This window comes from Fundulus heteroclitus, chromosome 13 (genome assembly GCF_011125445.2).
Source record: "Fundulus heteroclitus isolate FHET01 chromosome 13, MU-UCD_Fhet_4.1, whole genome shotgun sequence".
Lineage (NCBI taxonomy): Eukaryota > Metazoa > Chordata > Actinopteri > Cyprinodontiformes > Fundulidae > Fundulus > Fundulus heteroclitus.
Window position 1 is genome coordinate 41,437,503 of NC_046373.1, and position 60,725 is coordinate 41,498,227.

Below are 60,725 nucleotides of genomic sequence, written 5' to 3' on the forward strand. Positions count from 1 at the left end.
AGTTTTGACTATAAATAACAGATAATTATGCCGTACTTTAATAAATACTCAGTAACACACAAGAAACTAAAAGCGTAAAAAACCACCAAACTGAAAGATTAACAGGTATGACAACAAATTAACACATATCAGGTTCTACAGATTGTGTATGCACATTTTCGAGGTATAACAGGAAATCTGAGATTGATCTCACCCATCAGAGATTAGGATTGAGGTAACAGGTCTAGTAAGGGGTATTCCCAAATGTTCCCAGGTCTGGAGGGAAATGTAGTTCCTCTAGTGCAGGGGTCACCAACATGGTGCCCGCTGGCACCTGTGGTGCCCTCAAAGCCTGTTCAAAGAAATAGCACAACCTTCCAGTGAGCTGTATTTAAATGCCATTTTATTCATTTGCTCTTCCTTTTTAATAATACTTGTATTTACATAGATTTAAAAATGACAAAAGCAATAAAAACATGTTTATTTCATGTAAAGTTAAGGTGAGCTTGGACTCTTGTAATTCAAAGGTCAGCACAGGTAGCCCTTTGTATGACACAGTACTGATGAAGTAGCTCTCAGTTTCATAAAGTTTGTTGGTCCCTGCTCAAGTGACTTCAGTCTTGATAAATACAATTAAAGACCCTAATTAGATTCCAATGCTTCATTAAGCAGCTCATTGAAATTGCCATCTAAATTGTATTTCTCTTGCTCAAGTTGTTTATTTCAGAAATGTGTTTGGAATTCAAACTTTTTTTACTGAAATAAAATAATAATTAATTACTAGTGAAAAGACCATTTGCACTGTTGGACGATGTACAATTAATAGTCCTGGGAGGAAATTAAAAATTAAGTTAATCTAATGTATTTAAGAAGTTAGTTTCTGATGGGAGGTGAGAAGGACACAAATATCATAAGATAAGATAGAAGAAGTTAAAATTGGGGGGGGGGGGGGTATTTATCTTTTTTAACAAGAAAAATGAATGTCAAAATTATCTGCACGCTTCAGAGAAGTCTTTATTGGCATTAAAGCTATTCTTTTCTTATCCTTTTTATTGTTTATGTTTGCAGGTATTTTGATGATTTATTTCAGGTCTTTTAGGTAGAAATGGTTTTGCTTTCTCTGTAGGTTTTCTATTAGATGCAATCCAACAATCTTCATGAGCAACTCCTATAAATCTTTTCCAGTCAGCAGAAACATGCAGGGAAAAAAATGCTATGTTCAACTACTGTGATATATTTTGGGGAAAAGTGTAGTTATTATATCTAGGTTTTGATATCCCATATAATATGTGCCCATTTTCAAGGCCAGGAGTGTCACTGAGCAGCGTCAATCTTTAAGATAATATACTTTTGTTTATTCAAGGTCTCCTCGTTGTTGACTGACCAGAGAACAGTCTGTTGGCTCCAGGCTGTTTTATGATTTGCAGGGGGCTCATTCTGAAAATGAAACAGAGGAGACCTGAAAGTGAAAACACTTCATGCATTCATACTAAAAGTGATATCAGTCGTTCCTGAGAAAACAACAGTAATGTTACATTGAAGGGCTATTTAAAGTAACAGAAATTCTGAAAAAGCTTTGCTTACCTTTATATCATTTAAAGTTTTATCTCATATGCAGGCAAGCCATAAAACACTTTCTGTACTTGTAATTATTGGGATTCTTCTGACCAGTAATAATGTTTTTTTATATATATATATAAATGATTTGTATTATGAATGTTTTGCACAACGTTCCTGTATGTTTTGCAGAACGCGTAACAGTGACTGGCAGTTTGTCGGGTTCTGAGAAGCAGCCATGCAGGCAGAGGAGCTGCTGAAGGGAGGAGCTGCAGGATTACATCAGAATCTTCCTCTTCTGACTCATCAGTGCTTCTCTCTCTCTCTCTCTCTCCCCCTGCTCTTTTCCTCACACCACCAGTCCCTTCTCCCATCTCTGTTTTTCTCAGCGTCTGGATGCATCATAGCCAGATCACATGATGACAATCGGTCCACAAACGGTTGCCAAGGAAGCTCTCTCCTTCACAACGCCTCAGTCCTGACTCATTTGTTTACAAATCCACAGTAAACGGATTCAGTAATGAAGCCAGCGCCACGGACTCTGTCATGCTGTTCTTTGTTAGACTTCAGAAAAGTAAATATTTTCACAGTGAATTTGTGTGGTCATGTTTGCATAAGTCGCACAGGACTGCTTCAGTGCTTTCAGTTTCCTTCATTAAGGTTGCTGAAGTCTTCCTGGCCAACAACAGCTCCTTTGATAGCAGCTGTAAGCGGCGGCGTGTGGACACAGGAGGACACTGTGTGTGTCTGAGGTCTCCCATTCAACACTTTGTTCTGTTGTTTCTTTAGAGTCATTCTGTCTGAAAACTGCCTCGTTAATGCACACTTCTACACCATCTAAACCTAAAGTCAACAGTGCGGCACAGATATGCTCCTTATTGAACTATTTTGAGCTTTTAGGCTTTCTTTTTTGCAAACACACGAACATTTATAAGAATTGTCTCTGGTTACAGTAGCAACATGACCTGCTTCTCATGTCAAAAGTGACCTGAGGTGCTCTTATGCTATGCAATAATTCAGAATATAAGATCACTCAATTTCTGTTTTAATTAAAAAAACAACCAGGTGCATTTTCCATTTCTTTCTTCAAACAGCAGCTTTTGAACAGGGCGATCATTGCAAAAGAAAAACTGTTTCCTCCATAGACAATCGATAACACTACAACACTTTTAGGTTACTTTCACATAAGGGCAACTGCTGCTTGATTATGCAGAAATGTACGTTGACATGTGAAGGTGTGATCCCCAGAGAGGACACTTAATCAAGCTCTGAAAAGATGCAACTGAAACTGGGAGTTGTTTAACTTCCATTTGAATAAGAATAGACTTTCTCTCTCAGAAGGTTATCAGGGGGGAGGTAAACAGAGACCAGAGTTTCTATGTTGGGTTAATTTAAAACTAGAATGATTTTGGGTTTGCTTTAGACACCATGTGGGAACTTCACAAAGCTGACCAGTAAAAGCTGAGCACAGATAGAATCAGGAAGATGATCACTGCCGAGAAATGCGATTAAGATTAACACGCTCTAATCCTATAAAAGTAAATCTGTTTTCTAGCATATGTCTCTGAATCTTTTGTGAGACGGCTTTAGCTATGGTGTCATCTACTTTTTTTGGAGTTGGATGACATAGACAAACAAGGTAAAAACTTACAGTAAATCACAAGGATTGCATTTAGGATCTGTTGTCAGATAACAGTCACACAAGACTGTGTGGAAGTCAGTTTTGTCTATCCTACTCCACCCTCTTTTAACCTCTGATGGGGAAGTTTCTGATAACCAGATGGTTTCATAGGTCCTGCAAGACATTTGACACTGAAGTGAATGAAATAAAATCCAAAGAAGGAGGGCTGGGTTGCTGCTTCAGGAGGATGAAGACACCTTCTTGTTAGAAATATGAATCTTTAACCACCTCACCTTTAATAATCAGATTTTATTAAGTTTTTATTAAAATAATAAAACCCACTGAACTTTTCACATTTTGTAATTTACAACCATACCATCAATGTTGAGATTTTGTGTGATAATCCAACATAAAGTAGCAGAGCTGTGAAACGGATGGAGAATTATGCATGACCCTTTTCAGTTTTTGCAAATAAGAATTGAAAAATATTGGCATGCCTTTGTCGGACAGGGAGGCTGGTCAGACCAAACATTGATGGAGCAAACAAAACAATTATATATCTATTTCTATATATCTCTATATCTATATAGATATATATATTGTAGAAAATCAATGAAAATGTTCCATTAATAGAGAAAAACTGTTAGAACTTGTATTTGTTATTATATGTATGTTTTCCAACACCAGGTATAATTTTTGGCCAAAGGTAATAAGAACCATTGTTGAATGTCCAAAGAGCCACTCGAGGCTACCGAGCCACAGGTTGCAGACCCCTGGTTTCAATCAAACCTAATTTATCTGTTAGACCCTGATCCAGATCTAAATCCAATTGAGAATCTGAAGCAAGACTTGACTGTTGTTTAAATGCTCTCCATTCAATCTAAGTTTGAGCATTTTACAAAGAAGAATAGGCAAACATTTCCATCTGTAGTTGTGCAAAGCTGGCAGAAACGTGCCCAAAAAGACTTGCAACAAAGATTATAGCCCAAAAATTTTCTAGTGATACAAAAGTAAAGTCAGATTTTCAAAACTGTATGTTTTAAAAATGTTTGAAATTAACGTAACATTTTCCTTTAACTGCTGAATTGAATTATCCAACCTTGCTTAGTTTTATCGACTAAAATGTAGATTAAAAAATCAATTAAGTCTGAGGTTATAACCTGATAAAACCTGGACAATTTAAAATTGGAAAGAAAACTTACTGAATGTGTATAGATATGGGTCAACGTTGTTTCAAGTGTAAAATATGCTAAGTGGTCGACAGTGTCCAGAAAATGAAACTTAAATGCGGTTTATTCACTTTCTGTTACATTTCATTTGCTTTCATTTTTCTTTATCACTCAGTAATGTTTATCATGTAAATTCTCCGTCATTTCACATAAAAATCTGCCCAGCTGAGCTTTGTGTCTTCAAGTCTAACACTAATGTAACCTTTGGATTTGATGATCATCCTCCATTTAGTCTAATGATTGAGTTTTCTAATATTTAGCACACCTAGAGCTGTACTATGACCTGTTTTTGACAGCTCATGATTAATTTCCAGAACATATATGATCATCTTTTAGCTTTAGGTTAACTTTTGATCTTCTGGTGTTTAACTTGATCTGAAAGTCTGGATCGGCACTTAATCAGACGGTGAGAGATGAAAATCACAGAATCAAACGTCTTTGGCTTTACTACTGCCTCTACTTTAAAGAACTAGCTGCCGATTGGTTTAGTACAAGAAGCCACTTCTTCATGGGGTAAAATATATGTTTTTAACTATATTCTGGAATAAAATTATTATTGGGATGGCTATCGTGGCTGGTCTCTACTCCTGATCCTGAAAGTCCCTGAGAAATTGTATTTTGTCTGATTTTGATTAATGACAATGTGAAGGAAAACATTTACCTTTTATGACTAGGCAAGAACTGAGCGTTGCACCAAGATAAATGAGTAATTCGTGGTCCCATCTATTGACCACATTGGTTCAATACGGTTCAGTCTGTTAACAGAAGTTGTGTTATACCGCCACCTTGTGGCGTCTGACACAAACGACAGAACATCAATCATACTTTGAAAATCTGCGTTCTGTTGCGCATGGTAAGTAAATAAATGATCGCATACAGTTATATAATTTTATTTTCCTTTAGCTATCAGGCTCCTCTCCTGTGGAACCAACTCCCAGTTTTGGTCCGTGAGGCAGACACCCTGTCTACTTTTAAATCTAATCTTAAAACTTTCCTTTTTGACAAAGCTTCTAGTTAGAGTGGCTCATGTTACCCTGAGCTACCTCTATAGTTATGCTGCTATAGGCTTAGGCTGCTGGAGGACATCAGGGCCTATTTTACTCATACTACTGATTTCTACTGTTCTCCAGTTTTGCATTGTATTACATCGAAATGACTGTTGTCATTTCAGCTTTTAACTTTTTGTTCTCTCTCTTTTCTCTTCATAGTAGGTACACCTGGTCTGGCATTCTGTTAGCTGTAACATCATCCAAGGAAGATAGATCACCTGCTATTACCATCTAATGTAGAACAGATTACTGGGTCAATGTGAGCTTCTGTGCTTTCTGTGTCTCTGCTCTGTCTTCTCTAAGCCCCAGTGGGTCGAAGCAAATGACCGTTCATACTGAGCCCGGTTCTGCTGGAGGTTTTTCCTTCCCGTTAATGGGTGGTTTTTCTTTCCACTGTTGCTTCATGCTTGCTCAGTATGAGGGATTGCAGCAAAGCCATGTACAATGCAGACGACTCTTCCTGTGGCTCTACGCTTCCCCAGGAGTGAATGCTGCTTGTCGGGACTTTGATGCAATCAACTGGTTTCCTTATATAGGAACATTGTTTGACCAATCTGTATAATATGATGAGTTGACTTTCTTCTGTTGCAACGGAGGTGACATATTTATGAATGGTGCGATATATAAATAAAATAAAATTGAATTGAATTGAATTTTTACTGTTCCTATTTTCAGGCACACATGAACTGATCCATGGTGAGTCAGATTAGTTGAGTTGTACTAGTTTAAGTCAATTAATGGTTCATTTATCCTGGTGCTTTATAAAACGTGTGTGGAGCAAACTTTCCTAATTTGTTTCTGATCACATTATCTTCAACCTTTCCTTATGCTAGAAGAACAACTTTTTAGGTTACACATATTGACGTATGTTTTCTTTCTATGCCATTTACCAATTACTGACAATGTCCAAACCATCATAAATACAAGTAATCTAATCATAACCAATTTTCACAAAATGACTTTTGTATATGAAGCATTATATTTTCTCAATATATGGACAGCAAGAATAAAAAAAGCCTTTAAAATGTCTCATCTTTTGAAACAATTTTAATATACTTCTTTAATTTTATGCTTTTTAAAACATTGTGAAAGACCTGGCATTTTTAATTTATGGAATAGCTGACTCAAGTTGCATCTTTTGCACACAATAACTCTATACAGAAGCTCCATTTGGACTATGCAATAATGATATACAAAAGTTAAATTTCTATAAACAAAGTGCCTGTGCAAATTCTCAGGTTTCCGGGAAAGCTCCACTGTGAGCCACCAGAAATGACAAAGACTCCTGGATAGGTGCAGAAACTTTTTCAGAAAGAACTGAGCGAAATTTTGGTTGCTAGATTTAAGCCTGTTTGCTGTTCTATATACAAAAGCTGTATAAAATACCTATATATGCTAAATACAAAACTATGTACAAAAAAGGCATTTTACAGACATCTAGTGGTACTGTTTATGTATTACCACATCAGCTAGAGTGAAAACCTGTAACTAATCAACTTCACCTCTACTGCTACGCATTACTTTTCTAGATTTTCTCCCAAAAATGTATCTCTGACATCATCATACAACATTTCCCTTCCTACAGATTTACCCAAGATGTAGTTACATAAAAGCGTTTTTGTCAGGTTCAAATACCTAAAACATTAATTTAACAACACAAGGAAGAGAAATAACAGAAAAGTCAGTTTTAAATCTTGCAAGGAGTGCGCAGGGAGAAACGTTCGATTAAAATTCTCCTGCTCGCTCTGAAGTGCATCCGTGCCTCCCCTTACTTTTTATTTTACCAGGGAAGCAAACTGCAGTGATGACCTTCAACACCAGTTCAGTTACACAGAATAATTGAGCATTCAGTTCTCATGGAAAGGAGTTGCCACGGATGGTGAGGTGCAATTCCTCACAGTTGCAGATAGTGCTGCAAAACAACTTTATATCATGAGACTTTTTCTCCTCACAAAACCTTCCTCTGTCACATAGGAGAGAAAGATTAGTCATCTGAAAGACACTTTAATATCTGAACAAACTCAAACATAAAAACCTTTTTAATAGTAATGAGTAAATACATGATAAATACAATGAATATGTGAAATAAAAACATATAGAGAATAGCAAAAATAATTCTAATAGTTTATTTCCTTCTTTACAGCAAAAGTAATAAGTTTTGTATGTAAACATCTGGGTTTACTTAGGTGGAATCTATATTTTGGGCATTTAGATCTCATTTACTCAGGTCTAGAATAATTTCCTCTCATATTTTCACATCTACATCATCCTCCAGGATAACAGGATTAGCAGTTTAGGAATTATGCAAGTTGTGAAATGCCTTATAAAGTATAAGTATGCATTTTTTTTAAAAAACAGACCCTCTGGTTTAGGAGTATAGTCACATTTATGTCAATTTTGTGGCGCCCTCTTCTGGAGGGCACAGTTCCCTTAGCATTTGCAGATACTGCCTAATGGACCAGCCAGCTCTGCTCGGTAAGGTTCCAAACAAATTCTAGAGCTGTTCTTCTACGGTGTGAATGTAATCCAGCAGTTTGCAAACCAAGTGTATGCTGCAGATTATGAGCCAAACATCTTCCTGTAGCCGGCTTTGCATACCATTGTGGGTTGGGGTAAAGAAACCAACTAACAATGGCCACGTGTCTTTTTCTTGTAGCATACAGCCTCACTGAACTTTCAAGGCATCTTCTGAAAATCATCAAGTTTGGGGGCCTTGATGGGGGCCCTAAGCAGAATTTGATTTGGGGGGGGGGGGCCTCCCACCATGCAGAATCACATATGCTAGAAGGTTATTGACACAAATGTCACACTATAATGTTATAGCGAATATTATAAACGAAAACAGTGAGGTCATGTATAAATACAAAAAATAAAAGTAAACTATTTTATTAAAACTTCGGAATACAAACAGTCACAAAACAAATAAAATAAAATATTTCATCATCATTCATTCATTTATATCACTTGTTTAAGTTATTTAATTGTAAAAAAAAAAAAAAGATTGGTGGCCAGGGGGCCCCAAGCAGCCTCTTAGTTCGCTTTGGCTCAGGCTGGCCCTGAAGTTTGCTACTCATATGATTCTGCATGAAATAGTAACAACGTAATATGATTATGTTCTCCATGTTTTTGACTATCTTAATGTATCTGCTTCCTGTATTTAAACTTTGTAATCTCTCCATAGACACATCTCACCAGGTAACAGACTGAACGTTCTAGCCTGGTCTGTAGTAACAGGTTCTGGTTCATCCAGAGTTTTCTCTGTCTGGAAAGAAACCAAAGCACTGGAAAACGGTACAATATAACAAATTCAACAGCTGATTTGTACAAAAGTAAATAAAGTAAGTAGGTTTGAAAATAACCTGTTTCAGGGTCTAAAAGGTACTGTGGCCAGTTATCATTCCTCCACCCAGCCTTACTCTGCATACCCAGAACAGGCGATGTATAACCACCAGAACGGGCAGAGAAAATGGCTGGAGCTCACGGAGAAACGGGCAGAACTGCGGCTGGCAGACAGAGGCAACCTTAGCAGAAGAGTCCAGCTGGCTGAGCACTCAGGATCCGTTAAATACAGGGCACATCACACTGGACCACAGGAAGCAATGAAGAGAGACGAGACGTTGTGGCAGCGATGAGACAGAAGCTGGATGCTCATATAAAGCTGTACTTCAGACTACTGGCTATGACTACCGCGTACTGTACTCCCTCTCTCAGCCGTGTTTTAATTTGATTAATTTGACCTTAACTTGATTTCACCATGGTAAACCGTTGCTGTGTTGTGGGCTGTACCAGCGCAACACATGATCGCCATGGGAAAAACATAGAAATAGGTTTAACTTTCCACCGCCTTTCCTGCCTGGAGGCGCAACCACGGAGTCGTCGGCTTGCTTGGATCGCGGCTCTTAAGACTACCGATCATAACTTTCCACAGTATCCCGATGTCAATGAGAGTGTGTTCCCTGCATTTTCATTTTGGTAAGTTAAAGATGCACGGTTTTTATTTTATAGCCTACATTGTTTCTTTCCTTCAGCCAGCACCACTACATACATGCACATAAATACTAAAACGGCCAGCGGGAAAAGGCTCAAATACGTGAGAAACCCGGGAGGATTTAGGGAGGGTTGGCAGTTAATGTTACTAACTACACCTTTGAAACACATAGCAGCTAGTTAAAAGTACATTACATGCGTGAGTGGTTGTTAGCACTAACGGTTAGGCATGTGCTAGAGCCCGTCTCTGAGCACAGCTACCTTTGTACGAATTGCTGTGTTCCCACTGTTTGCTGGCTTTATGATCTGCAGCTCCTGAACCCATCCATTCGTAAACTGCACATGAGACTCCAAGGACTTGTAGCTTTGGAACTTTTATGAAGTATAAGCGCTCACACCACAAACTAGGTAGCCGAAGACGTCTGATATGCAAAAAAATCGCCGTCGGTGCCCCACTCATTGTTTGGAACTTCATATGGATCCAAATTATTAATAATGCTGATTTTGTCAACATACCGGTCCCTGGCTATTTAATGTGTCCCGGTAAATTTCAGATCCTTTTCGGGATTTTAACATCTTTTTTCTATCTATTCTTCTCAACTCCACTTCTACGTCTCTCTTCGTTCAACAACGTTATGTCAGAGGTATTTTAACGTTTGCGTTGCCATCAACATGGCCGCCACGTCCCACAATGCAACGCGGATCCCAAGCCCTATATAAAGTTAAGTGGGAGGAAAATCTTTGCGACTCCCAACAAAATTTCTAGGGGAAACACTGAAGGTGTCCCACGAAACCACCATTTATATTTCTTTGAGTGATTTTGTTATTCAAGCTGAAGGATGACACTACTAGTTTAAAAGTCACAGATTGCTCATTACACCTCCCCCTTTATCCTGCAAAAAGGTCTGAACAGGGTGGAGTGGAACTCTCCGTGCCCTGTAGGGGGGAGGGTGATTAGATTTAAAGAGACAGCACCGAAACAAGTTGATCCCAGACGCACCTCTGAACAGGAGTAATAGAGGGGTGGTGGGGCAACGATAACGAGAAATTCAGACCAGAGCCGTGCAGTTCAACTTTCTATAGACCAAAAACTGAATGATTTCAATGGCAAAAGGAAAAACTGAAAAGCATGATGTGTCTTCTTTAAGATTCTTTAATAAACCTAACTGATTTTTACATAACAGTGCTCAGATAACGGTTGTACTGGAACTGTAATTTTGATTGATTGATTGATTGATTGATGGAGTCAGCGTTGGAGTCCTCAAACTCAAAGTAATCCAGTTATATCTGGTGAGACACCCACTCAGTGTAATAAATTATCACATTGCATTTTGCTTTTGCCAACTAACATCCTATAAAAGAGCTACATTTGAGGTGGACGCCTCTTTATATACAATACAAGATGGCTGCCACATAAGACACACTCACATGGAGATGTTTGGACTGAGTGACTTAAATACAACAATCAAAAATGTTCTCAGTCCATGGGTGCACAATAGTTATAGTAGTTTAAAATTATTATTAGAACATTTAGTAACCAGAGTAAAGTAGCTAGGGAGGAACGTAGTGGTTCCTAACACATCATGCTGGCTAGATTGTGCACAGATTGCTGGAAAGTTATGTTTGAAAGATGTTTGAACCCACTCTATTCCTGGCAGCGTTACTGAGGAGAATGCTTAATTTTGAGGTGTTGCATGGCGTAGCGGTACAGCAGGTACCACATATTCAAAGAGTCCTTAATGCAGCCACCCTGGGTTCAATTCCTGACATTTAGTTCTGTGCTGCATGTCTTCCTCCTTTCTTTTTCTTCCCATTTCCTGTCTGGTATGTTTTACTAAAGGCCTCTGGTGATATCTAAAAAAAAGAATGCTTTATTTTTGGCTCAACACAAGACTTATTATTGCTCTCACATTTTGTTTGATACCTAGGAAAAAAAGGATTTATCATCAAAAACAACTTTGTATTTGTTCTGTTGTCGATTGCTTTACTTGCTGCAGAGCATCATCCTGTCCGTGCTCCTTTTCTGAAAAAGAAATGGCTTTTTCCTGCACTTTTAGTCACAAAGCTGTTTTAAGTTAAGTCTTCACCTCAAGTTCCCAGGTCAGAACAGATGTATTGTTCCTCCAGCTAGTTCTGTGTAAAACCTGGGGTCTCCTAGTGGGACGTTGTTTGCAACTCACCCAGGCTTTAAGACTGAGCTAGACCACTAAAATATTGGAAAAGCATGAATTTGTTTTGTTAAAAATAAAATAATAAGTTAATTCCAGTTGAATAAAATGTTGATTAGCTCTGGCAGTCTGCATTTCTCAGCTATCACGACCCCCTGCAGTTTGCTTATTGCCATGGAGCTGGTGTTGAGGACGCCATCATGCACCGGTTTCAACAAACCCACTGTCATTTAGACAAGGCAAGCAGTATTGTGAGGATCATGTTCTTTGATTTCTCCAGAGTATTTAACACAATTCAACCTGATTTGCTTTGTCAGGATCTTCAGAGGACTCAACATTTGGCTGGATCAGAGGCTACCAGACAAACAGACCACAGTTTGTGACTGAAGGGTTGTGTGTCTAACCGGGTGGTCAGCAGCACAGGAGCATCACGGGGGACTGTACTGTATCAGTCATTTTCACTCTTTACACATGAGACTTCCAACATGAGTCAGACTCCTGTCATCTGCAGAAATACTTAGATGATTCTGCAGTCGCTGAACAGATCAGATAGGAACAGGAAGCTGAGTACAGATAGCTGACGGACCGCTTTGAGATAAAGAAGGCAGGCTCTGTTCTGGAGACTCCTTTAGAACCTCTGGAGACGATTGTGTAAAGAACTAATAAAATGAAGAACATTATAGACCACCCTGAGCATCCTCTTCGTTGTACTGTTGGACAACAACAATGTGTCTTCAGGTAGAGGCTTCTCCAGATTCGCTGTAAGACAGACCGCTACAGTAGAGCTTTCCTGCCTGCAGCTATCAGTATCTACAACAACTCCACGAAGAAACCCCTGCAACATGAGTTACACAAGCATTTAATTTCCCTTTGGGATTAATAAAGTATTTTTGAATTGAATTAAAATGAATCTATAGCTAACAATTTAGCTTTGCATCCAAACAACTGAAGACAGTTATCACTCATCAGTCATTCTATTGAAAACATCTTATTAATAGGTTAGACCACCTGTTGCCTTCAGAAACTCCCTCACTCCTTCATTCCATAGACTTGGAAACATGTCTTATTAAAAAGTTTGATCCATAGTGACATGATAACATCAAGCTGCTGCTGCTGCTCCTGATTTGTTTAATGCAAATCTCCTGTTCCATCACAACCAAAGGTGCTCTATTAGATTGGAGATCTGCAGACTGTGGAGGCCATTTGAACACAGTGAACTCGTTGTCATGTTCAGGGAACTTGTCTGAGATGTGAACTTTGTGACATGGTAAAGTATCCTGCTGGAAACAGCCATTAGAATATGGGTCCAATGAATACTGTCAGTAGAGCCCATAGAAACGGGTTATAATAATGCTCCATTGGGACCAAAGGGCCCAAAGCATTCAGAGAAAATATCTCCCACACTTCGGCCATCAGATCAGTGAATTCCACTTGTTCCACTTTGTACCATAATTTAAATATTGCAACAGAAATTAAGTTTTATCGAACCAGACAAAATTTTTCCAGTTTGGTATTTTCCCTGGTTGTAATGAGGGACCTTCTGAGCTACCATAAGGTTAAACTGTCTTTTATCTTGATGCCTTAATGCTGAGTTGCTGCCATCTGATTAATGATTCCCTTTATTCACTGAAAAAGAAATTTAACAGACATAACAAACAAAGTGTAATGTGAGTGTACACACCATATAAGATTAAAGGTATTGAAAAGTTTGCATAAAGAGACGCACAAAAAAGGAGCATTTTAATGGGATCTTTGGGGTAAATGTGTTTTTTTTCCATTAGTCTTTTCTATTTACCTTATTGGGGCAGGAAAATGTCCAGGCAAGCAAGAAATTAGTGGCGACATACACCTTGGATGGATTCAGTAAACCTAAAATGTATATTTTTGCAACAGCAGCAGGAAACCAGACTATGTTGACAAAACCTACACTTTCAAAAACACATCTCTACAGAAATGTCTTTAGATTTTCAAATGTCAAATTACGTTGCTCTAACATACTCCAAAAGTCATGGGCCTTTCTCATTGTGTTTGATTTGAGATTTATGAGCTACAGCTGCCAGAATCTCAAAACAGCAGTTAATGTGAACAATGCCAATCAGTTTATTCAACAAGAGTTTTACAAACTAATCGTCAAAAACTGCATTAAAAACAAGATTCTGTCACATTCTGTCTCATTACATCTTTTCAGTTATCATTTGATCCCACTTGGGGGCACTCGAGATCTATCCTCCAGATCTTTTGCTGAGAGAAAAGAACCTGCTGATTTGCAGCATTGAGCATTTACAGGAAATCACGTGGATACCCGGATTCATGGTGGAAAAGACAAACATAACCGCTTGGATTGCTGTTGGTCTTCGTTGTGTTTTGCTTTCTGTTGTTTTAACCGTCATTCCTTCACCCAATCTTCATTACACAGGCATTACTGAGCCTCTGAGCTATTTATAGAGCAGTGTGGTGGTTTGGCAGTGAGACAGCTTCAGTGTCCTCACCCGACCTGTTTTCAGTCGGCATAGTGAGTGGAAAAAACTTTATGTATTAAACCTTTTGGTTAAATATTCAGACCTGAATAAGGTTAATTTTTCAGGTTACATAAGCAGAAATTACACTTTGACTGAGAGTTCAGAGAGCTTGCAAGCTCAAAGGCAAGGCAGATTTATTTGTGTAGCACCATTAATTTGCATGGAGATGAGGTGAACTATATATATAAAAAAAGTGTCTGATCAACTGTGTTGTACTGTGTGCCCTGATTAGCCCTTGGTTTCAGTGGGTTTGTGTTGGCTCACATGCGGCCTTGTGGCATCACATGTTGCTCTCACTTCTGTGTATTTATGTGAATCTGGTTTCCTGTGGATACCTCACCTTCCTACACCAACCTTGTGATTTTAAAAAAGGTTTGAAAATACTGCTGAATATCAGCACAACCAGAACCCACTTCTAGAGGAAACCCATAACCTAATATCTTTGATTCTCACTAGATGTCAGTCAAGAGCAACATTTTATGCTCACCCTGATCCCCTTGAGAATCCCCTAACTTTCACCAGTCTGCCTAGCTTATGGTTTCTAAGAAATCACATGGTTGTGGTAAAAAAACAAAAAAACAGGAACAGCCAGGGCTGGCGCTGTGACTCCATCTATCAGGCAGAGATTACTTTCTGTTTTGCCACAGTGTTGTTCTTTATCAGACGAGCTTTGTTCGCTGACAGGGACGCCCCACCATGACTCAACTATTTGATTGGCTGTTTTTTTTTTTTTATCGTACCAAATAAGGAAATCTTAGACCAAAAGTAAATTTATTGAGTTGCGCTACTGTAAATTTCATTGTTCTCACACTCCCCAGGGAACTTTGGGGGATTCACAAAGAGGCTGTGGGAGTTTACCTCTCATTTAAGTCATATAAAAAACGGCTAATATGGTTTGATTTTACCACAGGCAAAGTATTATCACGTGGTTTACCAGAATCAGTCCAAGATTATCTGTTTGGACTTTAGTTGGCCCTTTTCCACACGTCTCTTTAGTCCTGCAAACCTAATGTTTAAATCATTAGTCAAACAAAAGTAGCTGAGGTGTAGAAATCGTGCTACTTTGGTGTCATTTTTGTTGTGCCTGGCGCCGCATCGGTTCTTTTATTACTTTCGATTTAGGCAGACACAAAGAAGCAAGTATCATGTAACACAGAAGCCAATTTAACAAGTGACAGTCAGGCTTCTTCCAGTCTGAAGATTACTCAGCAGGATTCAGAGATCCTCGCTGACGCTTGTTCTATTAAACTGATGTATTTATAAGGAACTGAAAAGACAATATAAACCCGATGTTTAGAGACAGCTGTGGCATTATGAGCCATTCTGCCACACCAAACTCTTTCCCTGTAGCTTATGCACAACATGTATGAGGAAACACAGTCTCTCTTCCTCCCTTCAATTACAAACAGGGGAAACATATCAAATCCCCCTGTGATCCTCTTTTTGTTAAACTAACTGTAATTAACAACATTATTTAAAATATCTAACTTCTGTTTTACTGCACCCACCCTGATTACTGCCAAACGTGTACAATCCAGAAATCACTTAAATATAACCTCTCTGACAACATGAAGTAGACTAAAATATCTCAAAAAGCAACATATGAAAATCCATCTATTGTTTACTCCTGTTTATCATGCAGGGTCCCAGTGGGGCCTTCAGGGGTAATTGGGCGAGAGACAGAGTGTACCCTGGAGAGGTTGCTAGTCCATCACAGGGCAACACAGTGACCAACACACAGTCACACATATCAGAATCAGAATCAGAATAATAAATACTTTATTAATCACAGAGGGAAATATGTGCAATTTGTGACTATTTAACCTAAATGTCTCTGTTTTCAGTGTTTTTGGACTGTGGGACGAAGCCTGAGTACCTGGAGAGAACCAACGGATGCACAGGGAGATCATGTAAAGACCCCATACTGGGAATTGACCCTAGGACAGGCTGCTACAAGGCAACAGTGCTTTTGCTTCTTGTACAGAAATGCACATGTAAAGTGGAAGCAAATTAGTACCTGGGAAAGTGCAAGGCTTACAGAATATTACAGGGCGACACAGGCATAGAAATAGACGACCTAAGTCAAAGGTGACATATTATGCTTCATTTTAAACATTTAGGATAGGACTATGGGCTATACAAAACACGTTCATGAAATCTTTTCTCAGATAATGAAATTTCAGCTTCCCAGTTTGATTTATTTTAAGCTCCTCTAAGAATGAGCTGTTTTTAGGGCTCTGTCCCTTTTATGCAAAAACGATGTAGCTTGCCACAACCTTAACCTTTAAAATCGACAATTTATCCTGAACTAAAACAGCTATCCCCTCAAACATGCAGCGTTGTGGACATTTATCATGCATTATATGTGTGCGTGCATCACACACACACACATACACGCAGACTGACAGCTGTTGGTTATCGGTTAGCATTAGCTCCCTTAAACTTCCTTATTTACCATCTATTTATCGGTAGAGAGGCTAGTATTTTTGTTAGCGGAATATGAGTTTGTGAAGCTAACTTTTTTATTAGCTATGCCCACACTACTGTTTCTTAACTCCCTAGAAACATCTATCTGTGAGTGTTACGTTTTCATAAAGTGTTGATTTGTGTAAGACTAGGTTTTTTTAGGTTAGAAGAATCTGAGAGAGGCTAACACAAGACAGACAAGCATGCACTCACATCTAAGGGCAATTTAGAGAGACAGATTAATCATTTTTGGGCTGTGGCAGGAAGCCGGAGTACCCAGAGCATGCACAAAGAAAATATTTCTGTGAACAATATTTAATATTAGAGTAACTAAATATATACATATATATCTGCATAAGGTATATGTAAATGTTTTCTTTAAATAAGGGACCATTAGAACTCCTCCCACCCAAACATAAAATGGTTTCACCATTAGGACAACAGCTGGCTGCAACTTTAAAAGTTCGTTCCGCTGCAAACTAAGAATGTCAGGTTTTTAGATGTCTGGTGCACAGAAATGAAAAGAGGAGAGAAAAAGAGAAGATGACATGAAAGGTGCTGCCTGATCGGAGAGTCTGAGCATAGTGGCTCAGAGACGGATCACGCCGTCGATTACAATGATCCCGCGTTATGGCCAACAGAAGATACTGATTCTGAGTTTAATGGCAAAAAGGAAGCCTTTCTCAGAGATGGCAAGTGAACTGTCAGCACTTGCATGTGTGTGTTGGCGGCAGGTGTAGAGGTGGGGCCCAAAAAGACTGTGTTGTCCCCGGGCCCTAGCAATGCTGTCAGCTGGCCTGCAGGGAGAACATGCATAATCCATGCTGAAAGACCCCAGACCAGGGTACAAACCCAAGACCTTCTTTCTGCAGGGTAACAGTACTACCAACTGGGCCCCATCATTTACCTAATTTAGTAGCTAATTGTTATGAACTGATACGAGAAGAACCCGGTATTTAAGCCAGACACAGTGAAACGTAATAAAGGTTTATTTAGAATAGGTCTTTGGTGGGCCAAACAGGTACATGACGAGATAGAGATGATGACTGAATATAGCTGTGACGGCTGACCAGGTGATCCAGACAGAAGGATTTGAAAAGACGATGCAGGCGGAGGTCAACTGATCATACAAACCAGGCGATGTTGCAGGCAGAACCAGACCTGACCAGTTGTTGCAGACAGAATCAGACATGATCAGGTTATACAGACAGAACCAGAACTGACCAGGAGATGCAGGCAGAGGTGACTTGCACATGCGATGCAAGCGATGTTGCAGGCAGAACCACACCAGACTAGAAGCTACTGACGTGTTCCCAGAGCAGGCAAAGCAAGACACAAAAATCCCAGGAGAACTTTTACCAGGCGGTGCTAACAAGCTCTATTTATAAAAAAAAACTAGCGGGGCAGGGCGAGGACAGGTCCAAAGGATGAAACTGGTAACGAGAATGCATTGGGAACCAAGATGCATGCAGCAAGACAAGACAAGATATTCTGACACTGGGAGCTTGAATGAAGCAGGTGACAGGTGATCCAGGTGAGGCTGATTAGTGGCGGCAGCAGGTGGAACTAATTAAGATGATTGGTGGCAAGGAGGAGTGGAGCATCGAGTGAAAGAGATAAGTCTAAAACTGTCCAAAACAAAAACAAAACCCAAATCATGACAATAAAGACAAATATCATGACACATTGAGCGCAAACGTGTCAGGCCAAGCAACAGATTTACATGATATCCCCATGCACATGTGTGCGTAGGGAGCTACGTGATGCTACGCAAGCTAAGCGAGGCCACATTAGCAAATGAAGCGAATGCTCGATTTTTGACTATCAAAGCGAAGCCAGAGTGACACAAAACCTGCGAGGGTTGTTGGAGTTGAAGAAGCTCAACTTTTATGTCTTGTCATGCCGGATCAACCAATCAGGAACTAGATGTGCTGTGACATGATGTGATGGAATGCAGCGGAGATGAAGCTGCTCTCATTCAACATGGAAGCAAAGCTGATAAAAGCGCTCGGCGGTCAGCTTGAGTTTTATGACTCAATTACCAATTATTGCTACTGATATAAGTCCAGAAAGGACCAAAAGCAAGGGAGTAGACTGGAGTGGCAGGGAAGTGAAAACGGGACTAGATAACGCCATTAAACTGCTGTATTTCTGGCTTGTCACCTGCTGTGTGAACGACCAACGATTTTTCAGGTGAGCGACAGGACGCAAAAGTGGCGACTTTGGTGCAGAAATGTGAACGCACCTTCGTGTTGAAAGCATACCAAGCATGCATATAGCGACAGTAGAGAGGAAAACTCCCCTTTGACAGGAAGAAACCTCCAGCAGAACCAGGCTCAGTGTGAACAGCCATCTGCCACGACTGACTGGGGGTTTGAGAAGACACAAAAGAGACACAAAAGAGCACAGAAGCACAATATTGGCTCCTGTAGTGGCTTTTTCCATAAGGGTTCAAGTTATTGTCTGGATTTAAAGTAAATAAGTAAATAAATGGTTCACTGTTGTTTAATGGCTACATCAAGCTGCTCCTTAATAGAGTTAATTTGACCAGTCAGTCATCATATTTGCTTGCTTTTGACATAGAAATCATGTTTTGAAGTTTAAAAATAAGGAGTGCGACAGTTAAGCAGTTTAGAAACATCCCCAGTAGGGGTCCTGTTTGCCATGTGCTGATTCATCAGATCAGCTTGTCGTCTTTTTTGCCATTATCTAAACCTCTGTTCCTAAATGAACAAGATCCAGAATTTTCCCGCTACAAACTTCACAGATAAATAAAATTACCTAAAAGTCAAAGTCTAAAGCATCACAGTATCAGTCACAAGACCGGGCGTGCCTGTGGTTTGGCTGAGTTTGGCAGCCAGTGATTACACAACCTGGTGAAGACAGAAAGCGAAAGAGAAAAACGCGTCGGGACTTTCCAGCCTGGCTGTGGTGCAGCGGTGTGGTGCAGAACTGGTTGGGCGAAAAGCACATTTAGAGGCACACGGCGCGTATAATAATAACTAAACAGAGAACGAACAACGAGTACACCCAATGCACGTTAGTTCTATCATCAAACTTTAATCAAATCAGGACCAGTATCAGTCATAAATGTCTTTATGGCGTCATTGTTATTCTCAGTCGGTTCAGTGTCGTCCATTTTGTGTCTGAAGTTTTAATCTCTCAGCCTAAGATGGCGGCGGTAAACTCCCCCGTGCCTTCCCAGTTTATTCAGACACCGGCGGCACCGGATCTGATGGGAAGTAGTCTTCGTTAAAGGTGAGTCATTGTGCCTGAAGGAAGCCCGACATCCCCACACAGCCATGTTTTGACTTGTAACCGGGCTTTTATTCAGCTATATCAGACATTTTAATAATTAATGCAGAGGAGTTTAGACTTCACAAGAGAGCTGAATTTTTCCATTATTGGTAAAATAATGAAAAAAAAGAAATAAAATAGATGTAATAAAAATTGTTTAAGCAGACACATACATCATAATGCTGCGGCTTCCTCCCTAAATGGCTAAATGGTAAATATATATCTCCTTTAAGTTATGTGTGAGTTTGTGCATGGTGGTTGTCCCGTGTGTCTTTGCATTGCCCTGAGACGGACCGCCGACTTGTCTGTCCAGTTGTCGGTATCAGAGATAAACTCCAGATCCCCTACAACCCTGCAAGGACAGACTGGTAACAGATGGATGGAGCATAAAATTCCTCAAAGCAAAAACAAGTTAATATTAAGAATTTAATATGCATTAATATGCATTACTTTACAGAAAATATTGCAGAAATATGTTTTTCTGCATCATAAATACTTCTAAAATACTTGATTATGCATGTCCAGTTGGTAGCAGGTTCTGTTTAAAGTGTTTATAACAGTTTAAGAATATGTGTGCAGCGAACTGTCAATATATTTAGACATTAATATTTTTTGTAAGAATAAATATTTTCCCATCAGTAATAATAGCAAATATTTAATCTTTGAGATACGTGTTTTAGTCTCCATTTTGTGTTTGTGTAGTTTTTGCAACAAAATGGCGTCAAATATTTTGACAGCCGAGCTCAATAGCTGTCGATAGAGGGAGATAACTACCGCAGGTGTAGCTGTTCATAGCACATACCAACAGGCAGCATTCCAAGCCTCATTCATCAATAAAACAAAAACAAGTCGGGGACTTTCCAGGTCAGCTCAGACTGTAAAGCCCAACCCACAAACACAGCATTTCGATGCACGTTAGATTACTTCAGCCTTCATGTGCAGTAATAAAATGATTCAATGTTGCTTAAAGAGACATGTAACAATCATAATAGAGTTTTAAAATTCAGAGCAAAAACAGAACCTTAAAGGTCAAAACAAGCCATGTTTTATTTGGCGGTGTTATTGCCGATTGTGCATGCCTTCACCATCGGCCATTTCATGTTTGATATGCAAACCCAGCATAAGATGGTGTTTGTTAGACGTGGTGACTTTGTGTTGTCTTTTCCTTATAACCCACAGGTGGCGCAGAGCTGCAGCGATGAAGCAGCAAATATTCAAGATGAGACACTCTGCCTAAAGGAAGCCCTGCTCACCAAACATGCCATATGAGTCATATATTCTAAGAAATATATTAATCAGAATTTCAACAGATTTCACATTTGATCAAGATGAGTTTAGAAGCAGCAAAAATAAAAATAAAAATGAAAAAACGTTATTAGGTCCTTAAGTATTTTATTTGCTTGTGTTTTCATAATTTTTCTGTTGTTTATTTATGTTCTATATGGTCTGTTCTGGAAAAGGTTACCTTTTCCAGATGGTTAGTAGTTTCTTTGTGTCTTAGTTCAGTTCCCTCTGTGTTAATCACCACCCTTAAGATTCCCTACTTCCATTCTTCATCAGCTGCTCCTCATCATCCCATGATCAACCCATCTGCATGCTTTGTCATTCTCCACTCTTCCCTCAGTATATAAAGTTACTGGTTCTCTTTGTTATTTGCTTAATTCTTCCATTAAACTTCTGTGTTGCTCCATAGCTTTGTGACACAGCCCAATCATCTGTCTGTATTCCTAGACCTGTTCCTTTTCCACTTTTCCTGTCATTTCTCCTTATTTTATTAGTGAAGTTTTTAATTTCCTCCATCTGCCTCTGTACTTGGGTCACAAACACCAACAATCGTTTCAATAAACATGTTTGTGGAGTCCCTCTTGCTTCAGGGAATTTTTTACTCCATGCATTAAGACACAGGAGTGTTTTGATATTACTATTACTATGATATTACTAATACTATTACTATTACTATTTTTTTTCATTTGATATAAGCAAATTTGTTTTATGTGAGGAAAATGTGAATTAGGTAGTCATGAAGGAAGAGCAGCATGATGAACCGCTGAGGAGGCTGGGTATCAAAGCTGCTAGCTGAGCTCTCCTAAATGAAACAATTACATTACTGCTTTTTCCTGCTAATGTTTTCTGCTGGATGACAGGATGAATTATTTACAGCTATAGATGGACTCCACACACACAGTATCTTCAGTCGCAAGTAACAGACTGCTGTGTTTTTGATCGACTCCATATCAAGATTTCTTTCTTTTTTGACAACATGGAGTCAAATGTTACAAAATTTAAGCTTGATCTTCAATAGAGGAAGGCAGGATTATGTAATAGTAATTACACGAATTGCTATTTATGACACAAACCAACAAACAACTTTCCAAAAAGCTTCACTGATTAAAAAAAAAAAAAAAAAACATGTTAATAGTCAGGGCCTCTCCAAGCCCAACCCATAAATACAGCATTCTTTTGCATGGCATCCAGACTTCTTTCGTTTTCACGTGTTGAATCAAAATTCACCCGGATAGTTTAAAAATCCAAGAATTATGCTTTAATTGCAAAATAAAAACATATTTCAATTAAATGTTTTCCAAGCAGAAGAAAATGCAATTATTTGGTTTAACAGTTTTAGAATTTGGTTAAACTTTAACTTCTAAAACTCTTTGACCTCCAGTGTACAAAAACGATTAGATTTCACACTGTATATATTTAATTACCCTAAATAACTTCATGATCCTGTAGCTTGAGAGCTGTCCTAACCAGACACAACTTGTAGTTATTAATGTTTGATGTGAGAGACAGATGAAGGCAGAATTTCTTTCCACTCTTATTTACACATTTGCTTCTGTTCATTGAGATTTGCAGATGTGTGTTTCTTTACAGCTCTTAGGGTCCACAGCATTTTTAACAGGTTGAGGTCAAGACTGTGGCTGGGCAATTCAAACAACTAGATTATTTCTGTTGTAGATATGCTGCTGTATTTGGATCATTGTCCTGTTGCTGTCCCAGTTTGGACAAAGCCTGTCATAAAAATAACCACAATTGTTTTTTGAATCTAACGTTGATATACAGTGAAATTCTTGGTCAATCCAGTTCGATCCCCTACTAGTCTTAATTTTTCCTATGAGTTGTTTGTGCAGATATTGTGAGTTAAATTTTCTCTGCACATGGCACTGTGCATTATGGCCAAAAAGCTCTACCTTTGTCTTACTTGTCCATATAACATTGTTCCAGAAGTTTAATCACATGCAGTTCTGCAAACCTGCATGATCCCGCCTTATTCTCTGTACAGCAAAGGAGCTCTTTCCTACAACCCTTCCAATAAGTTATAGTTTACATGTTCAGTCTTTTTAATGTCTGCTATGAACTGTCATGTTTAAGATGTTAATTGAGCTTTGTCAAGTCAGGATTGATTCTGGGGATTTTGCTATTTAAAAAAATTGCATCCTTGGATCATGGAAGGATTTTGTCAGAAGATCTCCCGGTGTAGATAGAAAACTGTCTTAAATGTTTTCCACTTGTACCCAAATCAGTAGGCAGGAACAGTTCTTCTCTATGTTCATTGCTGGTATCTCTCCTTTCTGGTATTTTGCAAACACACACTCGTTTACCCCAGCGCTGTCATAGCTCCTCCTCTTATAAAGGTCTGCACACTGATCAGAATCCATTAAGCAGTGCATCTCATACTTACGGGCAGTTTTCCACAAACATAAAATGTCCATTTGGGCTTAATTGTTTTCTTTTTTTTATGAATAACAGTTTGAAATAAAATAGATTTTTGTCAACATTTGAGAGCACAGTTAGTAAAGATCATATTATGGTCATGAAATGTAAACCGACTCTCCATTAGTTTGAGTGTTGGCCATTTTGTGGTTGAAATTTGAAACTGACAGCTTAAGATGGCGGCTGTTTGGCAGGTTACCTTTGTGCCCTTCAGCCTTTTTTACCTGCAGGTGGCAGAAACTGCTGATTGGAAGCAGCCAAGAAAAACAATGAGTCACTGTGCCTGAAACAAACCATACCTACACTTCCATGTTTTAAACTCAGCCATTTCTTTTCTTTAGGTGACTTGGGATATTTTGTTAATTTACAGGATATTGGGTAATTTTAAAACTGTAAAATAAAGAAAACCTTTTATCTTCATGAGAAGAACCCAGTCTTTGCACTATGGCTTAAAGCACTTTTAAAACCACCCTAATGCAAGAGAAAATGTGGGGGAGGGGAGATTTAATTTTGTTCAAATCAACAAGATTAAATAAAAACATAAATCCTTCATTCCACACATGGAATTGTGCACGGAATAAAGCATAAAGATGATTTACTGTAACATTTTGTATCCTAAATCAAAATCAGGTTGATGAAACATGTGCTTTCAAAAACAGGTGCGGCTTAAAGTTTGCATGATTACTACGAGACAAACAAATCATGGAGTTGAGAGAATTTAAGAAAGTAAATACAAGTGTTAACTCAATTCACAAAGCCTTAAATCAATAATTGCTATTGGTAACAGAAACAAAATCCTAACCCTTGAAACACGGGACTCTAATCTCCATTTTATGGATGAACAGATTCTGCAACGAGTTGGCGTCAAATATTACCAAAGCTAAGATGTCAGTCGATAGAGGGTGATGATGTTCATAACACCGTGGGTATTGCTGTTTATGGCACACGCCCTCAAACAACTTCCCAAACAGCCTTATTAAACAAAGCGAAACAACGTTTACCGTAAAGGACTCACCAGGTCAGCTCAGGCCATAAAGCCCAACCCATAAACACAGAAAGTCCTTTCATACTCGTGTGATCTGATAAAATGGTGCCAAGATTTTATTATTTTCTTAAATGATTTAAATCTAACTTCAACTCAAGCAAAATGCACAACAGTTTTATTATCAAAAATAGAAAAGTGGTGCTCAGATGAAAGATTATCCCCAATATTTGAGCGGTATTAAGAGGAAATAACTTTTTGTCATTTTCTGTCTGACTTTATCAGTCTCTCAAATCAACATGGAGGAATTTTGTTCAGGTGTCCTTGTTAAGTTGCTGCAGCTCATTGAGGTTTGCAGACATTTATTTCTGCAGATGTCCCACCACAGCATTTCAGCCAGGTTGAAGTCAAAACTTTGACTAGGCCATTTCAGCACCGTAACTCTTTTCCTATTTAGGTGTGGATTTGCTGTTGTTTGGTATCTATGTCCTGCTAATAACTCCGTTTGGGTTCAGTTTCTAGCTGCAGGGGGCACATCACTAACGGTGGGCAGTGATTAAAAAATTAATCACAATGCAGAATTTCAGTAATTTCCCTCTGGGATTATTGAAGTATTCCTGATTCTGATTCTGATTCTGAGAAGGAAAATATGTATATCCACTCTGTCATGTTTCATGTTCAATGTCTTTCTCTCAAGGATAATAAGATTTACATGGTTCGTCTAAGGGAGATTAACAACAATGAAATAAAGATTCTCAATCTAACAAAAGAACCAAATCCTCATATTATATTTAAAGTAAGAGAATTTGGATATATGGCATTTTTTAAAGAAGAAAAGATTACATTTAAAACAAGCATAGGCAACTTAATTATCAGAATCAGCTTTATTTGGCCATGATTTTGTGCATGGTGAAGAAATTTGACTTTAAGCCCCAACGCTCACAGTGTACAGACATTAAGTGTAAATATATAATGAAAACAGTATATTTTTTTGAAATATGTAAACAAATGAAAAAGGGGAGGATGTGAGTTGTGATTGCACAAATATAAGTATGTTGTTTCACAGCAGTGTAGGTGACTACTGAGACTGGAAGGTGTTCATTGTGCTCATCAAAGCGTCTTTCCTGGGGATAAAACAGTTTATGTGGACGCTGGTTTTAGCAAATAGCACTCTGTAGCACCAACCTGAAGGTAAAAGTCTAAACTGTTTGTGTCCAGGATGTGTGGGGTCTGCAGAGATGTTAGCTGCCCTTTTCCTGACCCTACACTGGTGCAAATTTTGAATGGAGGGAGTATCTTCACAGTTGAAGATGATGGTGCACTCCCGTCACTGAGAATTGGCTAAGCTCCTGGTGGTTCTGGCCACAACTATCCTGGATCAGACCGATAACAGTGTTGTCATCTGCAAACATTAAAAGTCTCACAGACAGGCCCGTTGAAGTGAGGTCAGTTGTGAGCAGGGAGATGAGTGAGGACAAGAGACAGGTGCATCCTGAACAGGTCGCCAGTCCATTACAGGGAACCACAAAGACATAAAGGACAAAAACATGCACGCATACACATACACCTAAGGGCAATTTGGAATAACATATTAACCTAACAGCAATGCTTTAGGACTGTTGGCGGGGGCTGGAGAACCCAGAGAGAACCCAAGCATGCAAAGAAAGAACATGCAAACTCCATGTAGAAAGAGCCAGAGGAGGGGATTCAAACCCAGGCCCTTCTTGCTGCAAGGCAACAGTGCTGCACCAACTGTGCCACTGTGGAAAAAGAAACAGACATTTACCAATGTATTTGTCTTTAAAACACATTATCTTTTAATCACTTAAACTTTCTTTATAGAGCACATTTTATGTGGTTTATGACTTTGTTTGCCTTAGTGAGTGAAATTAGGTGTGGTTCTAGTGTAAAATGCTTTGAGTGGTCAGTATGACAAGAAAAGCTCCATATAAATTCAGTCCATTTACCAACTACAGTAGTTTATACATGTTATAATAGTCCAAAGAAAACAGTAAATGGCCTGTTTAGAGCTTTGTTAAGTCTGAAGACCCCAAAACTCTTTAACTAATTCAACAAAAAACAACAACTGGACTTCTATTATTCAGCTTCACAATAGAAGTCTACATAGTTGTTGTTTTTTTAACCATTGTTTTGGGATTGATCATGACTTGGATGACTAAGGATCTTCACCAGGATACCTAATTATCTTACTTTAGGGGTAAAAATACTATTGGTAGATAATCTTATTAATCTTTATTTGCTCAAATCAGGGACAAATATACTAATTTCAAGAACATTTTGCTCTCTTTTGGTACTGTTTTTGCAGTGCAGGTGAAGTGGCTTGCTCAAAGAAACAATGGCTGACACGGTCAGAGCTTGGTTTGAACTCGACAATCCACTAGTCACAGGACAAACTCCTAGCTCCTGCACTGCTGTCGCACCAAAGTAGTTCCGGTAACAATATAAAACATTGACTGTATATAAAGGCCTGAACAGCATGCAGATTACCTACAGGGAGAATCGCTCCACGGACGATGCTGTATTGCTAGCACTTCACTCAGCCCTGACTCATCTGCAGCAGCCCTGCTCCTATGTTAGGATGCTCTTCATGTACTACAGCTCAGCATTCAACACCGTGCTCCCACATATGATGACTCTGAAGATCCACAACATGGGATTATCTCCACACCTGCAGGGATGAGGTCAGCAATCTGACAGAGTGGTACTCCAGGAACAATCTGATCCTGAACACTAGTAAAATCAAGGAGGTAATAATAGACTACAGGAGGTCCAGGAGGACTGAACACGCTCCTCTCTCACTACAGGGGGAGGTGATGGAGCGTGTTGAGAGCATTAAGGTCCTGGGCATCCACACCTCCACCTGGTGAAGAAAGCCCAACAACAGCTCTTGTTCTTCAGGAAACTGAAAAGGTCTGGACATTCCACTAAACTGCTAAAAAAAACTTTTACACTATCCAATAGAAAGTGCTTTATGTCTTAGCATAACTGTGTGGTGTGGAAGCTACACAGTGAAGGAGAGTAAGGACTTTGCACAGATGGTGAGGACAGCACAGGAAATTGTGGGATGCTTTCTACAAAATCTGGACCTTGTTTATGCTGCATGAGTCCAGAGAAAACTGAGTCTGTACACGTTACAATATTACTACAATGAATGTAATTTTTTATCCTGCACACTCTTAACGATCAGGATTGTTTCATTGCACAGCTCTGTGTATGGTAAATGGGTTGTACTTGTATAGTACTTTAACCAGTCAGACGACCCCATACATCACCGGCACTGAGCCCTCTCACCTCTGCCAGCAGACAATTCAATTGAAGTGTCTTGCCTAAGGACACAATGACTGAAAAGATTGGAGCAGGGGCTCGAGCCGGCAACCCGCGTATTGCAGGACAAACTCCTGCACCTCTGTCGCCCCTTATATTAAGGTTTAAGAAAATACCACAATATTTACTACAGGCTTTATATGTTACAATATCACTACCGAAATACTTATATTCATTTATATTTACAACTATAGCATGATCATAACAATGTTATTGTGCACTACTAAAGTACTTCTGGATGGATGCAAACTGCATTTTGTTGCTTTTACTTGTGACATGTGCAATGACATTAAATTTGAATTCCATGATATTCTACTGTGAATAAATATTTTTTTTCTTAAATATCAGGAATGTTTCATTGCACAGTTCTGTATATGAAGGTTTAAGAACATTGCACGAGATTTACTACAAGCTTGAATGTATCATCAAGAAGCCTTGAGTGACTGTGCGGTGACAATAAGAGCTTCTTGATTCTTGATTCTTAAAGTGAACTTTACCACAACAGGCTCAGAAGTGATAAAATTACATTAAAACAATAAAGTTTGTGTCCAAACAAGAAGTCTCACTGTAGCATAAACCGTAGGGGTGTGTCTTGTGCATTTTAGATTAAAATGTGCTCATTTTAATTCAGTGAAGTAAGTTAAGGCGGGTAGAGTAGCCAGAAATTGCTCTTAAGTAAGAGTAGTGTTAGTTTAAAATATTACTAAAGTGAAAGTAAAAACAATGGTGCAGTAAAACACAAGTACATTTTATTTTAAAATGATACACCTACAGTAGTTAGTACCCACGTCTGCCATCGAGACACGTGATCCTAGTCTCCATTTTGTAGATGCACAGTTATAAAATGGCGTCAATAATTTTTACAGCTGAGCTCGATCTCAGTTAATAAAGGAAGATAATGTTTTCACAGGCCTGATGTAGGCTTGGCTTTTTATTAACGAATCAAAAGGCAGCATTCCTCGTTCCTGTTTCACTGCCAAAAGAAAAGAAAGATGATCATCAGGGACTTCCCAGGTCAGCTTTGACTATAAAATCCAACCCCCCCCAAACACTGAAGCTCGCCATCAAAACCGCTTTCGTTTTTGTCTGTTGCAATAAAAATCAGTCAGGTAGCTTAAAACTAGAGATACAGTAACCAGAACAGATTCTGGTAAATATAAAAGCCACATGATTAGATCAATTATCACTACGTTTCTTTTTTTTATTTTTTTTTTGCTGTATTTAATTTTGTAGTTAATTTGGGAAATTAATGTGGAAAAGCAAAGTTTTCCCAAAGCTTATGTTTAACAACATTGAATGGTCATAATTGACCAGAGAATGGATTAGGCAAACATATTTTCATATTATTATAATATGAAACAAGAAACTAGGACGGATTAAACAAAACTGAGTTTGTCCTCTGGACGGGTTCTTCTTTGTTAAAACGTTTTGTCTCTTCTCCAAGAAACTTCTTCAGTCTGAGGAGTTACTAATAAACTCAGCTTTCTGAGCTGTGCTGTTACATGCTGGCTCGACAAGTTAATTGCAACAATCAAAACTTGTTGCTCACAGGCAAAGGAGGGATATCAGGCTATCGACTGGTCATTAGTGCTCTGATGGCAACTTATTGTTCCCGGGGACTGAGTGATGCTTGTAATAATGGAATTTTAAAAGGGGACACTTGGACCCAGAGGACTCCACTCCTGTTTAATGATGGGTGGTTTCTTTTGACAAAAATGTCTTCCTTAACTCCTCTTTGTCTAGGATGAGAACATTTTCATCCCTAAAAGAGTGACTGCTGGCCTGCGGATGACTGTAAACCACAGAGCCTTGCCCTGATGATATCGCTATTTGGTGAAACTAGAACAATTTTTTCACAACCACTCAGAAACACATTTTAACTGCTGATTAATCTTTTATTTGAGATGCACCAACCACACAGAAAGCTTTGGCTGTTCTGATTATAACTGAAGGTTTATAGCAACACCATTGACCTGTTGGGTCAACAATTTCCCAGGGCATGTATCTGAAAATTTGGTCATGACATTAAATATGACAATAGAAGTTTTCCTTTCATGATTACATCAACAATCTTTCAAATAAATAAAAAAAAAACATTGTTAATGTCTATACAAAACTATCGGAATGTAGTATGTACAAAAATATCACATTTTAGGCCACAGTTTCAGTAGAAATCATTTTCAGTAGTCGACTGTGGTGGGTTTGCCTAGTCGAAGAGCTCGTTTATCAGTTTATGGTAGCTGCCCTGCTGCTCCATCAGCTCCTGGTGAGTCCCCTTCTCCTCAACTCGACCTCCTCTAACCACAATGATCTGATCCGCCTTCTCAATGGTCTTCAGTCTGTGAGCAATCACCAGGAGGGTCTGGTTGGGGCAGCTGGCCAGGGCCTGAAGAACCTGCACAAGACAAATGTATCACTTCATTATCAACTGTATCCTATATTTTGTCTGGTTTTAGCCACCACATATTAGAAAGGGGACTTTACATACTTTAATTATGTAATGCGATAAATAAAAAATAAACAGTTTATTATAGGTTTGTCATATGTATATATCTAAGCAGCATAATAACTCAAAGAAATATACCAGATCACATTTGTTAAAGAAATGATCAACAAATAATAAATCTCGCACCCTCTCCATGACACACTGACCCAGCAGATGAGCTCCTTTAACAGAAGGCTCCTCTTACCCAGATGCACCACTGAGCGCCACAGGAAATCATTCCTGCCTGTGGCTATCAATCTTTACAACGCCTCACTCAGTTATCCTAACACCCCCCCCTCTGTAACTGTCATTTATGCATTCTCTGCACTGTTCTTGCACAAGTCACTATCACTTCACTTGGATTCCCAAGGTGAAGTGATATGACTATTGTGACATGGTATTACCTTGTGTGGAATGTTGTAAATATATATATAACGATGTGTGTATTCTGGAGCATGTAACAAAAGTAATTTCCCCCTGGGATCATTAAAGTAAGTCTGAATCTGAATCTGAATAATAATAAAAAAACAGGGGGCACCTTTATTGTGATTGATGACTGCATAGCTTTAAAGTTATACATGCTAATATATAATTATACTTAAAAAAAAAACCCTCAGTGTAAACAAGTTGGTATGCATGGTTATATGCCTTCCCTGGAGCAGCCTACCAACTTTAAAAAATTATCAACTCATCCAGGAAATTACAAAAGAAATCAGAACAACAGAAAATAAAAGCAAAAATACCATGTAGTCCCATCTCAAATTTGCAAAATAAAGTCTGATTACCAAGACCTTTGGGACAATATTCTGTTGACTGAAAAGACAATAGCAGTACTTTTTGGAAGGTGTGCTCCGTGTTACATCTGGTGTAAAACTGACAGAAAATCAGCAAAAGAACATCTCAACATGGTGGTAGTGTGATGATCCGGGGCTGCTTTGCTTCTCCTGGACCTGGATAGTTTTCCATAATGGATGGAACCATTAATTCTGTTCCCCAGCAAAAAGTCCTGATGGAGACGGTCAGTCCTCAATGTGTGACTTTAAGCTCTTTAGTGTTGGATTTTAGTTTTCCTTTTTTAATCAAAATAATTATTGAAAAACAAAATCTTGTATTTAGTCAATGTATCTTCATCAAATACTATAACTTTCCCCCAGTCCCGCCACCACCACTAAGCCCGCAGGTGTGGAAAATGGTGGGTGGATGGATATTCCTGTAAAATGCTGTTAACAGGGTTCCATCTGGTTACGTCTAATACAAAAGTAGATAATGAGGCTTTACCCCAAATCCCACATACCTTGTTTTCACTCTCAACATCCAGAGAGCTGGTTATTTCATCCAGAATGATGACTTTCGGCTCTCTGACCAGAGCTCGGGCGATGCCGATCCGCTGCCTCTCACTCTTGGATAGCTGGCCGCCACTCTCCCCCACCTCTGTTAAATTAACAATAAGATAAAATTAAAACTGAGAGTAACGGAAGCAACACAAAAAAATAAACAGATGCAGAAACACAAATATGACAGCCCTAAATACACAATCTATGTGTAAACTGTTTACCTTTTATTCACAGGCAAAAAAACCTTTAACATAATATTTTATTATCTTGTTTACCCCCCCCCCCCCAAAAAAAAAATCTTTTTTATAGTAGCAGATCATTGTGCTCGTACTCAGCCATGTAAAGACACTGAGGGATGAAGTTAGACTGGTTTACCCGTGTCGTAGCCTTTCTCCAGCTGATTAATAAAGTCGTGGGCGTTGGCTTTCCGTGCCGCTTCCTCAATCTGCTCCATGGAGCAGTCGGGGAAGCCGTAGGTGATGTTGTCTCTGATGGATCCAGAGAAGAGGACAGGCTCCTGGCTCACCACTGCAATCTGTTAGATGAATTATTTTTAGATTTATTAATTATTACTGCTTAAATAGACAAGTAAAATACGTAAGACTTGTTTATACCAGTTATATGAATTTAAAATAATCTAAAACAGAAATAACGAGAGTAGGAATGGACCAATCAGAAAAAAACATTTTTCAAGTACCTTTTTGTGGAAGAAATGATGATCATATGATTTCAGGGGTTCCCCATCAAGTAAGATTTCTCCTTGCTGAGGCTCATATAATCGCTGCAGGAGACTCACACAGGTGCTTTTTCCTTCTCCAGATGGACCCACCAGAGCCGTCACCTGACCTGGCTTCAGCTCCAGGCTGAAGTCCTGAGACAACGCAAAGACCATCAGAACTACACAGGATGACTAAAATGTTCAAAATCAAACTAGATTTTATAAGCATGTTTTTCTCAAACTAAACCTAAAAAATGTTTTTATCACCTGCAGGACAGTTTTGTCGGGGTTTGAAGGATAGGCGAAGTTCAGACCACAGTAGCTGATACGTCCTTCCAGCTGCTCCGGTTTGAGTTTTCCGTCGGTGCTGACCTGAGGTTTTCGGTCAATGTACTCAAACACTTTCCCAGCAGCCATCACTGAGTTCAGCATGTCACCAAAGATATAGGTAAGTGTCTGGAAGATAACAATTTTTGTGTCAGAGAGTTGTGCAACGATCCATAGCAGCACTGTGAGATGTGCTTTAATGCGGTTGTTTGGACCACCCAAAATTATTTAAGTAGGTAATACAGACTTGTCCTGACAGCTTGGGCAAATAACATGGTGGGTCTGGTTGCCCTGTAGTGTTAATTTGTTTCACAAAAAAGCCTGCATCAGATTCAGACAGCAGATTTGACAGGCCACAATAATTACAAAGAAATAAAGTGTGGAGGAAGAATAAATGGTAAAGGGAAACTGGACTGGACTGGTAGGCAAAAGGCGAACACAATGGCGGACGCAAACAAAGGAAACGACGAGTTCTCGACGTATTTTTCTTCTTTAGATAACGTATCACAAGATCGTTTTAAGAGTAAGTTGATGGTTGATGGTATCAGATTACCAGATCCGTCCAGCAAAAGGCTGAAGGGACGGAGCGAGTCTGGGAAATGCTGGCCAAGTGTTCCGTACCGCGACATACACAGCTGCCTTATAAACACGGCAGGCCAGTACAGATGAGAGAGCATGAAAGCCATGAAACCACTGGACGGCTACAATTATTTTATATCGGGACATACGCACCAGCAACCCCTGCAACCCCATGAGAGATTAAGCGGGTCAGAAAATGGATGGATGGACGTTGAGACATGTTTGTGTAACATACGAAAGCGGAGTCGGACACAGACCGCGCCTCAGCAGGGAGGAAGACCCGCCACCGGTATGTTAAAAAAAACATTGTTCACTAAGGATTATTTTGGTGTTTTTGTCTTATTAATCCTTTTCACAGAGTGATGCCAGAGGGTTTGCATACATTGTACATGTACGTATATTATTACGAAACGAACGTTTACGACTTAAGTATATATCCTAATTTTTTATTTATATAATTTTTTAAGTAGAACAATGACCAGTGCAAAATTAAGTTGTATTTACCGGAGATGAAGTGTAGACTGCAAATTCTGTCGCGGTATGATGGCTCCCACAGTCGACTGGGATAATTTCATTGAAATTATCCATTTCTTTCGTGCTTCTTCGTCCTTCGGTAAACGAAAGAAACGTACATCCGACGATTTGGAATGCCTCTGTGTGCAACCGGGAGCACAACAAGTCGTAGGCATTGTTTAGATTTCAAAAATAAACGAACTAAAAGCACGCTCTGATCCACCCGTTTTGTCATGGTGGTAGGCGAGAACAGTTCTGTTTTTGCCTACCCGCGGGACCCGCATGTAGTGCGGATGTAGCTCGTGACGTCACACGTTAACTGGTCTATAGGGCATGTAGTTATTATACAAAACTGTATTTTAAAATATAAAACACTTGTTGTGTTGTTGGGTGCAGACATGTTCACAAGTAATTTTTTGCAAGTCCAAGTCAAGTCTCAAGTCTTGAGTAGGCCTGTCGCAATAATCAATTAATCGCACAATAAATTCTAATCACATTAATTAATCAAAATAAGTGCAATAATTTGTGTAAGCATGGTTGCTTGTTTCCCCTTGTGTTTTCATCTCCGTCACTGAGACAGGATAGCAAAAAGGTTTCATTACGCTGCAAGGTTTTATTCCAGAGGGGAACTTTACTTATTGTGTTACTATATGTTTCTCTCAAACACGACAGCTGCAGGATGGAAGTTTTAGGATTTAAACCAAACAATGCCACCTGCTTAATTTATCAGACTCAGTAGGCCAACAGGATATACTCGCATTAATATGGTATTATCATATTAGCTGAAAAAGGTCCTCAAATGACAATAATATGATTTATCACAATACGTTTTAGAAAAAATGATCATCCTGCAAAATTGTGACAGGTCTAGTCTTGGGTAAAGTCCTGGGTATTTGAGTGAAGCAGTCAAAATGCAAATGACATTATAGTATTAATGATCTATCATAAGACTTGCTAAATCCATAGAAAGCCACGCTGTTATATCTATGGAATGATCATTATCTTGAACTGGTAAATGAAAAATACAATTAACAAAAGCACACACGCAATTTATTTCCCGGATAGATTTTGCATCTGTATTTTTTGTTCTTTCAAAAACAACTATTTTCTTACAGCTTTTAACTGACATTTGTGGTTACAACTATTTCTTGTTTTAGCAGTAAATGTCTGCTGTTTTTATTTTTAAGTGAAAGTAAGGGCTGTGAAAAAAATCAATCACAATCCTGCCCTTTTATAAGAAGATATGAGGTTAGCAAATACAAGAAATAAAGAAAACCCTAAATAAATAGCAGAAAAAAAACATTGCAGCAATAGCTTAGCTTGTTTGTAGCACAGATGCTAACCTATTACACAGTGACCAACCTGTCCAGGTGGGTTTTCAGGTGGCGGATAAAATTAGATGTGGTGGACCCAGCATTGTGTATTTTTTTTCTACAGAAGCTGCAGTTTGCTGCTCTTTTATTCCCTCCTTGTGTAAAGATTTTGTAGCCAAAGGTTATTGTGAACCTTTTGGCTACAACCCATACATATACCCTCCATATATGTATGGGTTGCACGTGCACATGTTTTGCGTTGCGTCAGTGACGCTACGTTGTGCTACGTGACTGTTTGACAGCCCCTCTGCTGTTTTTCTACCTCTGCTGCGTGCGGGTAAGAAAAGAAGCCGAGCTGCGATTAGTCAATTTAGTAAAACAAAAAACATTTAAAAATAAAAGATTGTTCACAAGTCGGAAATCGTGAGTCTCAGTCGAGTCTGAAGTCATTAAATATGCAACACAAGTGCGACTCAAGTACAAGTCACACACTCGAGTCCCCATCTCTGGTTGGGTGTATTTATGCCTAAAAATCAGTATTATGTTTTAATACTTTCCAATCGAACATGTCAGCTAGCAGTACAATGCAACACCTACCCTGATGTTGTCTCCAAGGTCTGACTGGTAGATGATGAAGGAAACCAGGTTTCCAGTGGTCATCTGCCCCATTTTGATGAAAAGTCTGCCATAGTATAAAATGAAGACCTGCATTCCCAAACCTGTCAACTACAGACAAGCATACATTAAATAAGGTGACCTTCACTTACAGAATTCGCACTTTCTAAAACTTTTAAAAACCTACACACTAAAAAACCTCTTACCCTCCGTCCGAGCAGATAAATAGCTGTCACAGCGTCCCGTCGAATCTTTAGGGAGTGAGTTTCCAATAATCGTTTATCATAGCGATCAGCTTCATGCTTTTCTGTGTTGAAACTTCGCACGACACGAATACCAAACACAACCTCGTTTGCAGAATCATTTGTTCGAGCCATCGAGTCCTGCATCGCCTGAAACAATCTCTGAGAAAGAAAGTCAAAGAGGGAAAACAGAACATTTCTGTAAAACCTGAAGGTTTGCTTAGGTTTATATAACCTGATTTGACTTTGATACAATAAAACCTTACCAAGTATATGTTAAAATATAACCTTCACTTGGGTAAATACCTCTCTATACCCTGTTTCATTCCTAACATATGACAAAATCTTTGGTTGTATAAAGATAATTGTAAGCGGAAACCTGCCACAGATGTGTAGTTTTGTCCTGAAACATACCTGATCAAAAGTCTAGTGCTCTCATTAAGCTTGATGTACTAGTGTATTCACTTTCTATCTATCTGCTCTCCTTTTCAGGCAATACTGCCATCTCAGTTTGTTGTCTGACTTGTCTTTTATTTTTACAGTGTAAAATTAGCATATCCTCCTCTCATGTATATCTAACAATAACAATTTGATAACTATCAATTAATATTTGCTGTTAGCTGATTTGGTTAAAAATCGAATAAATTAATTTACTAAAAAAGATCCAGATGTGGTACCCCTAAGAAAGGGATTACTACATTTAGGTGACAACCCCTGTAATACTTTTTGGTCAATGTAGAAATTTATTTGTTTAATTATCACATTTATGCTTCAGGTCAGGGTAGTACTTTTGTTGTGTATATGTTGTTCCGGGGACCTGTAAAGGGATGCCTTTATCTGGTTGTCCCTGTCCTCATTGCTCCGCTCTCACCTGCTTAATACAGATAACATATTTGTGAAAGGGGTCTGCATTGCTGGGAATGTTTGTTTTATAGAAGAATACAGAAGACAAATGTAAGTTTTGTTAATTGCACTTCTTGTTCCCTGAGTTAATTTATGTACTTGGGCTTCAATTCAAATGAACCTTTTTCTATATTACATCTGTTATTATGTTTGATGTAAGGTAACCTTGATTGTCAAGAAAGGCACCTATAAATAAAATGTGTTATGGTTAATATTAACCTATAGAGTAAAATTGGATCTGTCTGTACTATATTATGCATTCAACCCCTATTTGTCACAATTTAGGTTTGTGTTTGCTTTGTTTTGGACTTTTCTGGACTAATTAGTATCCACTCCCCTCAGCCAACAGCCATCTGTCAGCCACTGCCTTCATCACTGCCAGAAATCTCTGGTCAGTCTGGTTCTTATTGCCTGCCTGCTTCAACTGCTACTACTCAGCCCCTTCACTAAACCTTTTAAAACGTAACTCTGTGCCCGGTTTGAATATTGGGTTTGTACTTGTAATCATTACTCTATTGTTACCTGATAGTGAGTGTCATACAAGTTCTGGATGAGCCCGGTAATGGGTGTTTCCATCAGTACAAGGAATGTGAGCTTCCAGGACAGACTCATCATCAGGGAGATCATGCCCATTGTCTTGATAAATGTCCTCAGCAACACGTTGACATTCAGACACACCGTTCTTCCTGTCAGAGTGGTGTCTTTAGACAACCTGGATGTGATCTCACCTGCATTGATAAGAAATATATGTTTTTTAGTTGTTCTGCTATTGTGTAATTTTTATTTTATTCCAATTTAGGCCAACACTTACCTGTCTTTACAGTTTCAAAGAATCCAATCTCCTGTTTGGTCAAAGCCTCAAACAGCTTCACTTTAATTCTGCAAGTAAATGAACTGATGGCACAAAGCAAGACGCCCCCTCTGCAGCCAGCACTGACAGAACTACAAAGTTAAAGGAAAAATAAGTTTGAAAACACAAGAATGCAGGTGGGATTTCTGTGGAAGATCAACTTCCTGCTTCATACCTCCCCACAGAGTACAGGCCCATGAAGAGGAGAGCTGTGAGGAATTCAGTTTGTTGATATTGGCTGCCAAGGATATCAATGACCCTGCCAACGTAAAAGGGGATGAACATCTCACCTGAGGAGACACACAGATTTAGGGTTTAATATAGAAATCATCCAGCAGACTGACAGAAATAATAAAATCTTCACCGCAAAAAAAACAACAAAAAGAGAATAAAAAAAAACATGTAAATTACACCTAAAACCACATTAGCAGCTTTAATGGCTGTATGTTGATTTCTTTCATTTTGTTTTATGACTTAAGAATTTCATCATACACTCATTAATGATGTTGTTTTTTTCCCCATCACTCGTTAGCTAAGTTAAAGCAACGTCTTATATACTGGTTACTTACAGATAACTGCTGATGAGAGGAACACAACGCCTCCGAATAGCAGAGGATAATCAGGCTTATACATGTGCAGAACCCTCATGAACAGAACCCTGGACTTTTGTTTCTGTTCTTTGCTGCCAGCCTCCTCATCGCTGTCCGGGACGGTGATCTCCCAGAACAGCGCAGCTCCCAGCGACGCTCCGGCGAACATCAGCCAGCAGCGCACATCCGCCGCCGGGCCGCATTGGCTCTCCTCCCGGTACAGAGCCCTGGTTCCGGTCCCAAACACCGCTGGAAGCAGGCTGTAGGCTGTTATAAACCGGATCAGCAGCGGCTCCAGGTCCCCCAGCAGCAGCAAAGTTACAACAGTCACTCCGGACCATCGTAGAGCTGCAGAAATCCACAGATGCGCAAAATGTCCCAAAGCGCCGTGAAACACGACCAACCCCGATGCGTAAAACAAAGAAAGGTCGACAAAAACTGCTGCAATTAAAGCAAATACTTTGTAGATTGTTGTTACGGCTTTTCCTGCCATGTTTCAGACGCAGCCGAAGTCCTCATATGACCTGCTCTGCTGAAACGGAAGCGTTATAGTTTTTGCTTTCACTTTCATTTTCTGGCAAATTAAGGGCTTTCCCTGAAGCGCAGAACAGGACTGGTCAACATTTTTTTTGCGTTCATATCCAACAATCACTTCAAACTATTTTATATAGTTGTACATTTGCAATTTTTTTAAATAAAGTGAACATGTCCCCATGAATGGAAATAGATATAACTTCATCAAAAATATCACAACTGTTCTTAGATTTTGTATAGGCTTACCTTAAGGCAACCTTGATGTTCCTCTAATTGATAATTTTAGGACAACAAAAATGTAATGAATAAAGAAATGCTTTGGATATGAAATTGTAAACAGGACACTAATCAAGTCAACTTGCAAAAACAGAAAAAGTCTGAGATTAGCTATTGTGGAAAGGTAGCAAGTACATTTAAATTGGGTGACAGTGGTGGAGGAGCTCAGGAGTTTGTCCTGTAACCAGCTGCCTGTCGGTTTAAATCCCTGCTCTGACCATCTCAGTTGTTGTGTCTTTAAATAAGACACTTCACCTGCCAGTCGCCGGTGGCCATAGGACCTGGTTGCACAGAATGTTTGGCTGTTCTTCTGTCAGTTGTAGCAGCTGGTCCACCAGTATCAACGTGTGAGTGAACGACTGAATGTAGCATATAGTGCTTTATGAAGTCCAAAAAAGTGCAAGACATCTAGCACCACTACTACTATTTATAAAGCACTTTAAAACAATAGCAGCAGCAACAAAGTGCTGTAACACACACAAAACAAAAAAAAGTAAGGGAGGACTTAACGGAGGACTGGCTGAGTTCAACGTAAAGGCACTAGTTACTGTTTCAACATGTAGTTTTAACAGAATTGGCTTTTCTTTGCCAGCTGCCTAAGGTGATAAAAACTGGACTTGACCACTGATTCTACCTGGGCCATAGTTTAAGATTAGTGTCTATTTTGAAACCCAAGTTAGAAACGGTTGGCTTTAAGTAAGGTGTCAAGGGGCCCAAATCAACAGCAGATGGTTCACTAGAGCTGGTGGGACTAAACACCATCGCCTTTGTTTTCTTGTCATTTAAGAATAAACGCTTTAATGTCTTCAAGACACAATAGTAGGGGCTTGGTCGCAAAGGCTTCTTTTTTAAGTGGTACGTATATCTGACTGTCGTCAACATAAAAATGAAAGGAGATTCCATATTTCCTTAGTATTTAACCCAAAGGAAGAAAGTAAAGAGAAAAAAGCAGGGGACTGAGGCCCAGAGGAACCCCCATAAAAAGAAGAGTGGATGAGGATTCAAAATCTGCTATTTTTACAGACTTGGTTCTGTCTGAAAAATGAGACCCAAACCATTTTAATACAGTACAAATAAAACCAAGTTGTGTCTGTAACTAAAACACACTCTACTGAGTTTTAAAACCAAACTGAAAAACCTCCACCTACTTTGCTCATCTAAAAAGGGCTTGACCTGGGAAAGGACAACTTTCTCTAAAACTTTACTATTTAATTTAATATTTCAAATATGTAAATAGGTATAATTAGTTGCTGCTAATCTTAAACCTAATTTCAGAACACCTTTGTGAGACTTTTCTCCCATTGTGTCAACACTACAAAAGTATAAAGCATATAGTATGATGCTGTGTCTATTAGGAGTCCCTAAATGAATTTATGTTAATGTGTTCACCATTATTCCTGACAAATCCTCCTCAGTAAATAACGTTTTAACAAATCACTCTGTTTTTTATATCCATTTTACTGAACCTTCAAAGTTGCCTAAATGATACCTGACACTTATTTCAAACACTCCACATGTCAGATTTAGAAAAAAAAAGCAATTTATTTGATTTCAATAAATGCACACTGGTTCCCAGTACAGCCCAGCAGTCAGGTGAGCTGACACCTGTGCTGTAATGCAAACCGATGGATGAAAGAAATATCACTGATCAAAAAAAGTGGGTAAGTCATTTCCCAGAATGACGTCCTCCTCTGTGCCATGTTCATCAATGGTCACCAAGTAGGCCACACCACCGCTGGAGCCGTCGCGGTTCATGGCCAAAGAGAGTGCTGGAGAATAATAACAGGTGAGAAAATGTTTAACAACCTGCACTGTGACATGATGCATAAAAATCTGTGTTTTCTTATTTTAAAACACAAAAGATGCCAAATAAGAACACCTACTGTTGACCACAAACTGCTGGCAGTCCTTCTTAGTCATTCCTTTGCGATACTCAGCATCAACAAATCCATAAACATAGGAGCTACCTGAGCCCCCAACAGCAAACGGCTGCCTGGTCAGGAGTCCTTTCAGGGTAGCAAAAACCTGCAGGTGAGATGGAGACAAAACAAATAGGATCTGTAGGTATATCTGTAATACAAAGAGCCATTGTTTACATCGAGTACAACTCAGCAAAGATAATTATATTTTTATTTTATGGCAGTTGGATGTTCCAATACATCAGGTAAAAGTGGAAAAAACATTAGTTTTTTCACCTTTCCCATTCATGATGTACCGGGTTCTTTTGTTGGATTACCAACTTGAAGAGAGAGGATTTTCCATCTTGCTTCTGGCCATAGAGAAACAACGTCATATGCAGCCAACATTTGGAAAAAGAATGTCTTCAAGATGACATGAGAGCGACGATTTTCGGTATGTTTTTCTTTTTCACAATGTAGAATTTGCCGGAACATTTGTGTACCCAACCAGAGTGGTGAAGGGATACGACATACTTAGAAAGTATGCTCACTGTTGCGAAACCCACTTATTTTATGCAACTTTGGTCTTATTTTTTCTAAAGTCGCTTGTAAATTTCATGAGTTACGGGTTGCAGTTTTTTTTGGGCTTGTTTCTGAAAGTGAAGTCGATTGTTTGGGCTCTAAACTAAGTGATGCCGAAATATCCCTCCACTTCATAACGCACTGCAGCTCATCCTGACAGTAAACTCAGAAAGAGTCAATCTGCCTGTATTTTCTGCAGTTCACGGTTGCAATAACTGGTGATAACTGCTGAAAGTGGATTAGACGGTGCAGATCACCATTTTGAGCAGAGATTGGTTCTAAAGATGAATTTTATACTCATCTTATAACACTGCAGAACCCAACCCATAAACCGTACTTTAATGCTTATTCGTTGTCTTTTTATGTCTCTGAAATGTAAAATTTGTATTATTTTAAATTTAAATGCTTAACACCATGTCTATCTTTGTTTAAGAGGTTAAAAAAATATTTCGGCATGAAAACGGGTATTTATTTACAAGGGGACAGATAGGGCATTGGGACTTGCTTTATAGCCGATCCCGCACAGTGACGGCACAAACTGGGAGGAGGCAGTACTGTTCTTCACCAAGATGGCGGCCCCCATAAAAGGACCTTCAAATGAAAATTACTCTTAGTTAAAAAAGCTTATCATTTATTGAACAGTATGTAATAATTTTAGATTTAAAGTACTTTCAGCAGTTTGAATTCTGATTTTGACTAGACGTCTCCTTTAAGCTTTTCACGCATTTGCTCAAGCAAACATAATTTCACCAACCTGTCCTCCTTCTCTTCTGTCCCAGCCTGCAACAATGAGATGTGCCGACAGCTCCTCCTTATATTTGTATGAGATGTTCTTCACAAGAGTGGCAGCCGAACGAACCTGTGGGTCCTCTCCGATTTCCATGCTGGCAGAAGACAAAATATTGTTCAGACATATGGTTATAATGTTGATAAAACAGAATGTTCACAATGTTTCTTTTTGTGTCTCCTTAATAAATATTTAGTCTCCACCCGGGGATTCACTCTGTTGTTTAAACAATAAAGGAAAAATATATATCCATAGTTAAGTAATTTTTTTGTACTTCTAAAATTATTTGATAATTTTTTTTGTTCATATGTACATTCAGCCATTTAATTTGTGATGTTTATTCACCCTCCATCCTCCTCCACATACCATTTTGATTTGGCATCACTGACACCCTGCCCCCCTGCCCCCCTGCCCCCCTTGACTGGTTTCATTCTTACCTTTCTGGCCTCATCACCCGGTTTGTATAATTGAATTTACGTAATAATAATCTTCTTCGTCTCTCCCTTTCCCTGACCTCTGCATAAATTCCTGTCCATACCCTTGTCACTACCCTCATTGACTACAGTAACTCTTCTCTTTATATTCCATCAGAAACCCCTCCATGAGCTTCAAGTGGTTCAGAATTCAGCAACTTGAATTATTTCCAAAACCCCCTCATTTCATCACAACACCCAGTCCTACAACAGCTCCCGGTTAGATTTAATTTCAAATAAAATGTACTATTATTATAAATTCTTAAAACCATATTATGTGACTAGGCCCCTTTAGAATAAATCTTTATTTGTCAATGCACTTGTACATTCCAATGAAGTTTGCCTTCTGTATTTAACGTAGGGCTGGACGATATAGAAAAAAGCAAATCAATAAAATAGATATCATATCATTCAATATTGATAATTATCCAAAAATTCAAAATACATTTTAAGTGCAGCCCTGGCCATTTTATGCAGTTGTTTAATGACCTATTTGTAGATAAAGAACACTGAATTCAAACTCATCCACTTATTCAACCAACTTTTTACTAATACTGCAAGTTTTTATTTTTTTAAACAAGTGCTCTCTGAACTCTTTGAAGGGGGCGGAGCTTGGTGACGGAGTGTCCCAGGGGGGGACGTGGTTTGTTGACAATGTTCACACACAGAGCTGTAATACTTTTCATTGTGATTCAGACAGGCGCAGTTAATTTTAAAGAGGCAGTTTTAGCGCATATTCAGACCGGAGCAGGGAGTGTTCCGGTCTGCCGGTGGGGCTGCAGGGAGCTGAGGTGTGTCGCTATGGGCGTGTTTACCTGCTTAATGTTACCTTTGTGAAACAACCAGGATATAATGTTTTATTTCTCTGATTAATAACAGCTTTATTGAGCATTCTGTTATTGTTGCTCTGTGCCGCTCTACCAGTTCTCTCTCTCTGGCTCGCTCTCTCCCAATCGCACATCCTCCTTCTTAACGCGTAGTCCATGCTCTCTGCATTTTGCATACATCCATCGGGACCCGTGAAGCTGACCAGAGTACTGTAGTTCGTTGATGATGAATTCAACCAGGACCGCAAGATCACAGTACCCTTTACGACAAGAAAGTCCCCTCGCCCTGAGTATTATTTTCAAATGTCTCTCACTTATGTCAAATCCATGTCTGCAGGTGAGTACGGATTTAATCTCTTTCACATATCCCCATCACTACTTCCGGCAGCGCCTCCGGGCAGCGGCTACGCATACAGCTCCGACCAACTCTCAGACATTTTTCATAAAAAATGCCGCCAAACTCGCTAGAAAACTCTCATCTACCCACCCGATCCGTACTTCATCGCCAGCGCCTGCTGGAGTTACGGTCATATAGTGTTTTTGGACTTGTAACCACTACTACGGTCGATTGTTTACGCGGCTTCAGAGTACTCCAGGTGCCAGTCCCGGGGGCCTGTGAGTCGGCGGACTCGACGAGCAGCTCACGCAGGTGGAGTGCGAAGCGGAAGCGGTGCAGTCGGCGGGAGAAACGTGGCTGCAGCGGAGGATTAGCAACTAAGCTAAAGGCTAACCCCCATAGATCACTGCTGCCATGCATCCTGCTCTCCAACGTACGTTCACTGGACAGCAAAATAGACCATTTACAACTCAAGCTCTCTGCAAAGAGGGAGTTCAGGGACTGCTGCGCTCTGATCCTGACGGAGACATGGCTTACATCATCAATACCGGACAACGTAGTTAGCCTGGAGGGGCTAGCCACTTTCCGCGGCAACAGAAACAAAGAACTCAGCGGTAAGATCCGAGGAGGCAAACTCTGCGTTTACATCAATAACACCTGGTGTAAAAATGCTAGATTAGTCATAAGCTTTTGCTCTCCGGACATCGAGCTCATGACTGTTACCTGCAGACCCTTTTACTTGCCTAGAGAGTTTACTGTTGTTATTAACACAGCGGTGTACGTCCCTCCAAGCGCTAATACAAAAGATGCTATGAGTGTTCTCTATCGGACTATCTCTGAGCTACAATCTGCACACACAGAGGGGGTTTTCATCATTGCTGGGGATTTTAACCAGGCAAATATGAAAACTGTTCTCCCTCATTTCTACCAACACGTGGATTTTGCAACTCGGGGAGAGAATACTCTAGACTTAGTTTACACAAATCTTAAAGCCGCATTCAAGGCAGCCCCCCGCCCCCACCTCAGCTCTTCAGACCGTCTCTCTGTTATGCTAATTCCTGCATACAGGCCCCTGCTGATCAGAGCTAAACCTACAGTAAAGCAGGTGAGGGTGTGGACTGAGGGAGCCATGGAGGCGTTCTAGGACTTTTTTGTGTGCTCTGACTGGGACATGTTCAAAGCTGCAGCAAGTTATGAGGACAAGATCAACATTGATGAGTACGACATTGATGAGATAATGGCTGTGTCAGCCTACATCAACAAATGCACTGAGGACGTCAGCACCACTAAGACCATCATCACCTAAGCCAACCAACGACCCTGGATTACTGAGCGGGGCCGTCAAGCGCTAAAAGAACGGAACTCAGCCTTCAAGTCTGGTGACAAGGAAGCACTGAGGACATCGAGAGCCAACTTGAACCATGCCATCAGGCTAGCGAAGCGGAACCACACTGAGAAAATCCAGGAGCTTTTCCAGCAACACCAGGAGTATGTGGAAAGGCATACGGGCAATAACAGAATACAACACGCCCTCCCCCCCGGTGGGTGAAGTTGATGCTGACTTCCTCAATGGACTAAATAACTTCTTTGGGAGGTTTGAGGCACTAAATAGCACTCCAGCAGTGAAAGCTGTCCCCCATCAGGAAGAGGAGGTCCTCCGCCTTGACACCGCCAACGTGTGGAAGACTCTGAGGAGAGTCAACCCACGGAAGGCCCCAGGTCCAGACAAAATACCTGGGCGGGTGCTCAAGGAGTGTGCAGGTCAGCTGGCTGGTGTCCTCACAGACATTTTTAACACCTCGCTGGACCAAGCCACAGTGCCAGCATGCTTCAAGTCTGCCTCCATCATTCCGGTGCCAAAGAAACCTCAAGTTACCTGTTTCAACGACTACCGGCCTGTTGCACTGACTCCCATCATGATGAAGTGCTTTAAAAGGCTGGTGAAAGAACACATCGTCTCCAGTCTCCCCCCAACACTCGACCCGTTCCAGTTTGCCTACCAAAAGAACCGCTCCACTGAGGACGCCATCTCCTCCGCTCTCCACCTGAGCCTGACACACCTGGAGGAGAAGAACACGCACGTGCGGATGCTGTTCCTGGACTTCAGTTCAGCTTTCAACACCATCATCCCACAACATCTGGTGGAAAAACTGGAACATCTGGGCTTCAGCACACCCCTTCAAAACTGGCTGCTAGACTTCCTAACCAACAGACCTCAGTCAGTCCGGGTCGGACAGAACACTTCTGATGTCATCACCCTCAGCACGGGCTTCCCTCAGGGCTGCGTCCTGAGCCCCCTGCTGTTCACCCTGATGACACACGACTGCGCTCCCAGGTTCACCACCAATCACATTGTGAAGTTTGCAGACGACACAATGGTGGTGGGCCTGATCAGAGACGACAACGACCAGGACTACAAAGAGGAGGTGGAGCAGCTGGTGCAGAGACAACAGCCTGATCCTGAACGTGGAGAAGACGAAGGAGATCATCGTCGACTTCAGGAAGAACCGGCCGCACCACGCTCCATTGCTCATTAACAGCTCAGCTGTGGAGGTGGTCAGCAGCACCAAGTTCCTGGGGGTGCACATCACGGACAACCTCACCTGGTCTGTGAACACCACATCACTGGTGAAGAGGGCACAGAAGCACTTGTACTTCCTGCGGAGGATCAGGAAAGCCCACCTGCCCGCACCCATCCTCACAACCTTCTACAGAAGCACCATAGAGAGCATTCTGACCAGCTGTCTCTCTGTATGGTGTGGAGGCTGCAGTGCCTCCGACTGGAAGAATGTAAGGAGAGTGGTGAGGACAGCAGAAGGGATCATCGGGGCTCCTCTTCCCCCCATTAAGGACATTTCATCTCAGCGCTGCGTGTCCCGAGCCCGTAACATCATCAGGGACCCCTCACACCCCCACCATGGACTGTTCTCCCTGCTACCTTCTGGGAAGAGGTTTCGCAGCATCCGCTGCAGGTCCACCAGGTTCTGCAACAGCTTTTTCCCTGCTGACATCAAACTGTTGAACTGCTGAACTATAAACTATAAAATCTGCACAACATTTGCATATTTGCACATTTTGCATCATTGCATCTCCATCTATCATTACAAATGCTGCCGAACTCTTAGTTTCTAAATGCATTCTTGCACAAATGCCCTTTGCACAATCAATTCTGCACATACAAATGGTTTTAAAAATACTCACCTGTACACTGTGACTTTCTCCTGCATTGTTTACATTTCAATTGTTTACTTTTAAATCACTGCTGCACCTTATACTGTAATTTAATTTACTGTAATTTACAAGCTGTATGCAACAAAATTTCGTTCTGTATGCACTCTGTGCATACAAAATGACAAATAAAGTTGTCTAAGTCTAAGTCTAAGTCTACATATCAGGCCAATACCAAAATAGAAATCAATAAACGCAAAAAGTATTGCGAGATCCCGCTAAAGTTTTTTCCCCCTCCATGTCCCTTTACGGGCTCCGTACCTTCTTGATAGGGTACAATGCAAACAGCAAAAAACTGTTCTATTGAACTTTTAATTGACCCTCGTTTCTATTGCACCACACATCTATCAATTGATATATATTGTTATTGAATTATCGTTCTGCCCTAATTTAACCCATCCCGTAGGGAGCAGTGGGCAGCTTTTTTCATTTGGGGCTAAGGATTTTGATAATGCAGCGGCCCTCAAATTGGGGTCCCCGGACCACCCGGGGTCCGCGGAGCACGAGTTGGGGGTCCGTGAAACACGTTGTCGGGCCTGAGGAGGCACTGCTGAGGATGCGTTGGTGTTGACACAATAGAGAAATATTTAACACCGTCCACTTCATCAAGTAAGGTAAAACCCAAATCAACTAAAACCAGGAAGTACAGTTACATTGACTTTGGCTCTTTGGAGAATTAGGATCTAATCTCCACCAAATACCTATTAGGTGTATATATATATATATATATATATATATATATATATATATATATATATATATATATATATATATATATATATAAATAAAACATCTAGCATTTAAGTGCTGCTAAGTTTGAGAACCCCTGTGATCATGGACCCATGGTGGCAGTCTGCAGGGCAAAATACTTGCATCTTTCTCAGAACCCAGGTACATTGTTCTGACCACTAGGCAACCACTACCCTAGCTAAATCATAAAACACATTTTTTTTTATCACTACAGCAGATAGTTTTGTAATGTTTAAATTTTACAACAATGCATTTTGGTGAAAAGCAGACTTTCATCAAAACGGGAAAATAAATTACTTTCCCGGTAAGAAGAAATTTTTACTATTGCCATTATATTCAGGAATTGCTATGCAAATACTGCATGGAAACGCATAAAACAGTTTAAACTAGTATTTGTGATCACTTACATGTAGAAACCCTGCTCAGTTTCTCATCAAAAGGACAATTATTAAGCAACTCTGTGCAGGATCTAAGGAGCTCCGCAGGTTGCAGGGCCCTGTCTCACCTGTGGACATCCAGCTGGTAGTTGACCATCTCAGCGATGGTCTGAGCGTCTGCCGCAGATCCTGACAGGGCGCAGTAGATCTTATCATGGAGTGGAGACAATTTATTCATCACCCTGTTAACCACCGACTGCCTGGTTCGAAAGAAAATATTTCAGTATGTTGTTTTAGGTAGGATCGTAATTTATAACTTGGGTCACGCAGGTGTAATTAAATAGAGTCACACAGAGAGGAACTCACCCCGCAGACACTCTGGAGTCAGAGCCCAACACGACCCCTCCATTAAACTCTATGGCAATTATAGTTGTCTAGAAACAGGATTAAAACGAATTTATTGAAACAACCGCGGAAGCTGCACACATTAACGACCCAGAAAGTCTTTGTAGACATATAAAACTATTTACTTACTCCTGTTTTCACCTCCTCGGTCAGCCATTGCGGCTCTGCTTCTCCCAACATGGCAGACTGGTTTTAACGACGCGACGGTAAAACCCGGTAACCGACAGGAGCTGAAGGCAAAGCGACGCGCAGGGAGGTTTCAGGGGGTTCAATACTCAGATGAAGCTCAATAATGCTTATCTAAGCCTTTTGTGACTGAAGCTAGCTTTAGACTCAAATATCAGACTCCATGTTTTTCTGACGCAAACCGAAAATGAAACTTAAACTCTTCCTCCTCCACAGAAGTCTGACCCACAGCAAGCTCCACCACGTTTGTTTTAATGTTTGACTGAAACAAAATAAACGTAAACCACTTTGTGAAAATAAGCGTTTAAACGTCATATGTATTTTGATGTAAGATTTTTTTAATTATCACTTTTATCATTATTATAAAAAATAATCATATAGCTCTATACACAGACATCCTTGTATTCGTCCGTCCGTCCGTCCGTCCGTCCGTTGTCTTCCGCTTATCCGGGGTCGGGTCGCGGGGGCAGCAGCTTCAGTAGGGAGGCCCAGACGTCCCTCTCCCCAGCCACTTGGGCCAGCTCCTCAGGAGGAATCCCAAGGCGTTCCCAGGCCAGCCGGGAGACATAGTCCCTCCAGCGTGTCCTGGGTCTTCCCCTGGGTCTCCTCCCGGTGGGACGTGCCCGGAACACCTCTCCAGGGAGGCGTCCAGGAGGCATCCTGACCAGATGCCCGAGCCACCTCAACTGGCTCCTCTCGACGTGGAGGAGCAGCGGCTCTACTCTGAGTCCTCCCCGGATGACTGAGCTCCTCACCCTATCTCTAAGGGAGAGCCCAGACACACTACGGAGAAAACTCATTTCAGCCGCTTGTATCCGGGATCTTGTTCTTTCGGTCACGACCCAAAGCTCGTGACCATAGATGAGGGTAGGAACGTAGATCGACCGGTAAATCGAGAGCTTCGCCTTTTGGCTCAGCTCTCTCTTCACCACAACGGATCGGTACAGCGCCCGCTTCACAGCAGACGCTGCACCAATCCGCCTGTCGATCTCCCGCTCCATCCTCCCCTCATTCGTGAACAAGACCCCAAGATACTTGAACTCCTCCACTAGGGGCAGGACATCCTCCCCAACCCGGAGAAGGCCCTCTACCCTTTTCCGGTTCAAGACCATGGTCTCGGATTTGGAGGCACTGATTTTCATCCCGGCCGCTTCGCACTCGGCTGCGAACCGCTCCAGTGAGAGCTGTAGATCACGCCCTGATGAAGCCAATAGGACCACGTCATCCGCGAATAGCAGAGACGCAATCCTAAGGCCACCAAAGCGGATCCCCTCAACACCTTGGCTGCGCCTAGAAATTCTGTCCATAAAAGTTATGAACAGAATCGGTGACAAAGGGCAGCCTTGGCGGAGTCCAACTCTCACCGGAAACGAGTCCGACTTACTGCCGGCAATGCGGACCAGACTCTGACACCGGTCGTACAGAGACCTGACAGCCCTTATTAAAGAGTCCGGTACTCCATACTCCCGGAGTACCCCCCACAGGATCCCCCGGGGGACACGGTCGAATGCCTTCTCCAGATCCACAAAGCACATGTAGACTGGTTGGGCAAACTCCCATGCCCCCTCAAGAATCCTGCTGAGGGTGTAGAGCTGGTCCAGTGTTCCACGGCCAGGACGAAAACCACACTGCTCTTCCTGAATCCGAGATTCGACTATCCGACGGACCCTCCTTTCCAGAACCCCTGAATAGACCTTACCAGGGAGGCTTAAGAGTGTGATTCCTCTGTAGTTGGAACACACCCTCCGGTCCCCCTTTTTAAATAGGGGGACCACCACCCCAGTCTGCCAATCCAGGGGAACTGCCCCCGATGTCCACGCAATGTTGCAGAGCCGCGTTAACCAACACAGCCCCACAACATCCAGAGCCTTAAGGTACTCAGGGCGAATCTCATCCACCCCCGGAGCCTTGCCACCGAGGAGCTTTTTAACAACCTCGGCGACCTCAGCACCAGAGATGGGAGAACCCGACCCAGAGTCCTCAGGCTCTGCTTCCTCAATGGAAGACGTGTTGGTGGGATTAAGGAGGTCTTCGAAGTATTCCGCCCACCGACGCACGACGTCCCGAGTCGAGGTCAGCAGCACACCACCCCCACTGTAAACAGTGTTGGTACTGCACTGCTTCCCCCTCCTGAGACGCCGGATGGTGGACCAGAATCGCTTCGAAGCCGTACGGAAGTCTTTCTCCATGGCCTCTCCGAACTCTTCCCACGCCCGAGTTTTTGCCTCGGCGACCAGCCGAGCCGCCTGCCGCTTCGACTGCCGGTACACATCAGCTGCTTCCGGAGTCCCACAGGCCAAAAAAGCCCGGTAGGACTCCTTCTTCAGCTTGACGGCTTCCCTTACCGCTGGTGTCCACCAGCGGGTTCGAGGGTTGCCGCCACGACATGCACCGACAACCTTGCGGCCACAGCTCCGACTAGCCGCCTCAGCAATAGAGGCGTGGAACATGGTCCATTCAGACTCAATGTCCCCCGCCTCCCTCGGGACGTGTTTAAAGTTCTCCCGGAGGTGGGAGTTAAAGCTCCGCCTCACAGGGGACTCCGCCAGACGTTCCCAGCAAACCCTCACAGTACGTTTGGGCCTGCCCGGTCGGACCGGCTTCCTCCCCCGCCATCGGAGCCAACTCACCACCAGGTAGTGGTCGGTGGAGAGCTCCGCCCCTCTCTTCACCCGAGTGTCCAAGACATGCGGCCGCAGGTCAGATGAAACGACAACAAAGTCGATCATTGAACTGCGACCTAGGGTGTCCTGGTGCCAAGAGCACATATGGACACCCTTATGCTTGAACATGGTGTTTGTGATGGACAATCCATGACGAGCACAGAAGTCCAACAACAAAACACCACTCGGGTTCAGATCAGGTGGGCCATTCCTCCCAACCACGCCCCTCCAGGTCCCACTGTCATTGCCCACGTGAGCGTTGAAGTCCCCCAGCAAAACGAGGGAGTCCCCAGGAGGGGCACTCTCCAGTACCCCTTCCAAGGACTCCAAAAAGGGTGGGTAATCCGAACTGCTGTTTGGCGCATAAGCGCAAACAACAGTCAGAACCCGTCCCCCCACACGGATGCGGAGGGAGGCCACCCTCTCGTTCACCGGGGAAAACCCCAACGTGCAGGCACCGAGATGGGGGGCAACAAGTATGCCAACCCCAGCTCGGCGCCTCTCACCATGGGCAACTCCAGAGTGGAAGAATGTCCAGCCCCTCTCAAGGAGACTGGTTCCGGAGCCAGAGCGGTGCGTCGAGGTGAGTCCGACTATCTCTAGTCGGAACCTCTCAACCTCGCGCACAAGCTCAGGCTCCTTCCCCACCAGAGAGGTGACATTCCACGTCCCAAGAGCCAGCTTCTGCAGCCGAGGATCGGAACGCCAAGGTCCCCGCCCTCATCCCTCATCCCATCCTTGTATTAACATTGATAATTCGGATATTTAAACACATACAGTAACTTGCTAAAGTATTCAACCTTTGTTGTCATTTTACATATATTGTTGCCTTATAACCTGATATTACAGTAGATTGTAGCCTACCGTTTAATCTACAAAACACGCACAATTTATGGGTTTCCAGCTGCAACTGGTTTCGTTACAGACCCTATGAGCTCATTCTATCTGGCCTCTGGGGATACTGACCACTCCTGGAGACTAAACTCGTATAGCTCCTCAATGTTAGATGGCTTTAACCCATTCATCCATCTATCCATTTTCTGACCCGCTTAATCCCTCATGGCGTTGCAGGGGGTGCTGGTGTCTATCTCCAGCGTTCTGGGCGAGAGGCGGGGTACACCCTGGACTGGTCGCCAGTCTGTCGCAGGGCAACAGATAGACAGGACAAACAACCATTCAAGCACAAACACTCACACCTGAGGACAGTTTAGAGAAGCCAATTAACCTAACAGTCATGTTTTTGGACTGTGGGAGGAAGCCGGAGTACCCGGAGAGAACCCACGCATGCACAGGGAAAGATGCAAACTCCATGCAGAAAGACCCAGGGTTGGACTTGAACCCAGAACCTTCTTGCAATTTGATTTATATAGCGCCAGTTCACAACATGTCATCACGGGGCCCTTTGGTCAAAAAGTTTCCTCTCTAAGGAAACGCAACAGGTTGCCTCAAGTCTTGACAAGCAGCATTCACTCCTCCTGAAAGAGCGTAGAGTCACAGTGGACAGTCGTCTGCATTGTTGATGGCTTTGCATTTTAAACTCTATTGTTCATTTAAAAGGAAACCAATGAAGGGAAGCTGAAATAGGAGAAATACAATCCTTCTTGTTGATTTTCATCAGAACTCTTGCTGCAGCAATTTGGATCAGCTGAAGGCTTCAAACCCATCAACATCAACCTTCAAGTCTAACCACACATTCTCAATTGGATCAAGGTCTGAAATTTGATTAGGCCATTCAAACAAATGCAAATGTTTTCTCCTTAAACAGCTTGAGTATCACTTTAGCAAGATGCTTTGATTCTTTTTCCTGGCCAGTCTTCCATAAGGCCCAGCTCTGTGGAGTGTACAGCTTGTGATCCTTATGGGGCATAGATCCTATAGACAGATGCTGCTGTCTCTGCTGTGAATCTCTGCAGCTCCTTTAGCGTTACCTTTCAGAAAGGGTGTGATTATGCTGGCAGGTCAGGTGACATTTAGATTGAACACAGGTGCACTTTATTTAACTAATTAAGTTGTTTCTGAAGATAGTTGGTTGCACTGCAACCTTTTAGGGGATTCAAAGCAAAGTAGTGGACACATATGCACATGTTAATTTTTTTTTTCTTCCTCAATATAGTTTTCTTATTTCACTTCAACAACTTAGCCTATTTTGTGCAGATCCATCACATACAATAAAATTTAATGAATAATCTTTAAATGAAAGTTTGAAATATAAAAATATTGGTAAAAAGCCAGGGGATGAATAGTTATGCAAGGTACTGCATATTCTCAATGCAGCTTATGTGTATATTAGAGATAATGCATCATCAAGGTTTATACAGTACAAACAACTCGCACACATCTTTGAAACTGTAACAGTAGTTCAGTTATTTGCATTTCTGTCTAGACAAAGCACCTGCTTTATTGTATTCACTTATTTGTTTCTCTTTAGTTTAGCTGTTTATTTAGGTTGTGAACTGAGGGTGCGAAGTCTGAATTCCATTGCATATTGTAATCATTATCCCACTGTGTATATAAATACCCTAGAAACTTCTTGTTTTTAATTATTTTAAAGATTAATACTCAAGCCAAGACAGAGAATGCAAAATGGGGTTTTGGAGAAACTCTTAAACTCTTATATTATTTCATAATAATAGAAAAAACTGATTAATTTCCTTTTTCATGTAAGACTAACAATACATTAATTAGGCACTTCTTTTTTCATATAAAAGTTCAAGTTGAGTGTGGAGATTTTTTTTTTTTTTGTAAGGTCATCCTTTTAGTAAAAAAGAAAACATGGACTTGAAATTTGCCATTTTTTAATAAGGGTTAAAGCAATACACACAAAAAGTATCCATCATTCATCATGAAATCGTGGCAGCTTGTCTCCAGGTACGACCACATGCTCCACCCCTTTTCCCGTTATCACCACCAGGTGAGCAACACCCCCGCTGACGTTGTCTCTGCCCATAGCCAGAGCCAGAGCTGTGGAAAAAACAAAGGAAGACAAGCAGGAAAGAAAAAAGAGAACAGAACAAAGGTTTAATTTAATACTTAGAAAGTCAGATTCTACCTACAACTTTTATGCCACTGTAATAAATGAATTGTCATAATACAATATAAATTTCTGGTTTATGTTGAAAATTTTTATAACAATTTTAAGTCTTGATATATACTTTCTAGTACTAACCTGTAAATATGTTTGAATTTGGCTATATAAAACATTTAATTTAATAATTTCTAATTTCTTAGTACCATTGGTGGCAAACTGCAGACATTCCTCTCTGGTCATGTTGGGTTTGTATTTAGCATCAACGTAGCCGTAGATGTAGGTGCTTCCTGATCCGCCGATGGTAACCGGCTGACTAATTAACATCCCACCCAGAGACACAACGTACACCTGCAGAAAAATAAAGAGTATTAATGATGTAGTCAAACTAAATGCAGCAGATACAAAGCAAAAGAAATCATTTACCTACACATTTTTCTGATTTTGTCCTTTGACAACCAAATATATCTTATTGAGATTTTATGTGGTAGACCATCAGGTCTAGGGTGATGGCCGCAGATAGTTTGTTAACTTCCAGCAGGAGTATCCTAAATATAGAGACCCATTCAATTAATAAGAATATTATTTAAAAGTTAATTTATTTCCCAAACTCCATTACTGAGTAAGATGCATTCTATAAATGAATTACACTCAGACTGACGTTTTCAAACCCTTATTTCTGTTAACTATAATACTTTTCTGCTTACAGCTTATGAAGAAAGCATTTTAAATTAAAACATTACATCAGAAAAAACTGTTTAAAGGTTATTGTTAATAAGATACATTTATTCTGAAATACAAGCCTGGTCAGAACGCAGATTTAGATTTATTGAAAATTACTATATAGCCATAGCAATAATATGTAATTTTAACCGGTGGGTTAAAGGGGGCACAGTCAGAATATGTGTAATACTTGAAAAATATTTACAGAAATGCTGTACTTTCAATTTAACTGAGTTTGAGTAAATTGCCAAAGACTTGGAACAAATTCCAGTCTGTAGACTTTTAAGCTGGTGGACACACATGGCAATAAGTGGATAAAAAGGGAGTTCTGCACTGAATTGAATCAAGGGGGAGGATACAACCTTCAATAACCAGATTTTTATTTTTGAAAAACGGAAAGCCGTGTCTCGTTTTATTTTACAATGATGTATTATTTGTATTATTATATCACATGAAATCCCAATAAAATCCACAGTAGTGTGAGGTTGTTGTGTGAAAACAGGTGGAAAACTTTCATCTGTATGATTTTTTTAAGGAACCACACTGTGACCAACCTGTGGTCCTTTCTTTTTGTCCCAGCCAGCAGTGATGAAGCCAGCCTGCAGCTCCTCTTTGTTTTTATAACAGAGTTCTTTCAGAACTGATGCTGCTGCAATAACGAGAGGAGGGTGCTCCATCTGCACACTACAACAGAAAACATAAAGGTTCATTTAAATAACAATAAATCAGTTAGATGGAGCACTGAAGCTAAAAGGCTGATATACAGTTTATAATTTTGATAAAGTTGGTCAAGCTGTATAATATGATCGTGACAGACATGTATTTTGTCTTGCATGAAAACCTGTCAGGTGTGCCTACCTGTGGAAGGACAGGTGGAACTTGGCAGCTTTGGTGACGGCCTGAGCGTCTGCAAGTGAACCAGCCATGCAGCAGAAGATCTGGTCATGAACCTGAACCACCTTGTTGATGGTTTTAGAAGATACATATTCCCTAAAAAAAGTGAGGACAGAGAAGGATTTGAATTTAACATGCTGAGGTTTTATTACTCAAAACATAGACATTTCTGTAAAATTGTAAAAAAAAAAAAAATCCATGGTTGTCATGAGTCGATTCAAATTCAAGTATGTTTTACTATATAGTGTTTTTTCTGTGACAGTTTTGGGATCTAAGTTCACAAACTCATGTTCTTGTAACTTGCCGTAATAACCTCTTTTTGACCAATTAGATGAAAAGACCAACACATACACTCAATATTTAGTGTATGTCTCATGTTGTTATTCCAAAGTAGGCATTTGGATTTTCTGGCAAATGTACGTTTTATTTCCATTAAATTCCATGGGGAATTTATATCTTATCTTATCTTAAGATTCATAGTTTCCTCAAGAAAATAGTGAAAACCCTAAATAAAAACTAATAAAAGACTAATAAAGCTAATAAAGTCACAATGACTTGAAGTAACTGGTTCAATAAAAGGGAAACAAGTAAATTGAGAAAGGTTGTATGTACTCAAAAAATTACACAAGAACAACTTACAAAGTTTAATTATTTGAATTTAAATGTACTTAAATGGGACATTACTGGTGATCCCAACCACTCAAAGCACTTTTACATAATGGCTCTTATCCACCTTATTCACAAACATGTATGCATTTTTATACTGATATAGAAACCGGTGCAGCAAATGAGATGAGCACCCTGCACAAGAGCACATCAACGTGTGTTGAGGGAGTCAGATGGAACCAAACCAAAACTTCCAAATGCCTTCGTTTCTCACTAATGCAGAAGCCTGCCATAATAATATTAAATTAAGACTATCAAACCAGAACCAAACTTTTAATAAGCTTTTCCCAATATTATGACCCAGAAACAGAAAAATTGTGGCTCCAAGTTGTTCACAACTATATAAATGAACCAAGCAGGGTTTGGGACTCTGTTTTGTGGAGCTTCAAATCAAACTTCTGGAGCCAATTGAACATAGTTATGTCAGATAACCTGCCAGCATGCAAGCACGGCAGTGGCTCAGTGATACTCTGGGGGTGCTTCCATTAAAGATTAATTAAATAAGCAGGAAATCATTAGAGAACATTTCAAGCTATCTATGTGGAAGCTGAACCCTGCGTATCATCTGGGCTTCAAAATGTCAAAATGGATAAAGATACAAACCATACGTCGAAATCCAACAAGATTTAGTTTCAGAAGATACTAGAGTGACCATCATAGCCGCCTGACTCAAACTTCTTTGAAAAATCTCTCGAGGCAAAATAAAAAAAGAAGCTGGCATCAATATGTGTAAATTTTTTTTTAGAGAATAAAATTAAAAATATAATTAAAAGCTCCTTGATTTGATATTTTGTTGAAAAAACTCAATTAATTACATCTCTGAGTTCAGGTTTTATTATATATATATATATATATATATATATATATATATATATATATATATATATATATATATATATATATATATATATATATATTTATTTATTTATTTTTTAATGAGAAGCACTGTTTGGTCACAAATATCAGTCTTATACAGTGGCGATTCTAGACCAAATTTACCAGGGGGGCCAAGGTGGGGCTAGTGTTTTTCACAGGGGCACAGAACAACAGAATGAAATGATAAAACAGGGCAATATTTGATTGTTTAATAATTATATTAAGTGAGCCACTTGTGGCTCTGGAATGCAGGTATGTGACCACTGATCTAGCAGATTGAAACAGTGATCACATTTCAATACAGCTAAAGCTAAACATGAAACACCTCAATTTTTAAATCCTTGTTAGAATAAAACTGCATAGGTAAAACATTTAAATTGTGACCAAACAGTTATGGTTTCTTTGCCAGTGCATATAATCACAAGAAGTGTATTTAATGCTATGTATTTGGTCCAGGGGCTATAACCTTTTGGCCCCTGACTAGAATCACCCCTGGCCTTATATAACCTGCCTTATAATACTTTTAGTACCACTTTAAACACACAAAGTTTCCCTGTAAGGGTTGCAAAGTTAATTAAGTAAATAATCCGAATACTTCTCTTCTTTGCCATCAAAACCAACATTTCTCAAATAATACGTTTGATTGTTTTAATAAACTTGAACATTTATTGTACTGAAAGTGATAAAGAGAAAATGTTTTGGATATATGTTGATTTTTGATGATGACATTGGTTGACCTACACATCATCAAATCAAATTTTATTTAACCATTAACACGATCCACTCTGCTATAAGATCATGTAAAGTGACTCCGGTCCTCACCCTCCCATTGAAGCTCTGGAGTCTGATCCAATCACGACCCCTCCATCAAATATTGCAGCCAGGATGGTGGTCTGAGGAGAAAAGAGGATTAGAGAGGGATTGTGCATTTATTTATTATTTTCCCATGAGGAATTAAGTGGGTCAGAAAATTGATGATTGATTGATCATCAGATTGATTATTATTACCATCCAGGGTTACTGAAGTGTTCAAAGACACCTTTTAAGACACGCTGATTTGTTCATTCATGCAGACTGAACGAGGCTATGAATTCTGGGAAGTGGAGTTCTAAGAGTGTGGAGTAGTTTGAAGATTTTAACCAAAAATATTAGTTAGATCCTGTAGAAACTTTAAAATGTTCTTTCTTACAGACTTAAATGTGAAATCTTAATAGCTGATGATGCAAACATGAGGTAAACGATCAGCCATGATAATTTCCAGGTAACTACTGAATTTGGCACCATACAAATACAAAGGCTAATCGGTCTTCCTCATTTTTAATGTGAAAGTGTGCAGGTATAAATCACCTTATAGCAGTTATTGAATATATCCGGATTAACTCACCCCTGTGCTGACTCCTTTGACTTGAGAGTCCGTGTAGTGTTTCTCCATTTTCTCTGTAAAATCGAAAGAAAAGGAAGGAGCCGTGACGCTCAGAACAGCGACCTCAGGCGCACCGAGACGCGCAGAGAAGCCGCAGGAAAATCAACTATGGCGCTGTCTACTGTCCTCGAAACTCCCGAAGCTGGCTTTAACTTCGACAACACGGCGAGGTAGGAGCTTTATATTTGAAGCCCACCGGTTAAAATTATATATTTTATTGAAGAAAAATAAAAAGAAACTGTCAGTTAAAGCAGGTTGGACCGGGATCAAAAGCGAAACTAACTTTTTTCCTTCTTTACCTGTTTAATCAAATATGCGCCATGAAACTGTGATCTTACTTATTGCAACCATATGTCAATAACGATCTGACAAATACTCTTATTTCCCCCCACCTGCGCTACACCCCCTGCGTTTTGCTCTGTTCAGAAATGCTGCGCTAGAGGGTCTTTTTGATGGAGGACAGACCCCCAAACCATTGAAAACCGGAACCACAATAGCAGGAGTGGTGTTCAAGGTGAATGAATAATATACAAAATGCTTTGTCTTTATAAGATTATGAAATACTGAACTGTGTAGATTTCATTTTAGTCATATTTCAATATTCTCATGCTTATCTTGTGAGCACACATCCTCAACATAATTAAAACCAATCCAACCACCTACAGCACATGGATGAAGTTCCCAGCTGTATAAAATGAGCATAGTAAAGGGGAGGAATACGCAAATATATGATCCATTTTGATGATTGTGTGTTGTCATGTTGTAGTGCATTTCTGGCCTATATCAAGTCAAAACAACTTTTATTTTTGTGAAATTGTACACATTTCTGCAAAGCTCTACATGCATCTCTAACTGCATCTCTCTGGGACAAAATAACATTCAGGTACAAAGACAGCTATATGAGAACAACTCATTGGGGCCGATATAATAAGATTAAACACACATACTTGTATGTAAGTTATAAATAGTTTTGGTTTGTCCCTGAATTTTGTGTTCTGCTGTCTAGGATGGAGTTGTCCTGGGCGCCGACACCAGAGCCACGTCCAGTGAGGTGGTGGCTGACAAGATGTGTGCCAAGATCCACTACATTTCTCCAAACATATAGTAAGTTTTGGGGGGTTTCATTTGAGCGATGGGAGTAAATAAATATATGAGCATTAGTTATAACACTGTTTCTTTTGCTTTGTATGACAAAATGCTCTGTAAATAAAGTAATTGGTAAGATATTAACAATTCAAATAGATGGGAAGCTGTTTCTATCCTGAACACACTTGTCCCAAGTTAGGAGCAGACAGACAAGGAACAACAGCACCATAAAAGTTTGAACTAAGAATCTATAAAAGAAAAGCCCTACATACATAGTGACCCTAAGACAGAATAGCACAGAAAATGTGTCATGAAGGCTATTAAAAA

General features: G+C 40.3%; 4 protein-coding genes across 4 annotated transcripts; 1 reads left to right on the plus strand and 3 right to left on the minus strand.

Annotated features, from left to right (window-relative positions):
* Nucleotides 1-29,783: 29,783 nt before the first annotated feature.
* Nucleotides 29,784-38,931, minus strand: tap2a (transporter associated with antigen processing, subunit type a). The gene is made up of 11 exons (XM_036145800.1): nt 38,362-38,931; nt 37,968-38,082; nt 37,754-37,884; nt 37,465-37,670; nt 36,004-36,201; nt 35,780-35,908; nt 32,718-32,906; nt 32,430-32,603; nt 32,108-32,267; nt 31,693-31,829; nt 29,784-30,308 (listed from the first exon to the last, which is right to left on the minus strand). The coding sequence occupies exons 1-11, from the start codon at nt 38,873-38,875 to the stop codon at nt 30,120-30,122; spliced, it is 2,142 nt and encodes a 713-aa protein (XP_036001693.1). The 5' UTR covers nt 38,876-38,931; the 3' UTR covers nt 29,784-30,119.
* Nucleotides 38,932-40,709: 1,778 nt separating this feature from the next.
* On the minus strand, nt 40,710-49,244 carry psmb9a (proteasome 20S subunit beta 9a). The gene is made up of 6 exons (XM_012855510.3): nt 48,986-49,244; nt 48,818-48,885; nt 48,580-48,711; nt 42,427-42,556; nt 41,076-41,217; nt 40,710-40,961 (listed from the first exon to the last, which is right to left on the minus strand). Exons 1-6 carry the CDS (start codon nt 49,034-49,036, stop codon nt 40,834-40,836), a joined length of 651 nt encoding a protein of 216 aa, XP_012710964.1. The 5' UTR covers nt 49,037-49,244; the 3' UTR covers nt 40,710-40,833.
* Nucleotides 49,245-54,461: 5,217 nt separating this feature from the next.
* LOC118565390 (proteasome subunit beta type-6-B like protein-like) lies at nt 54,462-59,392 on the minus strand. The gene is made up of 6 exons (XM_036145801.1): nt 59,274-59,392; nt 58,712-58,782; nt 56,312-56,443; nt 56,008-56,137; nt 54,937-55,081; nt 54,462-54,666 (listed from the first exon to the last, which is right to left on the minus strand). The coding sequence occupies exons 1-6, from the start codon at nt 59,319-59,321 to the stop codon at nt 54,539-54,541; spliced, it is 654 nt and encodes a 217-aa protein (XP_036001694.1). The 5' UTR covers nt 59,322-59,392; the 3' UTR covers nt 54,462-54,538.
* On the plus strand, nt 59,367-60,417 carry LOC118565393 (proteasome subunit beta type-7-like). Its single transcript, XM_036145804.1, has 3 exons — nt 59,367-59,482; nt 59,739-59,826; nt 60,319-60,417. Exons 1-3 carry the CDS (start codon nt 59,421-59,423, stop codon nt 60,415-60,417), a joined length of 249 nt encoding a protein of 82 aa, XP_036001697.1. The 5' UTR covers nt 59,367-59,420.
* The last annotated feature ends 308 nt before the right edge of the window (nt 60,418-60,725 follow it).

What these genes read in the sequence shown, in the direction of transcription:
- tap2a (XM_036145800.1), bottom strand. Translation starts at nt 38,875, where the DNA reads ATGGCAGGAAAAGCCGTAACAACAATCTACAAAGTATTTGCTTTAATT. An exon ending in GGCCTGTACTCTGTGGGGAG is followed by an intron (nt 37,885 to 37,967) that starts GTATGAAGCAGG and finishes TTAACTTTGTAG; the next exon opens with TTCTGTCAGTGCTGGCTGCA. An exon ending in TGTATGACACTCACTATCAG is followed by an intron (nt 36,202 to 37,464) that starts GTAACAATAGAG and finishes TTTCTTTCTCAG; the next exon opens with AGATTGTTTCAGGCGATGCA.
- psmb9a (XM_012855510.3), bottom strand. Translation starts at nt 49,036, where the DNA reads ATGTTGGGAGAAGCAGAGCCGCAATGGCTGACCGAGGAGGTGAAAACA. An exon ending in GACTCCAGAGTGTCTGCGGG is followed by an intron (nt 48,712 to 48,817) that starts GTGAGTTCCTCT and finishes CTTTCGAACCAG; the next exon opens with GCAGTCGGTGGTTAACAGGG. An exon ending in CCAGCAGTTTGTGGTCAACA is followed by an intron (nt 40,962 to 41,075) that starts GTAGGTGTTCTT and finishes ATTATTCTCCAG; the next exon opens with CACTCTCTTTGGCCATGAAC.
- LOC118565390 (XM_036145801.1), bottom strand. Translation starts at nt 59,321, where the DNA reads ATGGAGAAACACTACACGGACTCTCAAGTCAAAGGAGTCAGCACAGGG. An exon ending in TTCCACCTGTCCTTCCACAG is followed by an intron (nt 56,138 to 56,311) that starts GTAGGCACACCT and finishes TTTCTGTTGTAG; the next exon opens with TGTGCAGATGGAGCACCCTC. An exon ending in ACAAAAAGAAAGGACCACAG is followed by an intron (nt 55,082 to 56,007) that starts GTTGGTCACAGT and finishes ATTTTTCTGCAG; the next exon opens with GTGTACGTTGTGTCTCTGGG.
- LOC118565393 (XM_036145804.1), top strand. Translation starts at nt 59,421, where the DNA reads ATGGCGCTGTCTACTGTCCTCGAAACTCCCGAAGCTGGCTTTAACTTC. An exon ending in AACTTCGACAACACGGCGAG is followed by an intron (nt 59,483 to 59,738) that starts GTAGGAGCTTTA and finishes TGCTCTGTTCAG; the next exon opens with AAATGCTGCGCTAGAGGGTC. An exon ending in TAGCAGGAGTGGTGTTCAAG is followed by an intron (nt 59,827 to 60,318) that starts GTGAATGAATAA and finishes TCTGCTGTCTAG; the next exon opens with GATGGAGTTGTCCTGGGCGC.